Raw genomic sequence first — 72,089 nt, 5'->3', positions numbered from 1 at the left:
CTTCCAGAATTGCCAGTACCTGGGCAGCCCAGGCTGCCCCCCTATCTTCACCGTACCCCTCCACCTCCCTAACCCAGGCTCTCCAGCACTCTGGGACCTGATTCCCTGTACAACATGAAAACATTGTATCTAACACAACAGATGCTGCAACAATTTTAAAAATCAGATTTATTTTAGTCTAACTTCCAAAGTCACCCATTTTAAGTGCACAGTGTGATGAGTTTTGACAAAAGTGTGCGATCTTATAACTACCACCACAGTCAAGACATGCAGTTGATCCTTGAACAATGCGGGGGCTAGGAGGGCCAACTCCCACACAGTTGAAAGTCCCCACATAATTGAACTACTAATAGCCTATGGTTGACCACAAGCCTTATCAATAACATAAACAGTCGATAATACATATTTTGTATGTTATACAATAATACATATTTTGTACGCTATACATATTCCAATAACATAAGCTATAGAAGAGAAAACGTTATTAAGAAAATCATGTGAAAGAAAACATACATTTACAGTATTTACTGTAATACATATACTGTATTTACTGAAAGAAAACATACATTTACAGTATTTACTGTAATACATATACTGTATTTCCTGAAAAAAATCCATGTATAAGTGGACCATGTAGTTCAAAAGTTCCTGGCTTCAGGCTACTGAACTGCATCCTGTTGCTATACTTCGGCTCTTTCTAAAATGTCATAAAATGTAAGTTTAGAATATATAGTCTTTGGAGCCTGCCTTCTTTTGCTTACCATTGTGCTTCTAACATTCAGTTATGTTCTTGCATCTACCATTAGGTTGTTCCTCTTTATTGCTGAGTAGTATTCCATTGTATGACTATACCACAACTTATTTATCCATTCACCTGTTAATAGACATTTTTGTTCTTTCCAATTTTTGTCTACTTTGAATAAAGGGGCTATGAACTTTACATAAAAATATTTTATGTAGGATGTTTTTATTTCTCTAGGATAAATAGCTAGAACTGCAATGGCTGGGTCATATAGTAGATGTATGTTTAACTTTATAAGAAAATACAAACTATTTTCCAAAGTGGCAATGTCATTTTGCTCTCCCACTAGCAATTTACAAGGGCTCCAGTTGTTCCACAACCTCCCTGACACTTGGCATTGCCAGTCTTTCTTAATCTAGTCATGCTAATGTGTGTCATGGTATCTCAAGCATATTTTAACTTGAATGTCATTTATGACAGCTGATATTAACCATCTTTTCATGTTTATTTGCCATATATATATCTTCATTGGTAAAGAGTCTTACCAAATCTTTGTCTGCTTTTTTTTTAATTGGGTTATTTAGATTCCCAATACTAAGTTTTAAGAGTTCTTTATTTTTTTTATTAAAGATTTGTTTATGTATTTACTTTGAGAAAGAGAGAGAGTGGGGGGAGGGACAGAGGCAGATGGCAGGGAGAGAATGCCAGGCAGACTCCATAACAAGCGTGGAACCCAACACGAGGCTTGATCTCACGACCCTGAGATCATTACCTGAGCCAAATCACGAGTCGGACGCTTAACCAACTGAGCCACCCAGGTGCCCCAAGAGCTCTTTAAATATTCTGGATACAAGTCCTTTATCTAATATATGGTTGGTAAATATTTTCTCCCAGTCCGAGGCTTGCATTTCCATTTTCTTAACAGGGTCTTCCAAAGGGCAAAAATACTTGGTTTCCATGAAGTCCAATTTATCAGTTCTATTCTTTTATAGTTTCCGCTTTTTTGTGTTTATCTAAGAAATCTTTACCTAAGCTAGCCACAAACATTTTTTATGTTTACTTCTAGCAACTTTACAGTTTTAGCTTTCATATGATAGTATGATCCATTTTAGGTTAATATTTGTATATTATATGAGGTCAGGATGAAGGTTCATTTTTCTTTCCAAATTACTATCCAGTTGCTTCCACACTACTTGTTGAAAAAACTATCTTTTCTACAGTGAATTTTCACAACACCTTGTTGAAAATCAATTGGACATGTATGTATGTGTCCATTTTTGAACTTTTCCTTCCATTTCATTGGTTTATATATCTATCTTTATTCCAAATCCACACTACCTTGATTATTGTAGTTTTATACAGTGAGTTTGGAAATTAGGAACTGTGAGTTTTCCCCTGTTATTCTTTTCTGAAAAAATGGCTATGGTTATTCTGGGTTTCTTGAATTTCCATAAAAACTATAGTATCAACTTATTAAAGAAGCTGTGAAGAGCCTGCCATGATTTTGAATAGAATTGTTTTGAATCTACATATCAATTTCAGGAGAATTGATATCCTAACAATACTGAGCCTTCAAGTTCATAAACGTATATTACTCCATTTCTTAAGTCTTTTTTAAGCATACATGAGCAGATATATACACAGAAGATATATACATAGCATGCATAATCAAATACATTGTTGGTATTATTTTGAACAACCTGTTACTTATTAGATCAATTAAGAATAAGAAAAATAGAAGTTTTTATTTTACCTTCATGTATTACTTCTTCAGTATTCTTCCTTGCTTTATATAGATCCAAGTTGCTGATCTATACTATTTTTCTTCTTCTTTTTTTTTTTAAAGATTTTATTTTTTTATTTGACAGAGATAGAGACAGCCAGCGAGAGAGGGAACACAAGCAGGGGGAGTGGGAGAGGAAGAAGCAGGCTCATAGCAGAGGAGCCTGATGTGGGGCTCGATCCCATAACGCCGGGATCACGCCCTGAGCCGAAGGCAGACGCTTAACCACTGTGCCACCCAGGCGCCCCTATTTTTCTTCTTTCTAAAGAATTTCTTTTAACATTTCTTGCAAGGTAGGTATACTGACAACACATTCTCTCAATTTTTGTTTGTCCGAGAAAGTCTTAATTTCTCCTTCACTTTTGAAGGATAATTTCACAGGGTACAGAATTCTAGGTTAATTTTTTTTTCTCAATACTTTAAATATTTCACTACACTCTTCTTGCTTTCATGGTTTCTGAGAAGTCAACTGTAATCCTTTATCTTTGTTCCCTTATAAGTAAGATGTCTTCCCCCTCTGGCTTCTTTCAGAATTTTTCATTATCTTTGATTTTCTGTAGTTTGAAAATAATATGCCTATGTGTAGTTTTTTGGCATTTATCCTGCTTGGTGTTTTCTAAGCTTTCTGGATCTGTGGTTTGATATCTGACATTAATGTGGGGAAATCTTCAGTCACTGATTGCTTGAAATATTTTTTCTGTTTCTTTCTATTCCCTACTTTCCTGATATTTACCGTTACCTGTATTTTATACCTTTTGTAGTTGTCCCATAGTCCTTGGATATCCTATTCTGTTTGGGGTTTTTTTTCCCAGTCTTTGTTCTCTGTTTTTCAGTTTTGAAGGACTCCACTGAAATGTCCTCTAGCTAGGGATTCTTTTCTCAGCTGTATCCAGTCTACTAATAAGCTCATCAAAGCATTTTAAATTTCTCTTACAGTGTTTTTCATCTCTAGCATTTCTTTTTGGTTCTTTCTTGGGAGTTATATCTCTCTGCTTACATATACCATCCGTTCTTGCATTATGTCTATTTTATTCATTAGATTCCCTTAACATAATAAATCATAACTGTTTTAAATTCTTGGTCTGATAATTTCAACCTGCCTGACATGTCTGGCTCTGATGTTTACTCTGTCTCTCAAATTGTGTTTTTTGCCTTTGAGTATGCCTTGTGATTTTTTTCTTGAAAGCTAGATATGATGTACTAGGTAGAAGAAACTGTTGTAAATAGGCCTTTAGCGGCGAGTTGTGATGGGAGGGAAAGCTTTCTACAGTCCTATGATTAGGTCTTAGCTTTTTAATGAGCCTGTGCCTCTGGACTGTGAACTTCACAGGTTTCTCCTTTTTTTTCTTCCCCATCTTAGGTGGGACAAGACTGCTAGAGCCAGCTAGAATTGGTTATTTCCCCTCCCCCAGTCAGTCTGATAAATACCCCAGCGAGTTAAGCGCCGGTTAACTAGTTTCCCCTGAGGACAGACCTTGTTAAGAACGAGTACCCTTGCATATTTCAAATTTATTTCTTTTTCCTTCTGCCTGCCAGAATCACAAGGGGATTTTTCCTAGCTATACACTACAGGAAACTAGAGGTAAATCTCGCAGAATTATGGGATCCTCCTTTATGACTGGATCCTCCTGGAGTTCTTAACTCTCAGATTTGTCCACACGTAGCCTCCAGCAATTTGTCAATTACAGTTCAGGGTTTCCTACCCCAGCACTGGTTCCTGTTCTGGTTTCTAGTTGTGATTCCCTGCATTCACATGTCTGTCTCTTCAGTCTCCAGCTTGCCATGTGTCCTCCCCTCTCTTATGGATCTAAGAAGAGTTGTTGATTTTTTTGGTCATTCATCTTTTTACGTATTGTTAGGACAGAGTGGAGATGTCCAAGCTCCTTACTATGGAACCATAAACTGGAAGTCACTTAAGTCTTTAAAATTTTTTCTCAGCAAATATTTTTCTGTATACTAAAAATATATTCAGTATGTAAGATTTTGTGTGTATTTTTAAATGTTTTCCCTAAATATTCTATATTTTCCCTAAATGATTTTATAGTTTTTATGTTATTTTAAATGGCAGTATTAATTTCAAGTCTGATGCTTTTGTTGCTAGTATATGGAAATACAATTTATTTTTGCACATTGACCTTATGTCCTATAAACCCATAAAATTACTTAGTTGTTCTAATAGCTTTTTTATAGATTTGTTAAGATTTTCTATGGAGACAATTATGTCATCTGTGAATAAAGACAGTTTATTTCTTTCACAATCTGTGTGCCCTTTAAGTCTTTTTTCCTGCCTATTTGTACTGGCTTTGACTTCCAGTAAATGGTAAATAGATGTGGTAAAAGTGGCCATGCTTTCCCTTGTTTCCCAACCTAAAGGGAAATTATTCAATCTTCCACCATTAAATAAGGATGTTAACTGCAGGTTTTCCTAAATGTTCTATCAGGTTGAGGAAATTCCATTTATTCCTAGCTTTCTGAGAGTTTTCATCATGTGTTGTTGTATTTTGTCAGATGTTTTTTCTGTATCTACTGAGATGAATAAATTTTTTTATGTGTTGGTCTTTTGCAATGCTGAATTATATTGGTACATTTTCAAATAATAAACCAACATGCTGCTTTATTTCAAACTGAAAATAGCCCATATGTCAATAGGACAATGGTTTTAAAAATTGTGACTTACACACATACCCTTCACCTTTATTCTATCATATCAGCAATAAGAGGGCAAGAAACCTAAAAAATATAAATAAGAGATATGGTCAAATTACAGGAAGGGAACCCAAGTTATCAAGGAGTATATGAAGAAATTTTTGATCTCGCTGGTAATCAGAGAGTTGCACATTGAAATGAAAAACACCATGTTTTATCCGGTGATTTCAATAGTCACAGGCTTCTGGTTACTTCCCTTTCAGGGGGACACAAGATTTGATGTCATGATAAACACCCAATTATTGACAAAAATTAAGCAATTACTATCTACTGGCTGGCTAGGAGAAAAGTAACTGGTGTTGCTGTGTTGAAAGGACACATAGCAGATATAATTGACAAGAAACATCCCCATATCTTAGTACACACCTGAAGAAACTCTTACACAATTCAAGGACAAGGAGAAACATGCAAGAATGTCTATCACTGTGTTGTTTGTGATAGTTGGCAATGAGAGCCTGCATCTGCTGGAATAGCAGTTTTTCATGGGAGTTCATGGATTGAATGGCTTCTACTTACCTATATCCATTCCTCCATTGCCCTGCTTTCTGGTCTCTGTAGCATGGCTCACTCCCCAACACTATCAGATCACTGCCTTGGAACAAATTAGTTGTTCTATGTTCACTCTAAAATGTGTGAAATAATAATAATTAATATTTCATGATTAATAAGTTTGTTTGCCGCCTTGGAAATTTGATGAGCTTTTAGGGAATCATTTGGTTAGCCTGAGTCTGTTAATAAAAGATGGCCAAAGAAATTGATGCTGAGGTCTCTTTTTCACACTGTAAAGTTTTCCTCTGCAATAAGAAACATTCCAACATCTTTGAAACTATGGGTGTTTCCCTTAGAATTATGATGATGAACGTGGCATCTCTCCCACTGAAACCATTAGTAAAGGGCTTTCTCAGCATTTCACGCCTTTACCCTCTCCTACCTCCTTCCTCAGGTCAGCTGCTCAGATTCAGTTGGAAAGTAAGCTAATGGGAAACAATAATGTCTTTTCCAAAGGTTTCTCTTCCTTTTTCTGTCAACGGGCTGACTTGGCATTTTGTTGGCAGGCTTCAGAGCACTTCACACTTCCCTGGAAAGTGTTGAAAGCAATTTATAAGTTCTCGGCACAAATAATAAATAGGTTTTCAAAACAATCTCTTTTAAAATTGCCAACAATATATAGACCGGGTGAGACACTGTTTTTTCTCCGCTGGTTTCCCCTGGGAGATATTATCAAATAATTATAAAGACCATAGGGATTGACGTAGCAGTTCAGTGACTATAAATCACTTATGTTCTGTGACAGGCTTGTCATCGCACAAAAAAATATGTTCCAGAAATGACAATACACTGGCATCGTATTACTTCTCTCAATCTGGTTTTAGGTCTAGAAGTTCAAAACTGTTGATCAGATCAGGTGCGGTGAATATCTACAGCTTTTGCCCCCCACCATCCACTTGCCATTCTGCTTTTAACCTCTGCCTCGCTCTGGAGAACTATCCCCTCCCACACGGAGGGGGTTCAGCCCACACTCACCTCCAGGGCTGAACACATAACTTGAGTCTAAGCCAATGAACACACTGCATTTCTATGGCCATGGTCATTGGCTTAGGAATGGTCACATGACCCAACCAAAGCCAATAAAAATGCAATGAGCCATCGCTGGTGCTTCTGGGAAAGAGACAGATATTTTCATCTCTGGATTTAAACTGTAAGAAGGAAAAAGTTTGAGATTTGTTGCCACCGTCATGTTATCCCATGAAATCTGAGACTACGGTCAAGACAAAAAGAGGCAGAGCTGAGATGTGGAAAGAAACTGAGTCCTTAAATTCAGCTGTGTCTGAAACTATAACTGGATGGTTCTGTTAAATGAGCAAAAACTTCTTTTTCTGCTTAAGCAAGTTTTGATACAACATTCTTTTACTTCAAAACCAAACCAAGGGCATCTGGATGGCTCAGCCAGTTGAGCATCTGACTTTAATTTCAACCCAGGTCATGATCTCAGGAATCTGTTCAGCACAGAGTCTGCTTGGGATTCTCTCTCTCCCTCTCTCTGTCCCTCCCCATGCTTGTGCACTCGCTTGTTCTCTCTCTCTCTCTCATAAATAAATCTTTTATAAAATATATACAAACAAAAACCCTGAGTGTCCTAACATATACCCTGCTTTTAGTTTTGAAAAATACTTTCAGGGGCGCCTGGGTGGCACAGCGGTTAAGCGTTTGCCTTTGGCTCAGGGCGTGATCCTGGCGTTATGGGATCAAGCCCCACATCAGGCTCCTCTGCTATGAGCCTGCTTCTTCCTCTCCCACTCCCCCTGCTTGTGTTCCCTCTCTCACTGGCTGTCTCTATCTCTGTCAAATAAATAAATAAAATCTTTTTTAAAAATTTAAAAAAAGAAAAAAAAAGAAAAATACTTTCAGTGTAGGTAAACTAAGTGGAGAGATAAAAAGCCTGTATTTCTACATTTCCTAAAGCAGCTAGTACATCCTGGCCACACCCTAGCTTTCCAAGATAGGGTGTGTGTGTGTGTGTGTGTGTGTGTGTGTGTGTGTGTGTGTGTTGGACTGATTGAATGAGTGGACACAGAATAATTCTGTCAGGAATAATTCATGGCAAGTTTTAGGGAATCCCTGAGTTTCAAAGCAACAATCATCAGAATTTGGAAGCTCTAGGGTAAATACGCAACCGCCTACCAAGGCTGAAAGAGCAGAACTCACTGAAGACTGAGCCACAGAATAAAATGCCTCTAAGCAAGAAGGCTCTCACTGACCATCTCTGGGCAAGGCCACCTGTCTCCCATAAGAGGGAAGGCCCCTCCCATCCCCACCCGTACATTGCAGATGCACTGCTGGAGTAGTGAACAATCAGATTTGGGGCCTCAGAGAGCCTTCCGCATCAAAGGAACATGAGGGCTGAAATGGGCAGCATGAATTTATGGAAAAAACTCATACAGAGCCTGAGGTCCATGGCAGGAAGAAGGGGGCTTCCTCCTGACACTGGCAAATTAAGCATTCTCAGAAACTTGAAACTCTTTTCAGATAGGGAGGGCATGGGGTTTCAGAAGAGGAGCCCTCACAGGACCTAGAATTGAAAGAAGAACCTAGACATGAGCAGGAATGGATTTAGAAAACTGTAAACTGCACAAAGTTTTGTTCTCACCATTGAAGCCTGCGTCCCCTATCTGCACCTCCCTCCCAGAGGTCCACGGCAACTTTGTGGCTTCGGTCACTTAAGGGATGAGTCAGATACTCCTTTATACAAAGGAGTTAGAAATTAGTGTGAGCAAAGAATAAAGAAGGAAGGGAGGGAGGGAGGAAAGGAGGGAGGGAGAGAGAAAGAAAGAAAAAGAGAGAGAGAAAGGAAGGAATGAAGGAAGGGAAGGAGGGAGGAAGAGGGAAAGAAAGAAGAAAAGAAAGAAAAAGAAAGAAAGAAAGAAAGAAAGAAAGAAAGAAAGAAAGAAAGAAAGAAAGAAAGAAAGAAAGGGAGCAAGAAAAAGAAAGAAAGAGAGAAGGAAAAATGCAGAGGGTATAGCCAGTTTTTGGTTAGTTCAAGTGGTGAAACTTCTCAGACATTGTCAAGGCACCTACATATCCCCAAACTTCCTTCCCTACACAAGGAATGGAATTCCACTGCTGGAGTTATATTCTTTTAGTTTTTGATTTTAATCTCATTTAGATAAAGATGTCTTTGGAGAGAAAGTGGCTCAGACATTAAACTGTTGTCTATCATTTGCTCCTCTGTGTGAAAGCTCTGTTATTAGAGAAGAGTGTGATAACTAGGAGCATAAATACATGAGGAAGACAAGGAAACAGGACACCAATGAGGGGAAATGGTATTTGGGTAAGTGGTACACTGAGGTGGGCAGAGCACAGACTTTGGAGTCAGAAAGACCTGGATTTGCTGGTGATGGGTAGTAAGGAGGGCACGTATTGCATGGTGCACTGGGTGTTATATGCAACTAATGAATCATCAAACTTTACATCAAAAACCAGGGATGTACTGTATGGTGACTAACATAATATAATAAAAAAAACATTAAAATAAAAAAAAAGAAAGACCTAGATTTGAATCTTAATTCTGTTATCTACTAACTTTTACCTTGGGCTAATTACTTCACTTCTTTGAAATTCTACTATCTTCTTTGTGAAATAGATAGTTAAATACCATCATGCTTTTGATCATTGCATCTTCTCTGTCTCAAATGCCCACATGTTCCTTGCCATTTGCCTGCTAATTCCTATTCAGACTATATGTGATCCATGTCACCTCTTCAGGAAGACCGGACTACAGCATCCACTTACGTAGAACAGAGGCAGTGTTTGTTGTAACTCTTGCTGTTCTGCACTGTGACTTCACCCTTTGACTGTCTCCACTACAGTGAGAGGGCTTTGAGACCCAGGATCTGTCTCTTACTCCCCAGTGCTTAGGAAATGTGAAAAAATCAGCAAGAGAGATCTGGAGGGCTATCCACTAGAAGAGATGGAGATGCTGGGCTTAGGTAAGCCAGGGGAGAGGAGGCTGTTCCTCCACCACATGGAGAAACAAGTAGGCAGAGCTGAGAGAAGGATGGGCAGCCATACCACTTCTTTCCCCAGACCAGCTTCTTAACCTGGAACAGAAGCCTGAATGGAGACAAGACAGGAATTGTGACCACTGTTATTAGACAAAGTTGAATTCAAGGTCAAAAGCACTGTGTGGGGGTAGAAGTGGTCACTTCACAATGATGAAGGATGCAATCCACAGTGGAGATAATACTGTCATGAGCCATTAAGAATCAAATAACAAAGCATCAACATCAGTAAAGTAAAACCATAGGAAATACAAAGAGAAAGTGACAAAAATATGAAAGTAATAAAAGGTTTTAAGATACCTCTTTAGATCCCTGACAGATCAAGTATATGAAAATAAGTAAGGATATAAAATATGTGAACAATATAATTAAAATTATGTCTTTCTAGGTTGCTATGGTACATTTACAAAAATTATCATCTTTCAGGCATGAATTCCAAGAAGCTGTTATAATGCAAAGAACTACATTCTAAGATTGCAATACAATAAAACAATAAATAAGTAGAAAACACAGAAACATAGAAAAGCCAAACACTTGAAAATTAGGGGGGAAACGTCTCTCTTAATTCACTATTAGGTCAAAGGTAACGGGTAAATTGTAATTGTCAAATATTTTAAAAATAAAATAACATTACCAGTTAGAACTGGGATACATTCAAAATTGTACCCATAGGGAAATTCACAACCTCAAACACTTATATTACTAAACAAACAAGAATAAAAATAAATTAAATAAGCATTCAACATAAAAAGTTAAAAGATCGAGAAAAATATAAACAAAAAACTATGAATTTGTGATCAACAAATAGCAGAATTAAATTAAGAGCAGGTTCTTCGGGGAAAAAACCAATACAACTAATACATCATTGGGCAGCCTAATTAAGAATGAAAGAGAGAAAGCACAAAATTATAACATTAAGAATCAATAAAGGAGGGGCGCCTGGGTGGCACAGCGGTTAAGCGTCTGCCTTCGGCTCAGGGCGTGATCCCGACGTTACGGGATCGAGCCCCACATCAGGCTCCTCTACTATGAGCCTGCTTCTTCCTCTCCCACTCCCCCTGCTTGTGTTCCCTCTCTCGCTAGCTGTCTCTATCTCTGTCAAATAAATAAATAAAATCTTTAAAAAAAAAAAAAGAATCAATAAAGGAGAAAACACAAATGCAGAAAAAAATTCAAGGATACATGGGAGAGCATTTGGCCCAACACCGTGTTAGTGACGGGAAATATGAATGGAATGTATCTTTCCTTATCCCAAAGTGTCATATTAGTTTTCTTTACCACAGGCTTGCTGCTTCTGGATGACAGTCTCTGGAAAATCATAATGGTGACTCCTCACACACCAGACACTGTGGGAGATTCTGAAGCATCTCAATGATATGTAAAATGGCCCATGAAGTAGGTACTCCTATCATCGTCCTTCTGATTTCACAGACGAACGAACAGTAACTTTGAGAAATTAAGTGCTTCATCAAAAACCACATAGCTAGTTAGGAACCGTACTGAAACTTGACCCCAACCAGACTGACTCAAAAGCCACCCCAGTGTGCCCCCAGCTGGATATGCCAATGCTGCTGGTCCAGAAACCACACTGGGAGTGCAATACACCGCTCTATCCTGCCTCCTAATAGAGTATCCACCCTCTGCAACCTGCCACAAGACAGACATGACACAAGGTGCTCCACAGATTGTACTCACTTCATTCCCACAACCATCCTAACACTCGTAGCTATTAGTATAATTCCCATTTTACAGAAGGGGAAATTGAGGCATGGAGAGCTAAAGTGCCTACCCAAAGTAAGACAAATCTAAGAGGTAGAGGCTGGATCCGTATCCAGATCTGGGAAACCCCCAGACTGTTTTCTTACCCTTGACCAGGTGCTCTGATCTACTTGTCCCCATGGGAACTGCCAGGTTTATTTACAGTGTGGTAGTTCGTGGATCAAGAAGTGAAACACTTCCCAAGAAAATGAGGAGGCCACAGCCAATAACTACAAAAGAAATATTGTCACAAACTCTAGTGCTTTTGATCATTCTCTCAAGAGAAGATGCATTATGTTAGTTTATCATTTTAAATAAATTCTCAACAAGCTGTTTACCTGTCACTCTGTATCTGTGGAGACTGTTTTGTTAACATCAGATAAATGAGCAATTAGAGACTTTAAAAGGCTCTTAAATGTGGTGGAGCTTATAAACCTGAACTCTCAGGGACAGTAAATGTCACATCAAATGGCTTCAGTATACATTTCTTGTCTATCCTTTGTTTCAACAGCTGTAATATGGCACTCCTTATCCTAGTCTGAACATACCTGCCTTCTAGCAGGATATAATGAGAAAATTGAAGACTTGGGACCTAGGTCACTTGGACTCTACACTCAGCTGTGCTTGGATGACCTTGACCAAGTCAACATTTCTCTGAATTATTTGTTAATAAAATGAGAAGGTTGTAACAAGAATATTATGAAGAGCTCTCAAGCTCCAACAGTCTATGTCTTCATGAACCTATGACTTTGACTGTTCCATAGCATCATTCTTTACAATTTTCTAAGCAGCATCCTACATAAGGGCAAGTTTATCCTCAAAAATATTAGTTATCATTGTCATCATATTATTATTTTATGAAGTCAGAAAGTCTATCTGTAGCAAAAGAAGCAGAACCAGGATCTAAAATTCTACCATTAGAGACTCATTTTTTTTTTGTTTTAGAACATTTTAAAATATCTCAGATAGAAAAAATGCTCTAAGAAATGGATTGTTTTTAAGAAGCAGAAATCTTTTTTTTAAAGTAAAACTCTTTAATGAGCCCTTGTATATAAACCACAGATAATGAGTTTTTCTTGGTGAAGTGGGAAATGGAGCAGGGGCAGGGAGAATAGGAAGGGATACCTGGCAGTTTGTCCACTTATCATTTCCTTCACCCTCACAAAGACACAAAGGCATTGCCTCAAACACCTATGATTCCTCAGAAGACAATTTACAATTCATTTCTTGAAGCCAATACCATTTGCCCTCTTTTCAGATTAAGGAACCAATACAGATTAAGATGAGTGATTGAAAATGGAGAATGGTGGGAGGGGTGCAGAGGAGGCTAGACTCTAGGAAGGAAGGGAGAGAAAAGAAGCTCACCTTTTTTGAGGGTTTTCTGTCCATTGTGTATTTTGCTAGATCCTTTAAATATACAATAAGGGAAAAGCATTTAAATTGCACATGTTTATTGATGCTTGGTAACCATGCCAATCCCTTTTCTTGTGCCCCAGATCCCATCCCCACTCCTCTACTCAGGACATGGCTCTCTCTTAGCTGAGTATCTCCCACTTGAATCACAGCTGTGACTTCTTGCCTCCACCCCATCCACGGTATGCTGTCAACGTGGCACTCTGACCAGAACCTGCAATGTTATGCTCAGAGTAAAGTTAAAGTCCTTCACCAGCCTTCAAGGGCTGTGTGATTTGGGCCTGATGCTATGCTTCATCTCCTGGCTCACCCCCTCACACTCTGCTGCAACCACACTGGCTTCCCGCAGTTTCAGGAAATCCCAGGCATGCTCCTGCCATGGTAAATTTGTGCTGGCTGTCCGCTCCACCTGGGGCACTCTTCAGCAAATATCCACGTGCCCCCTCTCTACCTCCTTCAAGCCTTCTTTCCAATGTCCCTTTCTCAACAAGCTTCTCTGTCTAACACTACAGCCCATCCACCTTCTTGGGCACTTCAACCTCCCCTCCTGATATGTAAATTCATACACAGAAGTCCTAACTCCCAGTGGCTCTGAATGTGACCTTATTTGGAAATAGGGTCGTTGTCAATGAAATTAGTGAAGATGAAGTCCTACTGGAGTAGGGTGGGCGCCTAATCCAACAAAACTGGTGTCCTTATAACAAAGGGAAATTTGGACACAGAGACAGACATGACTGCAGGGAGAATGCCACGTGAGGACTGAAGGTGTGCTGTCACCAGCCAAGGACAGATATCTGGGACATATCCTTCCCAGAACCTTCAAAGGGAACATGGCTTTGCCAACACATTGATCTTGGACTTCTGGCCTCCAGAACTGTGAGCCAATAAATTTCTGTTGCTTAGGCCACCCAGTCTATGATACTTTGTTGCAACAGCCCTAGAAACTAGTACTCTCCCTCTGCTCTGCTTTTCTTTTTTCCCACTGGACTTTCTAATGTATCACACAATATCATTTCTTCCTTTTAATGTCTGTTGTCCATCTCCTCCATCCGGATTATAACCTCCAAAGGGGCACAGATCTTGGTCTATTTTGTTCACTGATGTCTAACATTAAGTGAATTAAGTGAATGCTTTCAAGTGAATGATTAAACAAATACATTTATTTCCTTTTTTCTGTGTTCCAGAAACCATCATAAAATTCGACCTTACTCTTACGTGCCTTAGCTCTCAGACTTACCTTCCCTGACTGACAGCCCTTCCCCGCCTTACCCACTCTCACTGCCAATCTTCCCACCTGTAGGAAGCATCACAACATGTTGAGAGGAACGTGGCCCAGGAGGATGCACTTACATTCATGTTGCCCATACTTAATCTTCATAGTAGCCCTGTGATCAGCCATTGTAATCTCATTTTATGGATAAGGAAACTGAGGTTCATAAAAGTTAAGCAATATGCCCATAGCATCCCGGGTGGAAAATACCTGCACATGTTGACCTTTCCCCTTCCTTCTTTAGCATGGCACCTTCCAGGGGGCAGGAGCAGCATCGTCACCCCTCTGTCACAAGCGTGCAGGCCAGGCCAGGCACATAGCAGGTGCTCCATGAATACTGCTGAGCTCTCCACTGCAACACCACTGGCAAGTGGCAAAGCTGGACTGCATTGCAGCCTGGCCCCATGGCCCGAGCTCCTGCCTTATAGCCCATCCTGCCTGCAGAGCATGGTCACATCACAGCTGCCTTCTGTTTTTCCAGAGCTTTTCAGCAGCCTCCTCTCCCCACCATCCACCCAAAGCACCTTCCCACTTCCCCCTGACCCCAAGTAGCCATGTTAACACCCTGGTGGACACCCTCCCATATACACACAGACAAATGTGCCTGTGTAGAGTTTTTACCTTTATTTTTTTTAAAACAGGGTCTCATACATTCATGTGTGCATCTTGCTTTTCTCATTCAGCAACATTCCTGAAAACTCATCCAAGGTGAATTGGTTTGCCTCTAAATTATTCCTTTTAATGACTACATGGTATCACAATTTATTCAACCATATGTCACTGCTGGGTATTCAATTTATTTCTAGAATATTTTTTCTTTTTGTTAGTTTTGCTACATTAAACATCCATACATAGGTAACATCTGTGGATAGATTCCCAGGAGTGAGATTATTATATTAAAAAGTAAATGTATATATGTTTCTCTTTGTTATAATGGAATTCTCAAACTTATAAAAGTAAAGGAAACAGTATAATGAGCCCCCCTAAACCTAATGCTCAGCTTCAGTGGTTATGAACTCATGGCCAATCTGGTTTCATTGAATCCATTATTCACAGCCTAGATTGCTTTGGAGGAAAAGGAAAAACTGGTATTTTATCACATAATCTATAAATATTTCTTCCTGTATCTCTAAAATTTGAGGACTCCTAAATAACATAACAATACCATTATCAAACCTAAAAAAATAATAATTTTTTCTTCCTATCATCCAGTCTTTAGGCAGTGTTCAAGTTCCGTCAACTAAATCATAAATAATTTTTTACAGTTTGCTCAAATCAGAATCTTAATAAGTTTCAAGAATTACAATTGGCTAATATGTTTCTTGTCTCTTAGGTCCCTTTAGTGTATAAATGTCCCCCTTCGTATCTCTGTATGTGTATGCATGTGGTTGTGTGTGTCCCTTATGATATCTTTGTTGGAAAAAAAAAAAAAGGTCATCTGTCCTTTACAGTTTTCCACAATCTGCATTTTGCAAACCGCCTCACCCCAATACCATCTGTGTCCAACAATGGATATTTAAATATAGAAGCTTGATCTGTTTCAGGTTGGAACTCTGCAAGAATACTTCACTGGCAGTGCTGTGTACTTCCATGAGGAGCACACCGTGTTTGGTTGTCCCTCTTTTATGCTATTAGCAGCCACTGATGATATTGCCTAGATTTGTCTTTTCTGTAAGAGATGAATGTAAATAGATGATATCTTAATTTCATCATTCTTCATTTCTTAGCTGGGATACTTCTATAAAGAGAAAATTCCCTTTATCAACTCATTATCCTGATGCACACCTATAACAAAGTCTGGATAAATTATTCTTTCCCTTTACTTGCCAGGTTTCAAAATAATAGTTTCCTAGTATCATCTCAATGAAGGTTGTTGGGATTTTTGTTTTGTTTCAATTATCTTTATAAACTTGTAGGTTTTCAAATGTGAATAAAGGGTTAACAAACTCATTCTCTTTCTCTATGGAAAAAATGACCTTGAGTTAACTTTCTAGCTCTGTTCCCCTGGAAACCTAATAAAGGTGGAATGCCATCTATGTTACCAGGCAACATTGCTTATGGTAAAAATGACCTCTAATTAGTAAACTACACCTGGCCTTGGAGGACTGTGAATTAACTATAAATACCCAGTGAGAATCCATAGCTTGTGCTCCTCTGAATGCAGTGCATTCTTGTAACTGGGCATGTCCCTTGCTAGGACTCCTGGAAGCTATTCCCATGGGAGGAAATAAAACACATTGGCTCATATGGGGAATGGAGCTTATAAACCGGAACAGCTCCTATACTCATTCACTTGGGCCAGATTCCCTGAGAAACAGACTATGAAATGGAGATTTATGCACAGGAGGTTTATTGGAAAGGGCTCTTGCGGAGTGAGGGAGATAGAATTGTGCAGAAGAAAAAGCTAAACTACAGTATAGTTGCAACTGTAAACCTCAGCCAATCCAATCAGACTTCCAAAGTAGCTGGGATGGCCCTTTAAAGTCCCAATTTCGGCAGGGCTGCTCCCTGAATAGGGGCATAATCTTGGTCCAGACAGCTTCTCTCCACTGAAAGCAATCCCCAGAGAAAGATTCAGGTGTGAACTGTGAGCAGCCAGCACTCATACAACTGGGGGAATGATTATCTTGGTCTTAGCAAGGATCCTCAGGCTGTGCGCCACAGCACCACCACACCCACTCATTCGGTCTCATTCCTTCACACCTGAGCCGTCACACCTGACTCTGTCCTACTGCCATGCTATCCTTCCTGTCCTATATCCCCTAACAAAGCTAAATAAACTGGTGCCAGGGGAGGGGGGACCTGCTCACTTTTGTGAAGTGTGGATCTAAACCCACATTTGTCTTGTATATTTCTTGCCCCAGACCTGGAATCATCAATTTCTCCAAAGAGCCTTGGTTCCTTTTAGATATTCAGGACTATAATCTGGGAGACAAAGGGACTCATTACTACTGGTTAACTCTTGGTTTCTGGGACTTTTCAGTGGCTGGAGTTAAGAAATACTTATTTTTTTTCCCTCAGATAAAATACATCATGAGTTTCATATTCGTGACTACAAAATTTTCTTGACTTCAGCAGTTGTCCATTTGCATGCCCCTTCCCCCTTGCCCAAAACTGTGATTCTCACTGACATTAACCTAATTCCGCATCTGCTTTACTGGACAAATAAGTCTTACACGCCTAAGCCTTCCAGAATAACAATACCAACACTACCATTAAGGATATGATTTCTGAAAGAGTTTACGATTTCTCTTTGCCTTGTTTTGCTTTATTTCTCCTTAGGGATTAACACCCCCACCCCCAGGGTTTATTATCAAATTACTGTGCTTTAAACTAACTTAAAATAATTTCTCTTCATACGTGCCACCAACTTAATTCACTTGCTTCATTTTGCTTTAATTTTTAGGACTGGTCTTTTTAATTTAATTTTGTCTTATAATTATGTAAAATATTTAGTAGTTTCTTTTTTTTTTTTTAAGTAGGCTTCACACCCAGCATGGAACCCAATGCAGGGTTGAACTCGGGACCCTGAGAGCAAGACATGAGCTGAGATCAAGTATGATGCCTAACCAACTGAGCCACCCAGGTACCCCATAAAATATGTAAGTAGTTTCAAAGTCAGTTCTGTAAATTAGGACATATAGGCCCCTCAACCCTGTTTCTACTCTCCCTCATCAATCTAAGCTTGTGGTTTATTTCTCCATATCATAAGAAAAGATAAACCAATGACTTAAGACCTTTCCTGAAATTTCTACACCTGGCTTTTTGCACTCAATAATATATTTTGAAAATCATTTTGAAACAGTAAACAAAGGTCTTTTTCATTCCTTTATATACCTGTATTAGACAGTGGATGCATCTGTGTGGATGTGCTTCAGTTTATCTGATCAGTTCCCTACTGATGGCTATTTGGATTGTTTCTAGTTTTGTGCTATCAAAATAGTGCTGTAATAAATAAATTACACATGAATGAAACTCTTCTTTTTTTTTTTGCCAGTTATCTTTGGAAGAGATTCTTATAATTGGAATTGTTGAATACACAGATGTAATTTTGAGATCCCATTTCATACCCACTATGATGGCTATAATAATAATAATTTTAAAAGAACAATAACAAGTTTTGGTGAGGATGTAGAGAAATTGTTAACTCTCATATATTGCTGATAGGAATGGAAAAACGTAAAATGATGCATCTGTTTTGGAAACAGTTTGGCAGTTCCTCAAAAAGTTAAACACAGAGTTACCATATGACCCAGCAATTCCACTTCTAGGTATATACTCAAGAGAACTGAAAACATATGCTCATACAAAAACTTGCACACAAATGTTCACAGCAGTATTATTCATAATAACCAGAGAGTGGAAAAAACACAAGTGTCCATCAATGGATAAACAAAATGTGGTATATACATATAATATTCAGCCATAAAAAATGAAATATTGACACATGCTTAAACATGGATATGCCCCTTCTAACTGATAATAAAAAAATTAAACATGTCTAAAATCTGAAGAAAAAAAACCATGGATGCCCCTTGAAAAACATTATACTAAGAAGCTAGATACAAAAAGCTATATATTATATGATTCAATTTATATGGAATATCCAGAATGGATAAATCCACTGATACTCAAAGTAGACTAATGATTGCCAGGGGCTGTGGGAAGGGGGCATAGAGAGTGATGGGTATGGGTACCGGGTGTCTTTTTGGGGTGATGAAAATGTTCTGGAATTAGAGAGTGGTGATAGTTGCACATCTTGTGAATATACTATAAACCATTGAATTGTTCACTTTAAAGTGGTGATTTTAATGGTAAGTGAATTATATTTCAATAAAAATTTTAATATTAAAAAAAAAAACTAAGGGCACCTGGGTGGCTCAGATGGTTAAGGATCTGCCTTCAGCTCAGGTCATGATCCCAAGGTGCAGGAATCGAGTCCCATGTCAGGCTCCTTGCTCAGCATGGAGCCTGCTTCTCTCTCTCTCTCTCTCTCTCTGGCAAATAAATACATAAAATCTTTAAAAAAAAAAAAACTAAAATAAGAAGGATCCTTGCACAGACCAGTGATGAAAATGTACTATCCATCCAGGAGTGAAACACAAACCTCTGTGCCTGGAGGATAGAGAGGAATATTGATAAAATTGAGTTTGGGAAAATGTGGGGGGAAAGCAACTCCCATACATTGTTGGTGTCAGTATAAACTGGCATATTCATTTAGGTAAGCAACTGAGCAGAATCTATCAAAAAAATAATAAAACACATACCCTATGATCCAGAATTTTCATTTGTAGGAATCTAAAATCAATGTGTGGCTGGCAGTTAGCACTCAGTGAATGTTCTTTCCTAATATAAAGGTGATACTCACAGGGAGAGATAATAAATTATGCAATAAACTCCTACAGCCAAATTCAGCTCCCACTTCTGCTTCGTTTTGGAAAAATAATAAGACAGTGTTTATACCGCAGGGTAGTATGACCATGAAATTTCTGCTTTTTTAATCTCTGCAAGCTGCATAAAGTGGAAAGCAAAATTCTCCCCTAAAATATAAGGTCATTTCTAGAAATACTGAATATATACTTAAGAGTTAAAGATTCTCATGTAGAGTTCCAGCCTCTTGATAAGAGATCATGGGGTGCATGGAGTGGGGCAGGAGTAGGAAAACCAAGCTTGAGCCTCAGCCAAACCCCATGAAGCTACAAGAAAGCCAAGACATATTCAGAGTGACATATGCATTGAAGCCTCGTGAAAATCAGCAGTGGCTATGCAATGGACAAACTCGGATGACTACTGAAAGATGTGCCTTAGTGAACTCCTACCTTTTTTCCCTCTAATTCTTTCACCAAATGGCAATTCCCCTTAAATTTAGCATTGACATGATGTGTAAACTTTGTGCTTTGTTCATCACATAAAGAGTTCAATCAATGCAGAAAAGGCCCAAGGAGAGGAACATCATGTCAATCCACTTTCAATTAATCATACCCAGTCCTTTCAGCCTGTGAAGACATAACCTGAAGTCAACTAGCTCAAGTTGCAGGGAAAACATCATCAAAGAGAAACAGCTTCTGGAATCCACCCCATAACCCAAAAGGTGACAAGTGACAGCAAAACCTCTAGGATGCTCTTTGCATTAACCCTCCTCTGGAGCCAACCCTATGGAAGCATGAAGTGTCCATCAGCCCCCCACCCCTTGCCACTACCCCCCACATCTCACCCACCCAGCATGGTGAGGCATGGTGGGGGGACAGGGATTGTGACATAAGCAAATGGCCTCAGGCTGATATATGTAAATGCCAGCCCAGGAGCTTCCTAGTAGGGACACCACCTGTGAAGCCCTCATAACAGCCAACCTCTTGCAACCTCCAAGCTGAGGGCCTCATTGCGGGGAGGAGGGACCCCCTCCCTAGGAGACCACAAGATTCTGAGAGAGAAGGTGTCAAGAGCTCTGGACAGCCTGTGCCAATCATGTAGGTGCCATGGAGACTGCTATGTGTGTTTGCTCTCCATGCTGTACATGGCAGAGATGTTGTCCTCGATTATGCTCCTGTCTGTGCTGCAAGTTCCTCTTCACCTCGGAGCGGAACTGCACCTGCTTCCCCTGCCCCTACAAGGACGAGCGCAACTGCCAGTGCTGCCACTGCACCTGCTCCGAGAACCCCAACTGCCACTGGTGCTGCTGCTCCTGGGCCAACGACCCCAACTGCAAGTGCTGCTGCACGACCAGCAGCAACCTCCAGTGCTACTACTACGAGAGCCGCTGCTGCCGCAATGCCACCATCACGTTCCGCAAGGGCCGCCTCAGAAGCATCCGCACCTCGTAAGTGCCCGCTGTCTCAGGGGCCCGCGCCAGCTGCGGGCTCCCAGGTGCCCCCACCCTGAGGCCATTTCTCTACCTGAAAAAAGGAGGCCAAGAATTTGGTAGCAGTTAATTTGGTAGCTGAGTTCCAAAGCCACTCCCCGCCAGCCATGTAAATGAGCACTGCGCTTTCTCACCTGCGCCATATAGAAGGAGCTATACTTAGTGCACCTGCCAGGCACTGCATGTGTGGCCTCAGGCAACCCTCACACCATGCCCACCACACCAGTGAGGAAAGTGAGCCTTTGGAAGGTTAAGTTGCCCAGGGTCACCTAGCTAGTAAGATGCTCCCAGATTCTGAACCCAGACTCTGCGTCTTAACTTAAAAACGCTGTACAGCAAAATGGAGAGTATAATGTCTGCTGTGATTTGGTGGGTATGGGGATTAATGTATGTGCTTTGTAATCTGTTATGTGGTATAAAAATATAAATTGCCCTTTTTCTTCCTTCTCTGAACATTTGATACCTTAACACTTATTGGAAAAGTTAACAAATTCCACAGGCCACTTTTGACCCCTATATCCTATGTAAGTACCCCAGATGGCCATCAGCTCCTACCAGGCTTCTCTTGGTCTCTATTGGAAGTCATGCAACTTAGGGTCTCAGTTATTTGCATGGGGCATTAACTTTCTGTATCAAGTACTGCATGTTCTCCTCCTGCTCTGACAGAGACAGTCCTTTTATGTCACATTTGAGGGGAGCCTAGAGTAGCAAAGGCAGACCTTTTAGATGAGAAAAGATCCAAGATCAGAACTATAAGATGGCAGCATTTGGAGACGCAGAAAATGAGAGGCAGGTTTAGAGCTTTTCAAGGCGGCAAAACAATTCCAGGAGCCAAGATTCAGTGAATTCAGGAGAAGAATAGGATCCATTTTGCAATTCAGCACTCAGTAGATGTTTAATAAATGTTACTCTCCATTCATGGACTTCTCATGCTGTTTGCATGAGTAGAGAACCCAGGAGTCCTGGATACAAGTCCAGAAGTTCTCAGGTGCAGAGAGTAGCATCCACACTCCTCTCTCCTGACTCAACTGCCCCACTGTCTGCATATGAGCAATGGAGAGTCAGTGACTACATTTCAACAGAGGAGGTGCTTTGGGAAGATGCCTTAGGTCAGTAGCTTCCAAACTTTGCTTTATGTTAGAATCACTTGGGGCTCTTTACAAATGTCCTCATCCCCAGGTGATTCTAAAGTACAGATGGCCTGGAGGGAACAGGAGGGAAGTTGGAAGTCCTGCCAGGTGACACAGTGAGAACTCAGGGACTGGGAGAATAGCCCTAAATTGGAAGGAGGGGTCTGTGCAGAGGAGGAGAGGCCAGATATCCCAGCAAGAAGGGAAGGCTGCTGGGTTTGGTGGCTGTTTGGGCATGGAACCATGGCCACTGAATGCCCAGGTCCAAGCCACTTTTGTGTCAGAGGATGGTCAGAGATGTGTCAGGAGGTGGGCTATGGATACACTGAGGTTTATCTTCCAAATGGCCTCTCCCCCTGAATTACTGCCTCCCTGTTCTTCACTGTCACTGCCTGCTCAACACCTTGCTCATTCAGCCCCACTCTGGTCTCATGCAGCTCTTTCTGACTTTCTCATTTCTTTCTCACTTCCTTTTTCATCTCCATCCCAGATTGCTGGGCTACCTGTCTCTCAGCCCTGCTCTCTCTCTTCCCCCAGCATCACCCTCCCTTTCCCCCTTCTTCTTGATTTCTCATGCTGTCTCCCTTTATATTACGCCATGATTCTCAGAGTCCCACCTAATTGAACTAGAGAGGTTCACCCAGCTACCATGTGTACAACTGACTCTACCTCCAGTGATTCCTTGCAGGGCCCAGGCACGAGACTGAGAAAGCAGAGAGAGAAGGGGGCTAAGAACATTAAGACCAGCAGGCCTAGGACCCAGCATCCAAATCGCCAAGGGATGAGCTTCCCAGGAGACTGAGTCCCCAAAAGAGGCACTCTGTCACCACAGGGACACTCCCTTCCAGTTATGCTTGGGCAGTACCTTTGACTACCTGGGCTCTAAGATATGGGTCCCTGGCTAAGGGATAGGGAAGTAGATAGGGGCATATAGGGACTACAAGAAGCCAGAAGCAGAAAAGAATACATCCACAATGTCAAGATCAACACCCAAATATCACTAATGTGAACAGAAGAGAAGAGACAGGAAAAGTCACAAATTGTGTATCTGCTTCCATTTCCATCCCCACAGCTAACTTATTTATTTTCAGAAACTGCTTTTGCCCTGACTATAGACTCTTAGGACATGCACTTGAATATTATAAGTATGCTCTTACTTCATCCATGGTTCTTAGAATTAAATATATGAAATCAGCCTCAGCTATTTTTTTAAAAGATTTTATTTATTTATTTGACAGAGAGAGACAGCCAGCGAGAGAGGGAACACAGGCAGGGAGAGTGGGAGAGGAAGAAGCAGGCTTCCAGCGGAGGAGCCTGATGTGGGGCTCGATCCCAGAACGCCGGGATCACGCCCTGAGCCGAAGGCAGACGCTTAACGACTGAGCCACCCAGGTGCCCCAGCCTCAGCTATTAGACAAAGAACACATACACAGGCACACACACACACAATAGTAGAAGTGCACACTTCTCCTGGACTTGACCATTGTTGTCCTTTACTGTGGACATTAGCTGGCTAGTATCAGAGGGGAGTAATTGCAGTGGCCATATTTATTGAGTCCTTACTATGTACCAGCAGTTAAGCACTTTATCGCGGGTTACCTCATGTAGGCTTTGTAAAATTCTCATGAAAGATATAGGATTGTGAGCTTTGAGCTTTGGATTACAGGTGAGGAAACTGAGAATGGGAGAGGTTAAGAAATTCATCTCGAAGGTGCAGCTTTAAAGGGTGCACTCCACCATGAGCAATCTGCTCCTAGAGCCTAGACCCTTAACTCTTACCTCTCGGTCTGCTGGTTGGAGCAAATGCGCTCTAGACTTGGCTCAGGGACTGAACTCCTGGTGTCCTGGGAAGGACACTTTACCCATCCATCTTACATACAAAAATAATGATGATGTCAATGCCTGCCAAGCAAAAGTCACCAAGAACACACCTGTAGGTGGACAAGATTGGATTTACGGAGTCATTGCGACAAGTGAGAACATACAACATGGTTAAGAGTGAAGTGTCTCAGTAAGAAGGCATCAGCAAGTTATTATGGGATTTAGTCTCATTTTAGGTGAGGAAGTGGGGGTAGATCTCCTAGTGGATACCCAGATAAAAATCTTGTCTACAAGATGGGAAGCGCAGGGTGCCTGACATTGCAACTGGTGAAAAAGCCACACACTCCCACTAACCAGGATAGGCCGGGTTTAGTCATTGTTGTGGTCTGGACGATATTCTTGTTTTGCCTGCATTCAAACAGAATAAAGTGGTCTTATTTCTGCTTTGCTCCATCACAGCCTCAGAACGGCTTTTTGGGGTGTTGGTATCCTGTGACATTATTGATGGGCAACATCCCCTAGCCAACATCACCCCCACACCAAGGTCCGGCTGATGGTGCCAGGCTGGTCTCTTCTGCTTTCTCTTGCTCAAAAATCACAGCACGCAGTTGTCTACTACTTACTGTGTTCCAGGGGCTGCTCTCAAGCTTTGTAGGTATTAAATGTAATTTTAATCCCCTCAAGAAACTCTATAATGTGACTACTAATTTTGTAGCGAGGAAAAAGGCAGAGAGAAGTTAATTAACTGACCTGAGGTCACCCAGCTAAAAGAATAGCAGAGGCAGGTTTAGAACCCTGGTGCCCTGGCATGGAGCCCACGCTTCCCGCCATCACACTGGCCTGCCTCGCAGTGACCCCCCAGTTCTTTCAGAGGCTAGAAATGGGGTGAGCTCTGGAGCCTGCCTCCTGAAGCCCTCCCGGTGTCTGCTTCTCCTTCCAGCTCCAAGACCGCGCTGCACATCGGGAGCAGCGACACCCAGGTGGATGAGGTGAAGAAGACGCCCACGAACAGCAACCTGGTGGACCATCTCTCGTGCCCCATGTGCAGCCGGCTGCGCCTGCACTCGTTCATGCTGCCCTGCAACCACAGCCTGTGCGAGAAGTGCCTGCGACAGCTGCAAAAGCACGCCGAGGTCACCGAGAACTTCTTCATCCTCATCTGCCCCGTGTGCAACCGCTCGCACTGCATGTCCTACACCCACAAGATGCAGCTGCCCGAGAACTACCTGCGCGGGCGCCTCACCAAGCGCTACATGCAGCAGCACGGCTACCTCAAGTGGCGCTTCGACCGCTCCTCCGGGCCCATCGTCTGCCAGGTCTGCCGCAACCGGCGCATCGCCTACAAGCGCTGCATCACCTGCCGTCTCAACCTGTGTAACGACTGCCTCAAGACCTTCCACTCGGACGTGGCCATGCAGGACCACGTCTTCGTGGACACCAGCACCGAGGACCAGGATGAGAAGATCTGCATCCACCACCCGTCCAGCCGCATCACTGAGTACTGCCGCCACGACAACCAGCTGCTCTGCACCTTCTGCAAGACGGCTTTCCACAACGGCCACGACACCGTCAGCCTCATCGACGCCTGCTCCGAAAGGGCCGCCGCGCTCTTCAGCGCCATCGCCAAGTTCAAAGCAGGTCCTCGTCCCCTTCCCTCTACTGCACAGGAATTTCTAGTTCAGGAACTGTTGGGGGAAATGGCTCTGGGCAGTCTGTCTGGTCAGAGCCTCCCCTGGTGGGGCAATCCAAGCACTGAGAAACACTTTGCGAGGCTGCAAGGCATTGGCTTTGTGTGCACACCTGGCAACCACCACCAGCCTCGTAACCTCCCCACACCTTGGCTTTCTCATCTGTAAAATAAGCAGAGTAATAGTAACTCCTTTGGGTGGTCATGAGGGCTAAATGGGTTGCTCTGTGTGTGGCATGCACAAAAGTATCTGGCACAGAATCAGCACAGAAAGATTCTATAATCTTGGTTACAACCTTTATGACCTTGGACCTTGTTTCCTCCTTTGGAAAGTGTTAAATTTGATCTTCTAGTATCTGTGAGCCTTTCTAAAGTGTTTTGTCACTAAAGTTGGATGTCTCTGGTATTTTCCCAATTTGCAGAAGGAAAGAATTAAGTCAATGTTGAAATAATTTCCATTTTAAATTTTCCTCAACAGTGTTTTCCCAAAACTTGTAAACAGCAAAGTAAATGAACTGGTAGCAAACACATAATAACAGAGAAACTCAGAAATAGCCAGTAATATTCTGGTCAATAGCTGGTTTTTCTTCTGCATGCCAGCTCAGGGTTATTTTATATTGGCTTACCTATAAAATAGGTAGTTTATGTAAGGGAAACTGACCTTAGTTTCCACGCTGCAGTGCAGTACAACAATATTTTGCAGAGCTCAGCAAAGAGTGCCATAATTTCTGGGTGTGGATCTACCAGATTAGACATGAGGATCTCAGTCATCATTTTAGGGCTCTTTTTGCCTGGGAATAGCTTCTTGAATAGAGGCCTACTATGCCCAGGCCTAATCATCTCAATCGTTCTACAGTACAGGCATTAAAATTCCTTCCATGAGTAAGACGGTGGAGACTCTAAGAAGTCATTGGCACAAGGCAGCTAGTAAATGGGCAGACCTGGGCTATCTGACTCAACGCCCATGTTAAATACATAACATTCATTTGACAACTTACTCTATGCTAAACAGTGACCAGAATCTAAAGATTGAAAGACTGAAAAGCAACAGAAACCACCACCACCACAATTTGTGGTCTATTTCCTTAAGGCTGGATGAGAGTCAAGTGATGAGAGTGCACCAGACCACCCCAGCCCTTTCCCTTTGTCGGATATTTCAGTGTCCATGTGTAAGCATGCCTAAACATATGAGTGGGAGGCAGTTTTTCTCTGAGCTGCACACAAAGGTCCTGTTGGACATAGAGGTGGGTCAGAGATGGACTTTGCTAACTCTGTCACCTAGGACCTCTCACTAGCATGCATATTTCAGGAATACCTTCACTTCTCAATTGCTTCTACTAGGAAACATTGTTTATCAATTGATATTTATTCAGTTTTAGAACCACCACCAGGGAAGTCTCTATAGTAAAGAAACTCTATAGAAGCCACATTGCCAAGCAAATGGGTAGCCCCTTTGGTTCCTAGTGAGTTTTCTTAAGGTGTACTCACTGCCTGGGCTCAGCTGGATTCTCTGGGGCCTCAGCATAGGGAAGGGGCTGCTGCCTACAGTCTGCTGTGGCCCCCATGTAACCACAGGAAGCCTGGGTTTTTAACACAGGAGAAATCCAAGGTAGTTTTCTCAGAGTCCAGGGCACTTGGAAGTCAGACGATGAAATTCAGTTCGATGTAAGGAGATACCAAGACAAATTCCAGAGAGCCCAGCAATTGGAAGGGGACAGGGGTCACCTTCAAGGCATACCCATGTATACGTGGGTAAATAATTTAGCCCTGCGCATCCTTGCTAAGGGAACCACAACCACCCCCCAATTTTTTTAACCAGGGTTCAAACTTGCTCTTAAGGACTCAATTCGCTTTTGGAGAAGGTGCCATAAATCTGCATTTTAAACAGATCTTTAGGTAATTCAAAAGCAGATGATCTGACAATACACTGAGAAACTCTGGGCCCTGGAGGGAAGATCAAGTTTGGGTCAATAGATTGAATCTGTGGTGTTGACCCCAGCTGCACACTGTAATCCACCTGGGGAGATTTACTAACTAGGACCAGCAACAATGGCACCACCCAGGAGCCTGTCAGGCATGCAGAATCAGGCCCCACCCATACCAATTTCATGGGAATCTGCATTTTTAACATGATCCCCAGAAGATCCCTTGGATTAGATTCTAAACGCAGCTGCAAACTACCTCATCTGGATTCCCAAGCCCTAACTCAGGCCAATTGAGAATCTCAGCAAGTGAGGCCAAGAAAAGAGTTTTCTTTAAAGTTGCCCAGAAGATTCTGATGTTCACAGAGGGCTGAGAACCACAGTTGGAGCAATTAAGAACATAGGCTTTGGAGTCAGACAAATAGAATTAGAGACAGGCCTTGGTTTCTCCCATTTACTTGCTGTGTGACACTGGACAATAACTTAACCTCTCTGAGCCTTAGTGTCCTCATCTATAAATGGGAACAATATCTTCCTCATAGGAAGTTACGTGTTATATATGATAATACAGAGATGTGATCCGTAATATGTGTATCATATAGATCTGGTCCATAATAAATGTTTAATAAACAATAGCTACTTCTAAGTGTGCTGCATGAAAGAGATCTTGATTTAACTTTGCTCTAAGACCAGCTCTTGCAAAGCTGCCATATTTGTAAGACAGCACAGGGGTGCTTCTGGCCGCCTCTTTCTTTTCTCCTGGTGCTGCCTCTTTCCCCCTCATCGAAGGAATTTTTATCCTACCTCTCAGGACTTTACATGAACTCAATCCCTAATAAAGCAAGGAATTTCCTACGCAAGTGTTTTTGGCAGTGAGTAACTATTGAATAGTCAAAGAAATTAATGAATAAAGTGGAATTTCAACTGCCATAAGCCACAATAGGGTTTGAGTCAGGGGAGAGTGGGGAACACTTCTCAGCACCACTGCAATCACCCTGATTGTTTCCTGTTCAGCCCCCATCGGCATTGCTTCTGTGCCTGTATGAGGGAGGAAGTGGACAGAGGAAACAGCAGCTTCACAAAATAGGCCAGAGAGTGGCATTTGCCCTGAAGATGTTAGAAAATAGGACAGATTGGCTCTCACTCAATAAATATCTCTCTAGCCCTTCTACACACCCTAGTCATAGTGACAACCAAGGCAGCCGCAGTCCCTGTTCTCGTGGTCTGACAAGACTCCTGGGTCTCTCTTACACAAATGCACATCATTGTTACAATGGCCAACCACCCACAGAAGTCCAGCTTACTATGTACCCAGGACCATGTTAAGAACCAAGTACAAAAAATTCTGGGGCACCTCTATTCCTGAGTAAAATTTGGTGGGAATTATAGCCCATCAATTCACTGCAAAGTTGACCATTCAGGGGAGGATCTTACCTTTAGACTAGGCTACAGAAGGTTTGAAATGTCTTCACATAGTTGTCACTGCCTGATGCCTAAATCACTGTAAAGACAACAAAGGTGCTCATTTCACAGAGACGTGCCACATACTTTCTTTCACAGCATCCTCTATGCTGTAGTATCATCGGATTTATGAGTTCCTTGAGCATCAGTGCCCTTACATATTCACACATGTACGTATCCCTAGTACCTTGGAAGGCATATGACATGTAACAGGTGTTCAGTAAATATTTGTTGAATGACTGAGTGAACTTAAAATCCAAAAACCACTTAAGAGGATACAGGACAAATTGGGTTCTCCTTGAAGTGCAACAGCAGACTCTTTCTTGTAAGGAAATGGGGGGAGGGCAAGAGGGGGAGCCCAGCTAATTTCCTACTGTTGTCTAGGGTTAGGTTTTTGGTGAATGAGGCAAGGCAGCATTTAGAAGAAATCATCAGAAATTTAGTTCTTTCTCTTGACCCTGCAGGAGCTTAGCCTTCACACGGGGAAAACCAGTCACTTGGTGACATCACCTCTTCTTAAGTCCAATGTGCCGACAAGTGAAGTCTGGTAAAAACTCGTATCAAGGATGGCCTTGAACTTTCAATTTCAACCCAGGGCCACAGAGACTACTATAGATATAACTATGCTAGGAAAGAAAGGCCGTTATTCCGGAGGGAAGTCTTAGATAAGGAGGCTGAGAGGGGATTCCTGAGGGAGGCCAGATGCACCTCATGAACCTGTCCTAGCCTATTTCAGCTCAACTACAAGTACCTTCCCTCCCTCTCTGCCCACTTCCATGGGGTCCAAGGGAATTCGCTCCAGTCTGCTACTGGCTTTGACATCTGGGGAGATGAAAATTTTAACCAAAGTAATTAACCTGGTTGTTTTGCAGTCCGCTATGAGATTGATAATGACCTAATGGAGTTCAACATTTTAAAGAACAGCTTTAAAGCTGACAAAGAGGTGAAACGAAAAGAGATCCGAAATGGATTTCTCAAGCTGCGCAGCATTCTACAGGAGAAGGAGAAGTCCATCATGGAGCAAATAGAGAATCTGGAGGTGTCCAGGCAGAAGGAGATTGAAAAATACGTGTATGTCACAACCATGAAAGTGAATGAAATGGACGGCCTGATCGCCTACTCCAAAGAAGCCCTGAAAGAGACAGGCCAGGTGGCGTTTCTGCAGTCTGCCAAGATTCTGGTGGACCAGATCGAAGATGGCATCCAGAGCACCTACAGGCCTGACCCACAGCTCCGGCTACACTCCTTGAACTGCATGCCCTTGGACTTTGCTGAGCTCTCCAGTGCCATCCACGAGCTTTTCCCCACAGGACCCAAGAAGGTATGCTCTTCAGGGGACTCCCTGCCCTCCCCCTATCCCATGCACTCAGAAATGATGATTGCCAGGAAGGTCACTTTCAGCACTCACAGCTTTGGCAACCAGCAGATATACCAGCGAAGTTCCTCCTTGTTGTCCTTCAACACCACCACCGGTGAGAAGGCCAAGATGGGTCTGGAAGCCTATGGGCGAGCCCGGTCTGCCACACCTGCCAAACCCACAGATGGCCTCTATACCTACTGGAATGCAGGGGCAGACAACCAGTCTGTGCAGAACAGCAGCAGCTTCCACAATTGGTACTCATTCAATGATGGTACTGTGAAGACCCCAGGCCCAATTGTTATCTACCAGACTCTGGTGTATCCTAGAGCTGCCAAGGTAAGAAAGGCTCTGGGCCCATGGGGAAGGCGAGGGATGTGAGGTACAGAATGGAGTTTTGGGTAGTAAGGAAAGGTTGCACTTAACCTCTTTGATATCTAGGGTCTAGTCACTCAAATCTATTCCTCTGGATTCTTCATGGTCAGCCCATTCAAAAGGGATAAGTTCCTAGGATCTTAAGTACCCTAAGATTGACTTAAACCAAACAACGTATTTAATTCATAGTCTAAAATACATCTGAATGCCCCAACCCCATTTCAAGGGCAACCCAATTTGGGAACCAAAGTAATTTGAAGAGACTGCTTGGAGGGTATAATATTTCCCAGGGGAAAGCCTGTAATAGTAGAGAGAACACAGAGAATCAAATTGGAAGTACAGGCTCCATTATTTATCAGCTGTGATTCCTCTAAATTGCTACTTTTCCTAAAGAAAGTATCCCTACTCTCCATGATTTGTAAAGAATGGAAGGATAATCCCAATGGAATTCCAATTTTTATCTCCTGAGATTCATATTTTGGGGGTATGGATCTCTCACAGACCTCTACAGCTGCCATCATCTGACTTTGGGGGACCTGACTCCTCCTTGACCCTCTTGGCCTAACATGGACAAATGACCTTTCCCCTTAACATTCCTTTCAAATCCAGCTGAACATGAACTATTTATAGAATGTGTTATTAAGGTTCAGGGAGGGAAACAGATTAACTTGTAATTAGATACTCTATTAGCGCAAACCTTGCCTCTCTTAGTGCTCCCTACAGGGACATCTCCCAGGCCAGCCCATGGCCTGCCTTCATGTGGCAGAACCCATCTTTTGCCCCCATAATCTGAGAACACTCCCAAAGACTTTTAGCACCCTTGAAGTTGAAAACATTGATTCTCAAACATTAATGTGCACCTGCAGGTCTTGTTAAAATGCAGATTCTGTTTCAGTGGGTCTCAGGGGGCCCTGAGATTTTGTGTTTCTAACAACCTTCCAGGTGTTGCCATTGCTGCCAATCTGCATACCACACTTTAATATCAAGGGTCTAAAAACAAGAAAATGAAAGTCAGACATTGACCAAGCTTTGCTTCACTGTTCTCCTGAGACATCATAATCTATGTTTTAGAGTCTATAATTGCCAGCAAGAATGACCTTACGTTGCAAAGTAGAATACACCTTCCCTTGGGCTCTCAGACACAGCAAAGTCTCTCTGCCCTTCACATACGAGATTCCCACAACTGAGCAGCTGAACCTTCATTTCCAAATGATCCCAGATCAGCAGAACCTGCAGTGTATGTGACATTAGCTCAGTGATGGCCTTAGGTCTCTCCATGCAAGTTAGACGGCTTAGAAGATTGGCAGTTTCTTGCTCTGGAAGGAAAGGACTAGTGATGTCTGATTCCACACTTGGGCTTGGAAAACAGTCACCCCACGCCACCGGTTAGTGGTCCCTGGATGAGCCCAAGAAAGGGGCCTACACAGGAAAACCTAGTCAAGACATTATCTGTCAAGAGAGGACACCTAAACCTACCGACAAATAGTGGTATTTGATGTGAAAATATCATTGATCCCCATTAGGATAATGGAATGGAATTCACATGGGAATCATAGTGCTCAGTAATGCCCAAGATGAAATCTGTGTTGATTTCTCTCACAAATGATGGTTGACAGTCCTCTTTAGGCTTTTGGCATAGAAAACATTCTCAAAGGTAGTCTCATAACTTGTCACTATGTATCTGAAAAATCCTAAGGAGTTTTTTTCTAAAAACTCAATTTTATTTCTAGAACTCTTTCCCAGAGAAATAATTAAAAATTCAGATGAAGATTCATGCCCCAAAAGTCTTCACTGCATCATTATTTACTAGAGTGTAAAATTAGAAACAACCTAAATGTTCAACTATAGAAGGATTAAATCACTTATGGGACAGTTATTAAGATGGTGCTTTACTAAGTTTTTCATAATATAGGGAAATATATAAAATATAACAAGTGAAAGAAAGTAGGTATCAAAGCAATATAATCCAAATTAAATGTATCTCTGTGTTTGTGTATGTTCCAAAATTGGAAAGAAATTATTAACCGAATTTTGGAATTATAAGTAATATTTATTTTCATCCCTTATATTTTTTCTGTATTTTCCAAGTCTTTTACAATGAGTATGTTAGTTTTGATAATCAGAAAAAAATAAGTTAATTTTTACTGATGAATTATATAAATTTATAAAAAGTTTTAAAAGTATAAATATATAAAAATAACTATAAATTATATAAAGTCACAAAAATGTATACACTTACAAGTAATTAATAAATTAATTTTATAAATGTAATAATATTTGAATGTATTAAAACATAAGAATGCAGTATCTGTTTAGAAATATAATCATTATAGGGGAGGAGTTAAGATGGCAGAGAAGTAGGGGACCCCTTTTTTCAGCTGGTCCCCTGAGTCGAGTTGGATAGGTACCAGACCAGCCTGAACATTCACGGAATCAGCCAGAGACGCAGGAAGATACATCTGGATCTCTACAAATGAACATCTCCAGCGCTGAGTATTGAGGTACAAAGTGGGGAGCCGTGAAACCGCGCACAGATATCGGAAGATAAACGGAAGGGGGAGGGAGCCGCCGCGTTCGGGTGCCAGGAAGCGGTAGCCACCTGCACGGGGGAGCTGGCGGACCGCGGACCCGCACCCGCGAGAGAGCTGACTGAGACCGTGAGCGGGGAGCACGGGAGCATTCGCCGGGTCGGCTGGCGACTGGCGGCTGGCGGGGTTGGAAACACAAAGGACAGAGACGCGCCGGCCCTGGAAGTGAGGGCTGGGATGCCAGGTGTGGGGTGCACATCCCGGGACTCTGCAGGGTTGAGCAGCGCCAACAGTAAAAGAGTTAAAGTGGCCAGAACATCAGTGGAGAACGGTCCGCGATCCCTCTGTTCTGTGACAGAGGCTGAGATTCGGCCGCTGCTGCTCTGACTCTCAGAAGAGGCACAGCAGACCGCCAGGGAAAGCCGCCAGAGAACAAAAGTCTGGAAATACCGGCTCACAGTGTGCCCATCCCCATCTCCCCTTGAAGGCAACACTGAGACTCTACCCAAACGGGGTTGCCTGAGTATCCGCGCGGCAGGCCCCTCCCCCAGAAAGCAGGCTGAAAAATCAAGAAGCCCACAACCCGGGGCGTCTGGGTGGCGCAGTCATTGAGCGCCTGTCTTCTGCTTAGGGCGTGATCCCAGTGTTCCGGAAAGGAGTCCCTCATCAGGCTCCTCCGCTGGGAGCCTGCTTTTTCCTCTCCCACTCCCCCTGCTTGTGTTCCCTCTCTTGCTGGTTGGCTCTCTGCCACATAAATAAATAAATAAATAAATAAATAAATAAATAAATAAAATCTTTAAAGAAGAAGCCCACATCCCTAAGATCCCTATAAAACAGGGCGCACGGCCTGGGTCCCAGTCAATAATTTGGGCTCTGGACAACCCCGCAACCTCTCCTCATCAGAATGACAAGAAGGAGAAGCCCCCCCCCCAGTAAAGAAAAGACAGTGAATCTGTGGACTCTGCCACAGAAATAATGGATATGGATGTAACCAAATTATCAGAAATGGAATTCAGAGTAACAATGGTCAAAATGAAGAGTAGACTTGAAAAAAGTATTAACGAAAATGTTACTGAGAATATAGAATCCCTAAGGACGGAAATGAGAGTGAATCTGTCAGAAATTAAAAATTCTATGAGCCAAATGCAGGCAAAAATAGAGGCTCTGATGGCCAGGGTCACCGAAGCAGAGGAACGTATTAGCAAACTGGAGGACGGGTTAGTAGAGGAAAAAACGAAAATAGAAGCTGGTCGTAAAAAAATCCACGCCCACGAATGTAGGTTACAGGAGATTACTAACTTAATGAAATGATACAAGGTCAGAATCATTGGCATCCCCGAGGGGGTGGAGAAAAACAGAGGTCTAGAAGAGATATTTGAACAAACTGTAGCTGAAAACTTCCCTAGTCTAGCGAGGGAAACAAACATTCGTGTCCAAGAGGCAGAGAGGACCCCGCCCAAGCTCAACCACGACAAACCTACGCCACGTCACATCATAGTGCAATTCGCAAATATTAGATCCAAGGATACAGTATTGAAAGCGGCCAGGGCAAAGAAATTTCTCACGTACCAAGGAAAAGGTATCAGAATTACGTCAGACCTGTTTACACAACCTGGAATGAGAGAAAGGATTGGGGGGCATTTTTAAAGCCCTTTCAGAGAAAAACATGCAGCCAAGGATCCTTTATCGAGCAAGGCTGTCACTCAGAACTGATGGAGAAATAAAGACGTTCCAGAATCGCCAATCATTAACCAATTTCGTAACCACGAAACCAGCCCTACAGGAGATATTAAGGGGGGTTCTATAAAGGTAAAAAGGCCTCAAGAGTGATACAGAACAGAAAGTCACAACCGATACAAACAAAGACTTTACTGGCAACATGGCATCATTAAAATTCTATCTCTCAGTTCTCAGTGTCAATGTAAATGGTTTAAATGCTCCCATAGGGGCGCCTGGGTGGCACAGCGGTTAAGCGTCTGCCTTCGGCTCAGGGCGTGGTCCCGGCGTTCCGGGATCGAGCCCCACATCAGGCTCCTCTGCTATGAGCCTGCTTCTTCCTCTCCCACTCCCCCTGCTTGTGTTCCCTCTCTCGCTGGCTGTCTCTATCTCTGTCGAATAAATAAATAAATNGGATCCTTTATCCAGCAAAGCTGTCATTCAGAATTGATGGAGAAATAAAGACGTTCCAAAATCGCCAATCATTAACCAATTTCGTAACCACGAAACCAGCCCTACAGGAGATATTAAGGGGGGCTCTATAAAGGTAAAAAGGCCCCAAGAGTGATACAGAGCAGCAAGTCACAACCGATACAAAGACTTTAAAGAGAAATGGCATCATTAAAATCATATCTGTCAATAATCTCTATCAATCTAAATGGCTTAAACTCTCCCATAAAACGCCACAGGGTTGCAGATTGGATAAAAAGACATGACCCATCCATTTGCTGTCTACAAGAGACTCATTTTGAACCCAAAGATGCATTCAGACTTAGAGTAAGGGGATGGAGTACCATCTTCCACGCAAATGGACCTCAAAAGAAAGCTGGAGTAGCAATTCTCATATCAGATAGACTGGATTTTAAACTAGAGGCCATAGAGAGAGATACAGAAGGGCACTATATTATTCTTAAAGGAAGTATTCAACAAGTGGATATGACAATTATTAATATATATGCCCCCAACAGGGGAGCAGCAAGATACACAAGCCAACTCTTAACCAAAATAAAGAGACATATAGATAAGAACACAGTAATAGTAGGGGACCTCAACACCCCACTATCAGAAATAGACAGAACACCCTGGCAAAAACTAAGCAAAGAATCAAAGGCTTTGAATGCCATACTCGACGAGTTGGACCTCATAGATATATATAGAACACTACACCCCAGAACCAAAGAATACTCATTCTATTCAAATGCCCATGGAACATTCTCAAGAATAGATCATGCTCTGGGACACAAAACAGGTCTCAGCCAATACCAAAAGATTGAAATTATCCCCTGCATATTCTCAGACCACAACGCTCTGAAATTGGAACTCAACCACAAGGAAAAACCTGGAAGAAACTCAAACACTTGGAGGCTAAGAACCATCCTGCTCAAGAATGACTCGATAAACCAGGAAATCAAAAAACAAATTAAACAATTTATGGAGACCAACGAGAATGAATACACAACGGTCCAAAACCTATGGGATACTGCAAAGGCAGTCCTAAGGGGGAAATACATAGCCATCCAAGCCTCACTCAAAAGAATAGAAAAATCTAAAATGCAGTTTCTATATTCTCACCTCAAGAAACTGGAACAGCAACAGAGGGACAGGCCTAACCCACTGACAAGGAAGGAGTTGACCAAGATTAGAGCAGAAATCAATGAATTAGAGACCAGAACCACAGTAGAGCAGATCAACAGGACTAGAAGCTGGTTCTTTGAGAGAATCCATAAAATTGATAGACCACTGGCAAAACTTGTCCAAAAACAAAGAGAAAGGACTGAGATTATTAAAATTATGACTGAAAAGGGAGAGGTCACGACCAGCACCATTGAAATTGCAAGGATTATTAGAAACTTTTATCAACAGCTATATGCCAAAAAACTAAACAATCTGGAAGAGATGGAGGCCTTCCTGGAAACCTATAAACTACCAAGACTGAAACAGGAAGAAATAGATTTCTTAAATAGGCCAATTAACTATGAAGAAATTGAGTCAGTGATAAACAACCTTCCAAATAATAAAACTCCAGGCCCAGACGGTTTTCCTGGGGAATTCTACCAAACATTCAAAGAAGAAATAATACCTATTCTCCTAAAGCTATTTCAAAAAATAGAAACAGAAGGAAAGCTACCAAACTCATTCTATGAGGCTAATATTACCTTGATCCCCAAACCAGGCAAAGACCCCCTCAAAAAGGAGAATTACAGACCGATTTCTCTAATGAATATGGATGCCAAAATCCTCAACAAGATCCTTGCTAATAGAATCCAACAGTACATTAAAAGGATTATCCATCATGACCAAGTGGGATTCATACCTGGGATGCAAGCATGGTTCAACACTCGCAAATCAATCAATGTGATACATCATATCAACAAGAAAAGACTCAAGAACCATATGATCCTCTCAATTGATGCAGAAAAAGCATTTGACAAAATACAGCATCCTTTCCTGATTAAAACCCTTCAGAGTGTAGGAATAGAGGGTACATTTCTCAATCTCATAAAAGCCATCTATGAAAAGCCTACTGCAAGCATTATTCTCAATGGGGAAAAGCTGGAAGCCTTTCCCTTAAGATCAGGAACACGACAAGGATGCCCACTCTCGCCACTATTATTCAACATAGTACTAGAAGTCCTTGCAACAGCAATCAGAAGACAAAAAGGGATCAAAGGTATCCAAATCGGCAAAGAAGAAGTCAAACTGTCTCTCTTTGCAGATGACATGATACTCTATATGGAAAACCCAAAGGAATCCACTCCCAAACTATTAGAAGTTATAGAACAATTCAGTAAGGTGGCAGGATACAAAATCAATGCCCAGAAATCAGTTGCATTTCTATACACGAATAACGAGACTGAAGAAAGAGAAATTAGGGAATCCATCCCATTTACAATAACACCAAAAACCATGCGTTACCTTGGAATTAACTTAACCAGAGACGTAAAGGACCTATATGCTAGAAACTATAGATCACTTTTGAAAGATATTGAGGAAGACATAAAAAGATGGAAAAATATTCCATGCTCATGGATTGGAAGAATTAACATAGTTAAAATGTCCATACTACCCAGAGCAATCTACACTTTCAATGCTATCCCGATCAAAATACCGAGGACATTTTTCAAAGAACTGGAACAAATAGTCCTTAAATTTGTATGGAACCAGAAAAGGCCCCGAATCTCCAAGGAACTGTTGAAAAGGAAAAACAAAGCTGGGGGCATCACAATGCCGGATTTCGAGCTGTACTACAAAGCTGTGATCACAAAGACAGCATGGTACTGGCACAAAAACAGACACATCGACCAATGGAACAGAATAGAGAACCCAGAAATGGACCCTCGGCTCTTTGGGCAACTAATCTTTGATAAAGCAGGAAAAAACATCCGGTGGAAAAAAGACAGTCTCTTCAATAAATGGTGCTGGGAAAATTGGACAGCTACATGCAAAAGAATGAAACTTGACCACTCTCTCACACCATACACAAAAATAAACTCCAAATGGATGAAAGACCTCAATGTGAGACAGGAATCCATCAAAATTCTAGAGGAGAACATAGGCAACAACTTCTATGACATCGGCCAGAGCAACCTTTTTCACGACACATCTCCAAAGGCAAGAGAAATAAAAGATAAAATGAACTTATGGGACTTTATCAGGATAAAGAGCTTCTGCACAGCCAAGGAAACAGTCAAAAAAACTAAGAGACAGCCCACGGAATGGGAGAATATATTTGCAAAGGACACCACAGATAAAGGACTGGTATCCAAGATCTACAAAGAACTTCTCAAACTCAATACACGAGAAACAAATAAACAAATCATAAAATGGGCAGAAGATATGAACAGACACTTTTCCAATGAAGACATACAAATGGCTAACAGACACATGAAAAAATGTTCAAAATCATTAGCCATCAGGGAAATTCAAATCAAAACCACACTGAGATACCACCTTACGCCAGTTAGAATGACAAAAATAGATAAGTCAAGAAACAACAATTGTTGGAGAGGATGTGGAGAAAGGGCATCCCTCCTACATTGTTGGTGGGAATGCAAGTTGGTACAGCCACTCTGGAAAACAGTGTGGAGGTCCCTTAAAAAGTTAAAAATTGAACTACCCTATGACCCAGCCATTGCACTACTGGGTGTTTACCCCAAAGATACAGACGTAGTAAAGAGAAGGGCCATATGCACCCCAATGTTCATAGCTGCATTGTCCACAATAGCCAAATCATGGAAGGAGCCGAGATGCCCTTCAACAGATGACTGGATTAAGAAGCTGTGGTCCATATATACAATGGAATATTACTCAGCTATCAGAAAGAACGAATTCTCAACATTTGCTGCAACATGGACGGCACTGGAGGAGATAATGCTAAGTGAAATAAGTCAAGCAGAGAAAGACAATTATCATATGATTTCTCTCATCTATGGAACATAAGAACTAGGATGATCGGTAGGGGAAGAAAGGGATAAAGAAAGGAGGGTAATCAGAAGGGGGAATGAAACATGAGAGACTATGGACTATGAGAAACAAACTGAGGGCCTCAGAGGGGAGGGGGTGTAGGTTTGGGATAGACCTGTGATGGGTAGTAAGGAGGGCACATATTGCATGGTGCACTGGGTGTTATATGCAACTAATGAAGCATCGAACTTTACATNTTATATGCAACTAATGAAGCATCGAACTTTACATTGGAATCTGAGGATGTACTGTATGGTGACTAACATAATAAAAAATCATTTAAAAAAAGAAATATAATCATTATAAAATATTTATATGCCAAGCACAACCCGCTAATTGACAATTGTTGATATATCTCTTTCCAAAAGTTGATATATTATGTTTTGAGTGTGAACATATATTCTCCATGACTTGGGTAAGCCTTTTCACCTCTCTGGTACTCCACTTCCTTGTGTGTAAAATAGAGGGTTGGAATAGATACACTTTTCATCTTCTGGTAGTCTGTGGTTCCATTAGAATTTGCTAAATATAACCTTCCTGAGCCTCAACTATAAAATGGGATAATAAAATCTCCCCTCCAGGGAGTTGTGAAGACTAGGTGAGCTAGGCAATGTCAGACACAGAATCTGATGCATAGAAGGTGTTTAATAAATGGAAGCTACCTTACTTGGTTGTGTCAGGAGACCAGTGGTCACTGCCATGTTGACTGATGGTAACTGAACCCAGAGGAGCATTCTTCTGTTCTTGAAATGCATCACGAGCATCGTGGCAGGCCTTATCAGGCAGCCTTTCAAGACTGTTGCACATAGTCTACATCAAAGTCCTCAGCAACTGGAGGAGATGGGGTCAGCTTAAACTCACCCCACTGATAGTCAATGACACAAATCTTTATGGGAAAGAAAGCTGAATAGTGTGTATTAGTATCACACCCTCATGGTCATTGCTTCATAGGTTTACTGGACATGCCCAACAGAAGACGTGGACTCTTTTGAGATGGAATTTTATGAACTCATTACTACCCCTCCTAACAATGTGCGGACAGAGCTTTGTGGGCAAATTCGGGATATAATGCAGCAGAATCTGGAGCTGCACAACCTGACCCCCAACACTGAGTATCTGTTTAAAGTTAGAGCCATCAATGACAATGGTCCTGGGCAATGGAGTGACATCTGCAAGGTACTGTGCACATATTTTCTCAGACAGTCTTTCTTTATAAGTTCTGATGCAGCTGTTAGGATAATCACGAGATCACAGAACCTACTGTGTGACCGCCCCCTCTAATCCCAGAAAACTTGTTAACTCAGGTCAAAGAGAAGGCTGCTTGCCTCAACCAACTTAGCAAATGAGGCCTGAAAATTGTTAATTCAGTTTGATTCAAAAAACATTTGGGCCAGGCATTCTTTTAGGATGTAGGGACTCAGAGGAAAATAGGACATAATCCTTGCCTTCAAGGAGCTCAGGGTCTATTAAACAGATACTTGTGGCATGAGAAGGACAAAAAAAAAGAGCTTATTATTAGCCCTGGTGGTGACTCAAAGCAAGTGTACAATGCCAGATTTAACAAACATAAATATGGGACACATATAAAAAACACTTTTTAGTATAAGTATGTCCCATGAAATATTTTGGACATAGTCATACTAAAAATTTTTTACTTACTATTTATCTGAAAGTCAAGGAATAGCCACTGAGCATGTCAGAATGGTCTCCCAAAAAGAAGGGATAGGATTATTCCTATCTTCTTTGTGATTCAAGGCTGACTCTTCTTTATATCCCCAGGGGATATACATTCATGAATATGATTTTACTGATACTCAAAGGAGAAAGGAAGAAAAATATCAAGACTTCCCAGAGCTATCTTACTATATAACCATGATGATGTTCTTTGGAATAAGAACATGGCTTAATCATGGGATTCTTTAGAGGAAAAACAGTAAGTCCATCCATTTCAGCTTTTGAAAAGGGAGATTTATGGTTTGGAGAGAGAGGAGTCTCGTGAGACCACTTCCAGCCAGGACATACATCTGATCTCCAAGGGAACTGGAAAGCCATCAGTTCCTCTCCCTTCCTATCTCTGTCTCTCTGTCCTCCCTCTGCCCGCCTTTCTATGTCTGCTTCTCTCTGAATCTGCACCACTTTCAGCTAGTTTGTAGTATCTCCTCCCCTAAATTCAGCTTGCTTGTGGTTTTGGATTGTCTTGGCCCAAGTTCTGTGTGTCCAACACAATCTGACTAGCAAAGCTCCCTTTGTCTCAGGTCCAATGTTTGCAGAAGAGAATCTGATTGGTTGCTACTTCTAGTGATGAAGGGAAGCAGGAGGGAGGATGGGGGCAGGATTATGCTGTTGGCCGGTGTACCAGTAGCAACTCTGTTGCAGGTAGAGGCTCTCTAGTCCATCTGGACTGCTTCTGGAGTCAGCACCCACATGCACCCTTCCCGTTCCCACAGAGGTCAGACATTCACCTGGGAAGGAAGTGGGATGAGAAGGTCAAACTTGCCACTCCTCTTGCTCTACTCCCACCAGTTCCCCATCAGGCAGGTGCCTCAGAACCCCATTCTTGCTGCCACCCTTCTCTCCCAAGCATGGGACACCCACAGCTGCTACCATATTTTGCAGGATGTCCTTTTGATTATGGATTTTTCCTTCCTCTAATTCCATCTGCCTTCTAATTTTTTAGGAATTCCTCAAAAATGTCTTGCCCTTGCTGTTACTAATTTTTTTAAATGTATCTCCTGTTATTTTTACATGCTAGGGTCAAGGACAGAGGTGGAGAGACTGAAATGTGTTGGCCCTTTTTAGGTAGATGTTTTGTCCTTCCTCTTGAGCTCCAAACTCCCTGAAAACAAACTTCACGTCTAATTCATCTCTCTTGCTCCCACAATGCTTACCACAGCACTGTGCATATCGCAGGTTCTTAATGGTTATTGAATGAATACATGACTGAAAATGTGACCAAACAAATGAATATATGAATGAATGTCTAAATTAAAGAGTGAAGAAATAAACTGATGAATAAAATTAATAATTACAAAGTATCATAAGATGCCTGAAAGCTAAGTGTTTTATGCAATCAGTCAAGAAATAACATTCCCCCTGAAATTGTGTTTATGCGATTAATTTGTACTCCCTATATGGGAAGGAAACTCATTCCAGTTTCTTTACTTTTTAACACAATTTCTAAATGAGCAGAGCACTAATTAATGAGGTTTTCTGGAAGCTTCATTTTTATCTGACTCGCAGAGCTGCAATATAGATTTTTCCTTCAGAAGTAATTCTTCTTCCCTCTTTGTGATTATATTAGCATTCTAGGGGAAACAGTGGCTTCCTTAACATTTGTCATGATTTGCATAAGTAAAGGCTTCAATAGCAAATGAAAATAAGATGGTGTGTTTGAATGACATTTATAAAGCTTCATAAAAGTAATGACTTTAGTTCTTTCCTATAAAATCGAAATACTTTTCCTTTGGCATTGGTTCTGTGCAGGTATTCCTAAAAGGTTTCATTTAAAATGCTGTAATGAGGTAGCTGAATCATTCCTTATCCAAAATACAATATTTCCATCATATGTACTTTAGAAAAGGAAGTGAAATAACACCTTTCATATTTGATTTTCATAGTCTGTGACTTGCTGATTTTTAAGGGATTTTATTCGAAGTATAATACATGAAGCATGAAAATTAACTTGAATGCTTTTTAAAGGTCCCATTTATTGAAGGCCGACTCTATGTCAGACACTGTCTATTCGTTATCACTGATATACCAGCCACTGGAGGCAGGGAGTTATTGCCTCTATTTTACAGATAAGGAAACTGAGGCTCAGGAAGGAGGAGTTGAGTGGGAACCTGGGTGTTCATCCAAGCTGGAGCTCTTTGTCCCCTGCACCACAGTCAGATTCAGCTAAGCGTGGGCTGGTGGGCCCCACCCTGGAGCCCTGGCACCTCATGCTGGAAGAATGATGTTGTCCAAGCTAACAGCAATGAGAGTGGGACTTTTTTTTTTTTCTTTTTGAGAGGCAAGATTGAGCATTGCTTGGCCTGGTGTGCCTAGCCCCAACTCCACTAGGCTGTAAGCACCAGGAAGGCAGGTGTCCTGGTGGGCTTCCTCACTCCTCTCGGCCCACAGCCCTCTGCCAACAGCCTCTAACATCGAAGAGCCTAACTGATAGTTTTGAAGGAACGGAGAAATGTGTTTTTAGACAAGTCATATATCCTTTAGTCTGTTAGTCCCTCTTCCTTTAGTCCCCAGGGTCCCTCCTGACCACCATTCCCATTTCTGCAAAGAGCCTCTTTACTTTGTCTCCCTCTAACTTCAAATCTCTGCTAACTTCCAAGAAGTTTTCCCATGATAAATGGAACTCTCCATCTATGCATTGGTTTCCTATTACTGCCGTAACAAAGTAGCAGTTTAAACAATACACATTTACTTATTATAATTTTGGAGATCAGAACTCCAAAATGGGTGCCACTGAGTAAAAACAAGGTGTGAGCAGGGCTGTGTTCCTTCAGGAGACTCTAGAAAAAGTTTATTCTTGCCTTTTTCCAGCTGCTAGCAACTGCCTGCATTCCTGGGCTCATGGCCCCTTCCTGCATTTTCCAAGCCAGAAACATTAGGCTGAGTCCTTCTCACACACATACACACTTCTCACACCTTCTCACATTCCCTGGCTCTCTTCCGCCCCCCTCTTCCACTTTGAAGGACTCTTGTGATCACATTGGATGCACTTGATGACTCAGCATAACCTCTATCTTAAAGCCAGCTGACTAGGAACCTTGATTCCCTTTGCTGTGTAACATAACATGTTCACAGGTTCCCGGGATCACCACATAGACAACTTTGGGGGCCATTACTCTGCCTATCACAGTCTGTACACCAGATGTCCCTTATTACATCACATTTGGAAGTAAAAATTCAGGCCCGAAAATAGTCACAAACTGCTACTGTTCTGCATCTTCCCTGATAGCTCTTTAGGAAGTGTGCCCACCCCTGCCCCCATTCATCCCCTCAAATTCCTTCTCATTCTGTACTGGGGATCACCCCTGGTGTGTCTCCCATGTGCTCAGGAGACAGCCCTGCCAGCTACTCTGAGTCTCTGCAGTGCTGCTCCCTTTCTGCCCAGACTGGAACTCCAGGCACAGAGCCAGGCTGCCTGGCTTCCTGGGCATCTTACCTTGGGTTCATGAGAACCCCCTTCTGGTTTTACTTCGGTCCCCACTTCAGATCTCCTGTCTAGGCTGAGATCCGCAACCTCAGGAAGTGGGGTTGCAGGACAATTGGAGCAACCAACACTATCCCATACTCAGAATAACTGCCCAAAATCTATCCCACAACGCCCACATACTCACAGTGACTCCCTGCCCTGAAACGAAATAAAAATGGGTTTGCACTATCTCCCTAGGATTTATTCTTTGCCAAAGAGCCCCTTGATCCTTCATGCAAATAGAACCCTATTAGTCTCTCCCTACTTGCTCTGCAGATAGATTTGAGCCCTGGAGTGAGGATAATTTAGGTCAAGCTGGACCTATTATTTTTAACCTTATACACAGAGGGTTGAGTTAATCATACACTTCAGTTTATGGTCCATTTTCAACACTGGTTTATGCAAGGCCCTTTTCTTGTCTCTGTATGTATTTCTTTTTGTGTCCATTCCTTCCCAGACATCCATTCTAACACATTTTATGTGTATCTTACTGCTTTTATGAATTCTTACATGGTATATATTGTTTTGAATGTGTTGGTAATTTGCACAAACGGTATTATGCCACATATCCTACTTTGTTTCTCACCTTTTCTCCCTAAACACTGTGTTTTTATGCTCTGGCCATGTCATTATGCACATTTAGTCCCTCACTTCTGATGATACCTCATTTGGACACCACATGGTACCTGTCCACTAAGCCAGCATGGACACCGGGGTGACCTCCAATAGTGCTGCAGTGAACAGCCTCATTCCTGATTTTGTGAGCAGGGTGGCGGCGTGAGAATTTCTCTGGAACATTGTATTTGTTTTCTAGGGCTGCCATACCAAAATGCCACACATTGGGTGGCTTAAACAACAGAAATTTATTTTCTCACAGTTCTGGAAGCCAGAAATCCTAAATCACGTTGTTGGCAGGTCTGGTTTCTTCGGAGGCCTCTCTCCTTGGCTTGCAGACCTACCTGCCTTTTCCCTGTGCGAGGGCACCTCTGGCAGGTCTCTGTGTGTCCAAATTTCCTCCTTTTATAAGGACACCAGTCAGATTGGATTGGGGCCCTCCCTAATGACCCCATTTTAACTTAATCATCTCTTTAAAGGTCGTCTCTCCAAATACAGTTGACCCTTGTACAACACAGGTTTGAACTGTGTGGGTCCACTTATACACTGACTTTTTACAATGCAGGACTGTATTTTCTCTTATGTTCTTAATAACATTTTCTTTTCTCTATCTTTATTGTAAGAATACAGCATATAATAAATATATAAAACATGTTAATTGACTGTTTATGTTATCAGTAAGGCTTCTGGTCAGCAGTAGGCTACTAGTAGTTAAGTTTGGGGGCACTAAAAAGTTATGCATGGATTTTCAACTGTTCAGGGGGTCAGTGCCCCAGTCCCTGCATTGTTCAAGGGTCAACTGTACAGGCACATGCTGAAGTACTGGGGATAGGACTTGAAGGTATAAATTTGGGGAGGACACAATTCACCCCTTATCAGATATATGCCATGAGTGAAATTGCTGGGTCATAGAGTATGTGCATACTTGATTTCATTGCATGCATGTGTGGGGCCATAAGGAATGAATGAGGGCCCCTGTATCCCAGCCCCCACCTCCATGTGGCACAATCCAGTTTTCTACTATTTTGCTAATCCAATAGGTACAAAGTGCTGTTTCCTTATTGTTTGAAAATTCATTTCATATGCTTATTAGTTTTCAGGATTTCCTCCTCTGTAAACAGCTGCAAAATATTCTTTGCCCGTTTTTCTATTGCACTTTTCATTTTCTAGGTGATTTGCAAAGTGTCCTGATATATTCCAGATAGTGGTATTAGACATTGTTAATATCTTCTCTGTTCTGACATTTGTCTATTAACTTTGTTCATAGTGTATTTCATGAAACAGCAGAAAACTTCCATTTTGATATGATCAAAGTCATCAATTATTTTTCCTTTCTGGTTTGACCTTTTGAAGTTTTGTTTAAGAAAGTCCTTCCATAGGCTTAGATCACAAAGATGATCTTCCACATAATTCTTTTATTAACTTTAGTTTTACCTATCAAATTTAGAACTTCCATCCATCCAAAGCCCACCTTTGTGTGTAATGCTGGATAAGATGCACTGTTTTTGACCATCTAGTGAGCCAGTTTTTCCAATAGCATCCACCAAGCAATGTCTTCTCCATTCATATACAGTGAAGGTGCCACTGCCATCTTATATTAAAGTGCCATATATTTAGGAGTCTGTCTCTGAGCTCTCTACAGCCTCCTATAGGTAACTTTGTCTGTTTCTGTATCAATACCACACTGTTTTTATTGTTTAACCTCAGCTTTGTGCTCTGTCTTGATGAACTGCTAAGGTAAGTCTGCCATTACTCTTCTTTCTTTTTTAACGTTTATTTAACTAATCATAGGAATTTGTTCCTTCATATAAATTTTGGAGTAAGTAAATTGAATTACTAAAAGAAGGAAGGAAGGAAGGAAGGAAGGAAGAAAGAGAGAGAGAGAGAGAGAGAGAGAAAGAGAAAGAAAGAAGAAAGAAAGAAAGAAAGAAAGAAAGAAAGAAAGAAAGAAAGAAAGAAAGAATCCAAAAAAGAAAGAACCCAAAAAAGAAAGAATCCAGAATAGAATTTGATTAGGAAGGCATTGAGTCTCTAAATTAATTTGGAGGCATTTGATATTTTTGTAATAGGTCTGACATTTATTGAAATCATCTTCAATGTGCTTTACTTAGGCTTTTAAATTCTTCTCATAGAGGTACTACATGTTCCTGGTTAACGTAATTGTTTGCAGACTTTGTAGATATTACGAATATTATCTTTTATTTCATTATACTTTCTAATGTATTGCTGGTTTAGAATAAAAACTGTTAGTGTTTGGAGGTTAATCTTGATTCCAGCAATCTTTTTTTTTCTTAAGATTTCATTTATCTGAGAGCGAGAGGGAAAGCATGAGCAGGGTCAGGGGCAGAGAGAGAGGGAGAAGCAGGCTCCCCACTGACAGGGAGCCCAACACAGGACTCGATCCCAAGACCCTAGGATCATGACCTGAGCCGAAGGCAGATGCTTAACTAAGCTACTAAGTTGCCCCAGATTCCAGCAATCTTGATAAACTCTCTTATTATTCTGAGAGTTTATCTGCTGATTTTGCTAGTTTTTCCAGGCTATGACCCTATCATTTATGAATAATGATAGCTTTAGCTTTTTCTTACAATCCTTGAACCTCTATGTCTTTTCTTTCCCTATACCTTTGACTAGGGGCATGAGTCTTACAGAAAATAGAAGCTGAAATACTCGATAGCTTTGTCTTATTCCTGATCTTAATGCTTCTCCATTGAGCTATGATGATTTTGCATTTAGTTTTTGTGGTGTATAATTCTCATTAAGGAAATTTCTTTCTACTTCTAAATTTCTGAGAGCTGTACAATCTTATGCATTTTTGTATTATTTGAGATAATCATATGATTCTTCTCTTTTTGGCCTTAATGAAATGAATTACATTGATTCTCTGATGTTACGCTTGACTTGCATTCATGCACTAAACCCTATGTGATCATGATGTGATTATTTAACATACTTGGTTTTAGTTAGCTCAGATTTTATTTTGGATTATTGTATCTATGGTCATAAGTGAACTGGCCCTATAATGTTTGGCTTATATCGTTTTTATCTGGCTTTGGAATCAATAGTTTATTAGCTTAATAAAATGAGGTAGGAAGCTTTTGCTCTTTTCCGATTTTCTAGGACAACTTTATCCAAAAGTTTGTTAGAATTCATTTGAAAAACCATCTGAGCATTTGGGGCAGGGAAGAGGATGTCAACTATCATTTCAAATTCTTTAGTATCTCAAGTTCTGTTCTCTATTTCTTTTGTCCTGTTTCATCTCATCCCCTTGTTCATAAACGTGTCCCAATCCTCATTGCCCCACTCACACATCACACATAGTCTTTATCTCTGGAGGCCCTGACTGCTTTACAGCAGAATTCAAATCCACTGCGCTTTATGAGTCAATTTCTAACCCCACCACAACACTGTTATCCCTTCATTAATGCCCTTGATAGTTCAATGTGTATATCTTACACTATATCTACTATCTTTACCAAGGCTATCTCTCTGTGTTATCTCCATTTTTATCCAGCAATGTGTAACCTAGTGTCATGTATATAATATCTTCATCTTGCAAGAAACCCTTTTCTCTTTAAAATTAAAAAATTTGATAAAACTAAAGGCATAATGGTAATAAGTGTCTCTCTCTCTTTTTTTTTAATACAAATATAAAAAATTAAAAGCTTTGTATATAGGGACATTGTACAAACATCACTCTTCACCACCCAAACCACACCCTCACCCCATCTGCCCCATGAGTCCTGATCTGTCTAGACAGAGCCCACTGATCCATTGGGCTATCCCTCATCCCTGATCTCAGCCTCACTCCCTAAACACCTCTTCAGTAAATGTGTACTGGGAAGGAACAGGAATGCTGCCAGACCAGAAGCATGAAGAAACCCAGCACCTCTGAGGTAAAACAGGGAGATCCACATGTAAGCTGAGTTGGTTAGATTTGTAGGAGACTTGCGCAGTACAGGTAGTCTGCCCTTTCCAGGTACTCTGATCGCTCATTGCGATCAAAGACAGTGTGAAGCATCAGAGAGAGACAACTGGAAGATTTACAAATTGTGGTTCTATTCACCTTTCATCTACTTCTCTAAGAACCTTCTCTTTACCTTAACCAATGTTGTGATTACAGAACTGAAAGACTCACTTCCCCTATAACCCAGTCAAGGTGCTCAGTCTGTTAAGAGTCAAACACATTAATGGAATTTACAAATGATAACAGCTATGACAGAAGCAATTTCCAGGGGCTGGAGGGACACTCTGGAGGGCTGCTCTATGGTGAAGCCCACCTGAGGTCACAGCACTCAGTTAAATGCAGTGGCTTAGACGAAGTCGAACCTAGTCTGTGAAATCCCAGTCTCGCTACATATTAAGAGTCCAAATTTAGAAAAGCGAAAAGCTACCTTATCCTTCTGAGCCTCAGTGTCCTCATTCATACAAGGGGGTCAGTGACACCTGCTTTGTATGGCCATCATGAGGGGTTAATAAGATAATGTGTGAGGGTCTAGTGCACGGCAGTGGCCATGCTCCTGGAAGCTACTACTGTTTCTCCTGTGGCTGGTACCATGGCTCTTCTGATTGCAGGTGGTAACCCCAGATGGGCGTGGGAAGAACCGAGCTAAGTGGGGCCTGCTGAAGAACATCCAGACTGCCCTCCAGAAGCGCTTCTGAGCCCCCGGCAGAGCAGGCAGCAACCTCAGCGATGTACCACAGATAGACATACACACACACACACATACATGTATTTTTCTCACCACATTCTTCAGTGAGGTTGCAGACGATGTTCCCAGCACCTCTGAGTCTTCTAAAAGCCAATAAAAGGAAATGCCTGATGTCATGGCTTGCTGTTTGCTCATTATTTTGGAACTAAGATGTAAAACAGTCAGCAAGTCTCTACACCTCCATTAGCTCAGGCCTAACCCTAGGCTCAGAATTCTGTGGTGTTTTATACATGGCAGCCACAGGCCTCTGGGTAGTAAAAAGGGCACTCTCTTTGCAGTCAGGCCCTCTGGTGTGCATTCTGACCCTAGTCTAACTAGCTTTTGGTGTTTGGGCAAGGCACTGATTGATGGGGAGCTCCTTACCTCACCATGTGGTCTATTTCAACAGTAAGCACCCAATATTGTTAGAATGCTCTTCCTAACTATGGAGCCTGAACTTGCCTTCCCTTAACGTTACACCATGGTCTGAGGTCTGCCTCTGAGCCATAAAGAACGAGAGCACTCCCTCCTCTCCACACTCCTCCTGGTCCCCAAAGCAAAGGAGGAACACTGGAATGCTTGTTTGGAGGCTCCCCGATGGTCCTTTGAATCAAGGCAAGAAAGAATGGCAGAGTCACAGGGCAGCTCCAGCCTCACCACAGAATTTGTCCTGGCCCTTCAGACAATAGGAAGCCCTCAGGGTTTCTGGCCTACCAAGGCCCCATCTGCCTGGAATGACCTTCTCCTGAACCCTACCCCATTTCTGCCAGGAAAACACCACCAGGGCTTAAGACCCAGTTCAACCACTTCTGGGAAGCCTTTGCTGATTCTCTAAGTCAGGATAACACCTCCCTCCTCCCCTGGGTCCTCACTAAACACAAAACTTTCCTCCCCTACTTCCATCCCCCACAGAGACATCTATTCCAGCCCTTGAAACTCAGGTGCTCGCATTTGTCCCCAGTCTGTAGGGCAGAGACGGGATCTCATTCATTCTGTCCTCAGTGCCTGGCTTGATGAGGCTCACACTGCGCATCAGTACCAGGCAGGGAGGCAGTACTGCTGGAAAGCAGGCACATGGAATGACCCTCCTCCAAACCTCGGCAAATGTCAAATCTGCACAACACGGTCTACACAGGAAGTGGGAATGCGCGTGGAAAGAGACAGGCAGTGACTGGTCTCCACCTTCTCTAATCCCATCCTTTTCATGAGTTATCCTGAGGGCAGGTATGGCTGCCCCATCTAGCTCCACCCATAGGGCCACTGCTTTACAACCCTTTATTTTTCCCTGAGCCTCAGCATCAAAGCCAGAAAAGACCTTTTTCCCTGAGAGGTCCCCAGTGAGGATCTTCTAATAATGTAAGATGAAGTTGAGCAGATTCCTGCCCCGCTCCCCAACAGTATTACAAGAAGAAATTCCCCAGGGATCTTCATTATGATCCTATTACTGTAAATGATGGCTTGAATCCACCATCAGATTTGGTATTACCATATAATCATTTCTGTAAAAGGCTTCAGAATCATCATTAGCACAGGGAGCAAATTAAATGACATGCCAGCAGGGATTTTACTACTGATAAACTAAAACGAAATTAAACTAACAAAAACAGAGTGGTATGAATATTGCATTACAATGATCACACCTACACACAGTACAAGCAAGTGTAGCCAGAATCAGATAAGCCACAGCACCCTGATCTTGCCTTTCTAGAGAACCCATAGCCTTCCTTCGGTGACCACAACAGTTGGCTGGATTCTCTGAGAGGCCCACCTCACAGGTAGCAAAGCCATTCTATCAAATGCAAGATAGGATTTCTTAATGGCACAGAATTCCCTGCATATCATGCTGAGACCCCCTCCCAGCACTCTTCCTAAGGTATAAAGAAGAAGGCAAGGATCTGGTTTTAATACCAGCTCTTCACTAACTTGCTGTGTAGCCTGGAGGGAGCCCCTCTCTCATTCTGGGTGTCAGCTTCTTCATCTATCCAATGATGTGGTTTGATAGGAGATTTTACAGATGATCTTTAATAAAATGAGAATAATGCTCCTCTCCCTGACTCTTAGGATTGTTGTCAGTTTCAAATGAGCAATATAGGTGACAGCATGCTACAAAGTAGAAAATGCTGTTAGAGGATGAGGATTTATAAGATGCAAATATGTATGCGCACAGTAGTACATATACATAAATGTATGTATGCCAAATATAAGCAAGAAATTCACAAATATATGCCACTGTGTTGAGCCATAATCTCCCTGTATGTCTACATATTTCAACATCCCTATCAGTCTTTCTTCACAGTAGAGTCTATGGCTACAGGAACAGATAATGAGTGGCCATGTCTACTCTAAAACAGCTTGCAGCATGTTGGTACAGTTTCTAGCTAAGTAAATAGTGGTTTATGTACTCCTTTACTTTTTCCCCTTTTTTTCTTTTCTTTTTTTTTTTTTTTGATGTTCACTCTAGATTTATTCATTCATTTAGCACATCCGTACTGAGGCCTGGGTGCAAGGTGGTGAATTAAATAGACATGGTCCCTGCCCCATGTCTTCTACAGTCTAATAAGGGAGGCGGATAAAGTGAAGATACAGAGATGTAAATGACTGGAAATGATGACAAGTTCCAGGAAGGAAAGGAGTGTGGAACTGGGAGGTATCAACTCTAAAGAGGGTGCAATGGACTGAATGTTTGTGCCCCTCCCCTCAAATTCATATGTTGAAATGTTCATCCCAAAGTGATCAAATTTGGAGGTGGGCCCTCAGAAGTGATTAGGTCATGAGGGTGGAGCTCTTGTGAAGAGGATTAGTGCCCTTACAAGAAGAAGCCAGAGAGCTGGCTCTCTCTCTTTCTATCACATGAGGATACAAGAAGCCAGCAGTCTGCAGCCCACAAGAGGGCCCTCCCTGGATCCTGACCATGTTGCCACCCTGAGATTGGACTTCCAGCCTCTAGAACTGCAAGAAATAAATTTCTTTTATACGACACCCAGTCTATGACACTTTGTTATAGCCACACTCACAGATTAAGGGTGGCTATAACAAAGGGTGTCAGGGAAGGGTTCCCCACGAGGTGAATTTAAAGGTGTTTCCTCAAGAATGGGGAAGAGCCAGCCATGTGACAAGTAGAGGAGAAAAGTATTTCAGATAGAAGGGCAGTAGATGCCAAGGTTCTGAGGCAGAAGAGGGCTTGGCATGTTCAAGAAACAGGAACACAGCTGGGGAGGCTGGTGTGCAGGAAAGAAGGAGGAAGAGAGAAGGATAGAAAAGTGGCCTTGTCAGAATCTATGGGTCCGTCCCAGAGGGCACGTGCCTCAGGAGGCTGTCAAAAGATGTTAAGCTTGGGGTGCCTGGGTAGCGCAGTCGTTAAGCGTCTGCCTTCGGCTCAGGGCGCGATCCCGGTGTTTCCGGATCGAGTCCCACATCGGGCTCCTCCGCCAGGAGCCTACTTCTTCCTCTCCCTCTCCCCTGCTGTGTTCCCTCTCTCGCTGGCTGTCTCTCTGTCACATAAATAAATAAAATCTTTAAAAAAAAAGATGTTAAGCTAGGCAATGTGACAGCCCTATTTATATTTCAGTAGTATTATTTTTGGTTCTGGGTAGGAAATGAGTTGGGGGGGTGCCAGGGAAAAGACAAGAGTACTGTTAGTACGAGCGTGGATACCTGGGCTGGGAGACAGATTCAAGGTGGAATCATTGCCCTTTCTAACCAATAGGGGGTGTGAGTGAGCAGGAGAGAGGAACCAAGGATGGTACCCAAGATTCTGGATTAAACACTGGGAGGATGACAAATCCAGGCAGGATTTGTCACAAATGCACAAACTTCGGAGAATATCATAATTCTGCCTTGAATGAGTGAAGATCTTGAAGGACAAGTCAGTGGAATTAAATAGTAGTAGCTGGGTGTGTGTCGGTCGGGTTTGCTGGAAAACAGAAACCACACCAGCCCTTTTAACAGAGAGAATTGAATATAGGACTGGTTAACAGACTGGAGGACTGATGACAGAAAAGGGACACTGAGAAGACACAGGCCAAAAAAAAAGGCTACCATGAGGACAGCTTGCAAAAGCGCAAGGAAGCAGGAATGAATGGGGAACTAGACATAACGGGTACACAGAAAACACTCACTGGTTTGAGTTGTTAAACTCTGAGTTTGCAACATATGTATTTCCCTCTTTTTGTTTTGAGAGATAAAAGAAACAGGGTATGTGGGGAAATGCTCATATGATTTAAATTGTTGATATTATTTCAACAGTTGCCCTACTCCAATTAAATAAGGAGGTATATGCAGAAAACAGAGAGATGACATGATTACCAACGTGGTAGGAGCACTCCTACATGCAAATGTCCCTATTTTTGCCTACTGCCATGTCTTCCTAGTACAAGCCTTCACCAGCACCCAGCCCCACAGACTCAGCTATGTCACGTGCGCACACACACACACACACACACAAGCACTTATGCACATATACATCAACATACACAGGCACACACACACATATACTTTATAAACACACAAACACACATACACATACACAAACACACATACATTTGTATGGACACACATACACTCATGCACACACACACTAGTATATACATGCATGCACGCACACACACATTTGACATTCATTCCCTCTGTACCACATCACCATTCTGAGGTCACAGAAAACTTCCTGAACAGGGACTTGCCTTAAGGGCTGAAGGACTAGGAGATCAAATAGGCATAGTTCCTAGAGGACACTTTAATATCTGTGACAGGAGGTAGGACGTTGGGGGTGGGGGAGGGAAGGGTAGGGGAGACAGTGGGAAGGCGGTAAGGTGAGGCAGTTCCCTACCACCCTAGTCTCCAAATGATCTGTGAGGACATTTTGGTTTGAAATCAAAGGGTTTCTTTGCCAGAAAACGACTAGAAGAATCAGGTTTTGTAGAAGTTCTCAGAAAAGCTAATACATTCCAAGGCAAATAATTGACTGAAAGTAGGAAAAAATGCAATTTAGGGAGAAGCCTAAGGGACACGTGTTACTGCAAAGCTGAAGTGGGCCCAGAAGCTTGAATTTTTTATACCAAGTTGTAGAAGTTAGCAAAATAGGGCCCAAAACAGAGTTCTTCAGATGCTGTGAATCTATGCATGACTTCATTTCCATTCCTTTAATTCCACCAGGAGCTACAATTTCTAAATTTTCCTTCAGGAAAAAAATCATTTAGCTCAGAAATAATGCTTTCTATATAAAACTGTAGCAGTTTCAGGGTTTATTTCTTTGATTTTGTTTCCTTCCCAAAAAATCAGAATAAAGGGAGTATTTCATCTTAGTAAAGCCAGATGTGGGAAGTTTCTGTCTGAGCACCAAAGCAGACAACAAACTCACTCAAGAAAAATTGACCAAGTGCTGCACCCGCCTGGCCCTGTGCATATGGAGCAAACAGAGCCAGCCTCTGCCCTCCATGGGTTTCCATGCATGAAGTGGTAGAAGAAAACCAAGTCCTACCCCGATGCGGGCTTTGGCGTCCAGGTCAGATTTCACGGGAGTGGAGCCCTTCATGACATCCCTGGGGTCATGAAAATCGAAGGGAATTGAAGAAGCAGAGAACAAGAAGTAGCCATAGTAGGTAGGGGAACAGCAATAAAGATGCAGAGGCTGGACTAGTAGGTCAGATGCATGAATGTGAAACAATGAGAAATATATATACGGTCTCTGTTTCTGGTTCCTGACACAGGGCTCCTAAACCCTTACAGTTTCCTAAGCAAAAAGAGCACTAGGAACATCTTTTGTTCTAAAATTTGCCTTTGACCCTGGTTCCTGACCTAGAGCTCTTACATATCTTGGAATTTTCTGGGTGATAGGAGTATCTTTGGTTCTAATGAGGTAATTCAGTGGGCTTCTGGGTGGGGGCCGGTCACCAGAAAGACCAAGCTATCAGTAGAAGCTTAGAATTTTCAGTCCCACCCCTCATTCTCCAGAGAGAGGAGAAGGGCCAGAATGGAGTTAATAATTGATCATGCCTATGTGATGAAGCCTCCATAAAAATCCCAATAGTGCTGGGGTTCAAGGAGCTTCTGGGCTGGTGGAGACATCCACACGCTGGGAGGGTGGTACACCCCAACTCCAAGGAAACAGAAGCTCCTACACTTGGGGCCCTCCCAGACTTTGCCCGATATATCTCTTCACCTGGCTATTCTTCTAACAAAGGATATCATTTATTATATAATAAACTGGTAAATGTGTTTTCCTGAGTCCTGTGAGCTATTCCAGCAAATGAATGAACCCAAGGAGGTGTTGTAGGAACCCTGATTTGTAGCCAGTAGGTCAGACGTACAGGTGACCGAAGATGTGTGAGTGTTGTCTGAAGTGGGGCAGTCTCATGGGACTGAGCCTTAAACGTTGTGGGGCCTGACACTGACTCCAGACAGATCTTGTCAGAACTGAAGTGAGTGATAGGACACTAGCCGGTGTCTCAGAGAATTCCTTGGTATGGGATATGCCCCCACACACGCGGTGTCAGAAGTGTCAGAAGTGAAGTGAAGTGTGGCAGCAGTGTGAGTAAAGGAGAAATAATACACAGCAGCGTGTTTTTCCTCTTCAAGAATGATAAGCCTGAATGGGGATTTGAGGCAAATTATAGGAGTTGATGAAAAACAGATTCTGAGTTTATCCTATGGCTAATGAGAAGCACATATAGGTTGCTGATCTGGAAATTAATAATAGTAATTATAGTAGCAAAAGCTAACATTTATGACAATATTACAGGCACTATACAAAGCATGTTACATGTACTGGGTATGTAATTCTCACAAAAGCCCTTTGAGATAGGCACTGTTACGATCTCCACTACACTGGTAAGGGAAATGAGGGCCAGAGGAGTTAAGTAACTTGCCTGGGGTCACACAGCTTCTAAGTGGCACAGAGAGGTTGAGGTGGAATGCAGCCCTTGACCTGGAGGCTGTGATGGGTGAGGGTTCTGTGCTGCCTTCACCCCGGGCACTCTCTCATGGAGCGCTTGTCTGAGAATGAAGCTGAAGGGCAAGAGAAATGGAGGTGAGAGGTAAAGAGGGGCTTGGCAATGTTCCTGGGTCTGGATCAGGATCCACCCCTGTTTTCCTGAATCCTCCCTTGTGACTGAAGCTAACTGGAATAGAAGTTCTGCCATTTACAATACGCCCTCTCTTCACCTTTATTAATATCAGATTGGGGCTCATCTGTGCCTTCCTCACAGTATCTTCCTAAGGCCTTGCTAAGTGCTGAGGACACGGAGATAAAGGAGACACTGCCCCACCCTCAGGATCAAAACCATGTGGAAAGGGCCGGGCAGGTCACAGTGAGTGGAGGAGGGCCCAGGATGCTTCATTCAGGGAGTCAAGGAAGGCTCCCCGTGGAAGCAGCACGCGGTGGCACGGAGGGTGCATGGAGTTTGCCAGGTGGCATGGGGAACAGAGACTTTGGATGAGGGACCCAAGTCTTCGCCTAGGCCCAGGGACACCCACCAAGATCCTCTTAGAAGGTCCAGACAGACCCTTCCCTTGCATTGTCCCCTCACGTCAGTAGAGGCTTTTGGTGCCCATCTCCCCACAAAGAACAGTAACAGAAAGGCCAATGATATCCAAGTACCAGACATTCAAAGTCCCAAACGGAAGTTTTGTTTCCCAGTTTTAAAAAAAGCTACAGGTCTTATGTGGGTAAAAGTGAATGGCTATGGTTTAGAGAAGTCAACTTCTCTTGGCACCAGCCCAATGTCTCTATGGTCTTAAAGGTGAGAATCTACCTGTGAGATTGGAGGGACCTCACCTCAGGCCTCACCTGTGAAGACTGGATTTTCTCAATGTATCAACTCTAATTATGAAAACAAGATCTTTCCCCCTGCCCCCCCACCTCTCCAGAACAACCAGAAAAGGAAAGGGAAGTTCCTGATGCATTTGCAGGTTTCCCACGAGGACACCACATTTGAGTAACTGTCACCTTCCCAGGGTGATGCCCCAAGAGAGCACCAGCATAGAGGCGACCCAGACCTGGGCGCATGCCCTGTCTCTGCCACTCTGTTTCTATAGGACTCTGTCTAGGTATTTACACTCTCCAGGCCCCAGTACTTCACTCTGTAAAAACGGATATTACTCCCACTGGGAAGGACAGTCATGAAGACTACAGGGGTGTAAAATGAGAATATATCCCCACAGTCTCCAGCACGGTGCCTGGCCTGTGGCAGATGCTCAGCAATTGAGATTTGTTGCTACAATTGCACTGATAATCCACACGATTGCCATTGTTCCATTCAGCCGTGTCTTGACACCGGCGGCCTCTTTGAAGGCAGAACTGTTCTGAACTTTTTCCAAATTACTGGGCTCTTTTTGAGAATCTGCAGAAATGACGAAAAGCACAAACGTACGAGATTTTGCAGAGGATTTCAGTGAAGTCAAGAAGCCCCAAATTCCACCAACATGCCCCATCATGCAGGAGTCCACAGGCCACAAGTTCCGAGGCCTTGCATCTGCAGAACTTGCCTACCTCTGAGTTGATTTATTTTGCACGGAGATAACAGTGAGAGGGTCTCAGGGCACCTGGGTGGCTCAGTTGGTTAAGCATCTGCCTTCTGCTCAGGTCCTGACCTCAGGATCTTGAGATCAAGTCCCTCATCAAGCTCCCTGCTCAGGGGAGAGCCTGCTTCTCCCTCTGCCTGCCGCTCCTCCTGCTTGTGTTCTCTCTTTCTTCTCTGACAAACAAATAAAATCTTAAAAAAAAAAAAAAAAAGAGTGAGAGGGTCTCTATACTTTCCCAGAGCAGTTTTGGGAGACCTGTCACCATGCTGCCACCTTGGGCCGCAGAGCAACTAAGGAGCTGCAGGAATCGGCGTTACACCAAGCACTGTTTGCAGCCTGAGAAAATAGCAGCACATATCCCACGCATGAGTTTGCATTTTCCAAATGTAGGAAGCTGCCGTGGCAATGAACAAATACAAAATACAGAGAGTTACTCCAAGCACAAGCACCAACCTGTGGAGGCAACAGAAATATTTTGACATTTAGGGAGACCCTCAAACTTGACAAGGTCAGAAATGCCTGCTGTGGTCCAGCTGCCCTTCCCCGGCCCCCAGTCCGTGTCGGCATCCATGACAGAGGGGTTGCCTAGGCAATGCCCAAGCAGTTGGCCTCCTGTGGCAACTAATATAATTAAAGTAGAAACCTTTCCGAGCACAATTTAAACAGAAGAGAATCATGCCATAACCAAGGGCCCCTTTATTTAGCTCCTGCAAATAAATCCCATTTCCAGGGTCCCTGGGTCATGGTCTCTGCTCAGAGCCACTTGCCAGTTCTCTACACCTAGCCTCCCTCACACAAAGAGGTTTCAGTTGGATTTGTTTGTCTTTGTTTTTATTTTTCTTTTATCTTGCTCTCTTAAAGTCACAGAAACTAAAGTTAGATAAAAAGATTAGTTTTGCCTGATTTTCAAATTTGGGGAGCCTATGTTTTGGTTTGCTCCCAACTGCTACTCAATCAAAATAGCAGGTTTAAACTGTATTCAACTACTATGATTTAGCCAATAAAAACATGAAATTTAACAACAATAACACGCACAGATGCCTTACGGCAAGAGAGCTGAATGAATGAAACTCTTTCAAAGCCCTCTCCATCACATCTGTGTTCCTCCTCTGAGCCCAAGCCTGTGCTTCTTCCCTCCTCTCCCACCTGCCCCTCTCCCCGTCCCTCTTACCTAATCTTCCAAAGGCTTTTGTCTTGAAATAAAGGTAAACAAATCTATCACTCTCTTTCCTTCCTTTGAAATGATTATCACCTGCATAACCTGCAATTCAGGAAGCTTCCACCAGGAGATGATACTCCATTATTACAGACTCAGCAATGATATTTGTGTAAGTCAGAGTCAAAACACCAACATTTGTTCTATAAGCCTGTAGGTAGTGGTATTATAAGTAAATCTGTTTCTGCCCCTTTATGCTTTTCCTCAACTTTTGAAAGAGAATTTACATCTTTGATAATCAGAAAAGAAGTTTATTTAAAATATTTTAAAGTTATTACAATATAATAGTATTATTCAAATCCATAGAGCAAAATGAATGCTGGAGTATTACCTTTTATTACCATAAAATATAAGGGTATATATATGATGAATTCCAGGACTCTGGATGAAACTACAATCTATAGCCTACCCATCCTATGAAGAGGCTATTTATTATTTGAATGGTCATCCTCGTCACCCCCACCCACACTCAGCATGTTAATTTGGCTCTGAAAAAATATACCAAATGCTGCCGTTGCTAAGAATATGAATTCCAGGAACTCCAGTGACTGGTCTCTCCTTTGGCCTTAAGACATCCTTTCAGTCTGTCACTGTTGGGCAGTGTGTGTACAATAAAATTTAGAGAAAGGAGAGGGGACAGCTGAGATGTTTTTCTTCCCTTTATCTTCTTAACTCCTCTCATCTAGCATTGGGATTTTCCATTTCCACATCAGAATTGCCAGTCTACAAAAACTCTAAAGAGTAATAATGCTTCCTGCAATAGCTGTAAAGAAATGTTGTATGAACATACTGTGTTGGGTTTTAATTTCTCCATGCAAAAATAAAGACTTTTTTGGAGTTTATTGCTAATCCAGCAACCCTGCTTTTAGTAATATATTCTATGGAAATAAAGCAAATATACAAAGATGCGTGTCAGGGATGCATGTTGCAAAGAGGTTCAAAATAACAAAAAAATAATAAAGTAAAAACAACCGAAATGTCTACCACTTAAGAGCTTGGTTTTTTAAATGTATCTTTATACTTTGAAATACTATAAGGTCATTAAGAGGAATGAAAGTAGCATTTATGTGTTTGCATGGAAAGATGTCCACTGGTAGGTATAAGGGGGAGAAACAAAAGGAGCTAGTATGAGAGGAATTATAGCATAATTCTGTAGAAACAAGTTAATTGAACTTTTCCGTTGGTTGACATAAGCTCCAAACACGAGAATCCCTAGACACACCCATGCAGAATGTGATAAAAGGCAGTAAAACAAGTCCAGTAACAACTACTCCATCCTGGTTATTTATGAGATGAGTCATTCAAACAGAGTTTATTGAACATGAAGTAGGATTAGAGAACTGGATTTCTCTCTTACTCTGTAGTGGAAGAGGGGGTGCCCCCAAGAAAAGAACTGTTTGTAGAGACGGGATGTTTGTGAGAAGAAGTGCTACTAGTTTACTTGCCAGCTAGAAACTAACTTGTAAAAACTCAATCCCATCTCAGTGATTGTGGTAAACTAGATCTCTGTTGAGCAAATATTGGCTCTAATCAACCATCAACATGGGAGTGTTCTTTTCCAACCCATCAATGTTGCGCTTGGTCATGTGACTTGCTTTGGCTCCAGGGTGAGCAGAGCATATCTACCTCCTCTCACCCTTGGACTTTGCACTCAGTCATGGGACTTGCTCTGGCCAATGAGATACTAGTTGACATGCTGTACGCAGAGGTTTGAAGAGTACATAATGGCTTGGTTTGTTCCCTTGCACTTCATCATCTCCTGGGTATAACTACCCAAGGCAGCTGCTTCTTCCTTAGCTTTGGCCCAGAAGGAATAGACATGGAACAGACCTGAGCCCAATCAGCAGCAAGGAGCCAAGGCCAACAAGAACCACCACTTAAAAGCTGAGCTTCCCAGACAAGGCCAACTTGTCGATCAGTTGAACTGCAGCTCAAAGAGTGTGAGAATAGTGCTTATTGTTCCACATCGCTGAGTTTGGGGGTGGTCTGTATTATTGCACCAAGAGCTAACCAATACAACGGAGAGTTCTTCAGGCACTTTGATAATTTACTCTGGGAGCTTGTGACATAGTCACCCTAGAGATTGCCTGGAACCTTATCAGGGCAGAATCTGGCAGAAGTTGCCCATAATGTCCAGACAAGAAGAACCAGGACAGAGTTGGACAAGAATGAGGATGTATGAGATGCCCATGTGTCGAATGGACAGGACACAGAGGTTAGTAGGTTTGTGCCATCCTGAAGGAATTTTACTCGAAAGTACTGTCTGCCAAGGGCACCTGAGTGGCCCAGTCGTTTAAGCATCTGCCTTCAGCTCAGGTCATGGTCCCAGGGTCCTGGGATTGAGCCCCATGTCGGACTCCCTGCTCAGCAGGGAGTCTGCTTCTCCCTCTCCATCTGTTCCTCCCCCCCTGCTCGTGAGTAAACTCTCACTCTCTCTCTCAAATAAATTAATTAACTAAAATTTAAAAAAAAAAAGTAGTGTCTGCCAGGTGATGAAATCCACTGAGAAGAGGCTACGAGAATGAAATGAAAAACAGTACCTTTGGGGGCAAAAGTAGAAGGCACAGAAGCCAGCACCAGAGGTGCGAAGGAAAGCAAGAAAGAGTGGAACAGTCATCATGCCCACTTTCCCATTGTAGATCCCAAGCCTGGGTCATCGTAAACTGGACGGAGAAGTGAGATGAGACATCAGGGTTTTTATTTAAATGTGGCTAGATATTTTAATACCTAAAAATAGAATTTTTGCAACTGAGAATGACCAGAAAGCTATGGAATTTTCTAGAGGTTACATTATGGGGAAAGAAAGAAATCTGACAGGCTATAGGAGGACAATGATGGAACTTTAACCATTCAATAAAATGGTTACACCCATTATATAAATTATATGATATATATAATAAGTATGCCAATAGACATGTTTATATTTCTATTTCTATTTTGGGCAAACAAAGGAGCAGGGGTGGGTCTGAGCCACGTCTGTCTGTTGAGCAGGGGTCTCCTGCAATGGAAACTGACTGCAGGCTTCTCCTTTCCTTAGTTCCCTTGGCTCTAACAATACAGCTCATTCCTCAGCAAATTTCCCTTCAAATGTTCAGCCTGTGGCAATGAGATATTTTTATAGCTTTTTATTTAACATCCCCCTGAGAATTATCATTTGCTTTTACGCAGTGTTATCAAGAAACAAAAGCAACAAAAACGCATTTTAATTTTTCAAGCTTTTTGGCTCTTCTTCTTTCAGATAATGGAGGAATCAGACCGCTGTAGGGCAAAGGATTAAATCCCAGAGTCAAAAGATGGGGATTCTTTCCTGGTCAGTGACCTGAACTCCCCATGGGACCTCAAGCAAGGCTCTCAACTTTCTGGGCTTCATTTTCCTCTCATATAGATCCTCTGCAAGATATGCCCCAAATCCTGTGTGCCAGGGTGTCTTTTGTTGTGGAAAAATCTGGAGCGACATTAATTAGAACATCTGTGCTCTAGTCCTTCCTATTTCACCAAGGAGTACTATGATCTAAGCTATGGATTTAGTGTCATTGAGGATCGGTTTCCTTATCTTTAAAACAAGAAAATAAGTCATGTCCTCCTTTCCTCCCAGGTTTTACTGTTGTTTTTATGTTTTGGTTATCTAGTGCTGTGTAACATACTACCACAAAAGATAGTGGCTAAAAACAACCATCAGTTTTGCTCATGATTATGTGGGTCAAGGATCTAGGGAAGAATGCAGCTGGATGGTTTATCTTAGCCCTACATGGCATCAGCTGGAGCCTCTGGGGCTGGAGGATTCTGTTCCAGAATGCTGCTTCATTCACATATCTGGCATAATGATACTTCTTGATCTCGTCTCTCTCTCTCTCTTTCTCTCTCTCTCTCTCTCTCCCCCCCTACCTCCTTCCCTCCACATGGTATCTCACCCCAGAGCCTAAACACAGCAGTCAGGAAGCAGAAACTTCCAATCAATTAAGAGCTGCTCCCAGAACTAGCACAGCATAACTTCCACTGGATTTATTCTGTTGGTCCAAGTAGTCACAGTCTCACCAGGATGGAGAAATCAATTTCATCTCTTAATTGAGGAACAGCAACATCACATTGCTGAAGAGCAAATGGGATAGTAGATACTGGAAAACAGAATCTGTCACATACTGCTTTGTTGGTATTCTGGACAAGAATTATGATAGGTATGGAAGTCTTTGAGAAAATAAATCTCTGTGCATCTATCAAGTGCCATTATGATCCCCACTTCAATTTTCCACTTACAATCTACTTTGGTGAGTGTTACTTTGAGGTAAGCAATAGAGCCATCCCAAATCCAGCTACAGCAGCTACCAAAACATTATCTGTCCCCAGATGGACACTAATTAGAGACCCAGGTAATTCCTTCAACAGGGGGACACAGGGTTATTTTGGTTGAACAGACACTTACTATATCAGTCATGATATGCCAGATTGTGATCTCAAAACTAACAACCCCAAAATCAATGACTTAAGATAAGAAAGTATAACTCTCACTGCATACCTATCATAGGTCCTCTGGGGCTCTGGGGCTCTGAGATGCAGCTGACAGAGCATGCCCTATCTGATCCTTGCCGGGCGCCTCAGCAAAGGTATGGAGCATGGCTTCCACCCAGAAGTGAGACATGTCACCTCATACTTCACTGGCCAAGGCAAGTCACATGGCCACACCTGACCTCAAAGGAGGAGGTGTGTGAAACCTTGCCATGCCTCAGAAGGAGAAGAACCAGAATTATTGGAGAACTGCCTTCCTAAGTACCACATCTGGATTGGAATTTTTCAGGATTCTGTTCAAGGACATTTTCAGAGCCCCTTCTCAATGCACAAAAGCCTATATGAAGATGCAGAGAGAAAATGCATTTTGTTATCCTATATTCTCCTGCTCTAATATGTTGGGTTTTGGGTGTTTTTTTGTTTTTGGTTTTGGTTTTGGTTTTTTTTGGCCAAGATTTTCTTTGCTGCTTCTTGTAAGACATTTCCCAGGGGAATGACAGTGGTTGAAATCCTGACCTTGCCTCTAGATTCACAGAGAACAAAATGTTCCCCGGGGTATTTGCAATCGTGTCCATCTACTAGCTCTGTAGAACACATGGAGATGCCACATGAGACCCACATTAGTGAGTTTCCACCCAGAGGTTCACGTTCTTGGCTTAGACTGTGGTGTGTTTACAAGAGTCAGCACAGCAGAGTGGAAAGAGCAGTGTAGTAGGTATCACACTGCCTGGGTTCAAAACCACCACCTTCCAGTGTGTCACTGCGAACAACTTATTGAACTGCTTTGAGCCTCAGTTTCCTCAGCTGTAAAATGACAATAATAATAGTACTTTGGAGGCTGTCATGAGAATCAGAGGAGATAATATGTGTAAAACACTTAGAACAGTGCCTGGGACTTTTTAAAGTGCTCATATTGCTGTTGTTGATGTTGTCATTTGGTCTAGCTCTGCAAGCCTCTGCCTGGTGTCAAATCCTGTGCAGGGACAGATGGTCACACTCATAGGTGCTGGGCGCTCACAAAGGAGAAGATGGCCAGTAAGTGCTATGAGAATGAAATGAAAAACGGTGTGAAAAGCAGAGATCCTTGCACTTAATTATGATAGGATGACACAGTTTTGTGCGTGGAACAGGTGATGGGTATCCTTCTTACTCCAAAATATCTCCCCTACCAACCTGCCAAGATGGCTGATATTTTATCATTAGAAATTTATTCCTTTGGTTTAACCATTGCCTGGTCTAAGTGCCTCACAAACATTCACTGAGTGCATGAGGCTCAGAGGGAAAGGACTTAACAGGAATAGCCAAGGCATTTCTAACATAGACTTGGTGAAAAGGGCTAGAAAGTTCTCCTGTGTAGTAATCTCCCAGTCAACCCAACAAGAGAAACTAAAATTATACCATGTGTGATGACATTTTAAATTCTTATTAAATGATTTTTTTCAACTGTATCCCTGAAATAGTTTCTGAACCAGCATGCTTGTTTCCAATCAACCCTCTCTAATTATAGCCTTTAAATTACTGCTAGGCTAATCTCTACAAATAGATGTGATCATGTCATACTGGGTTTTGGTGAGGCACAGGAGGTTTCCACCATCACACCCTTAGCCCCCTCTTTAGCCTTGTCTTTCACTGCTGCCTCCAGCTCCTTCATGCCTACCAACATTCTAACCCCCACACACAGACTGGCTAGCCTGTATGCATCCCATTCTTGCTTTACCAATCAATCACCTTTACAAAAAGTTGTTCCCTTTGCCTCCATCACATTTAATGGAAACTGTGGTCCAGAGGGAATTTTCCACCCTTGGCATTATCATGTGATTCCTGTGAAACCTATGATCACAAGACTCATTCCTTCAGGACACAGGAATGGACATATGACTCAGGATCAGCCAATCAGAGAATGGCTTTCCCCTGGAAATAAGATTGGTCCGGGTATGACCGAGTGATCCAAATAAGGCAAATCAGAGCCTTCCCTTTTGATGTTATTAAATGAAGAGACATGGATCTTATCTCTTTGGTCAGGGAAATAAAATAATGTACATCAAGGGCTGCCAAAAGCCGCCCTTTCTTCCTGCCTCCAAAGTGGAGAGATTGTTTTCTAGAGAAAGTAAAATACTGAAGTTAGCAGGAGAGAGGGAGAGCGGCAAGGGGCGGGGGGGAGAATGACCGACCTCATTTTCATCTCTGGATCCGGTGTGGTGAATTTAAAATATGTTAACAAATTATCTGACACTCCTGCCTTCAACAGGTGGAGCCTAACTCCCCTCTCCTTGTGTATGAGCCAGATTTAGTGACTCCTTTCTGATGAATCAACTGAATGAGATCCAAATTACACAACATGACTTTGAGCATACGTCTTAAAGGCACTGTGGCTTCTATCTTGCTCATTCTTGGATCACTTGCTCTGGGAGGAGCCAGCTGGGAGAAATATCAGAAGACATTCAAGCAGCCCTTGTAGAAAGGCCCATGTGGTGAGAAATTGTGGCCTCCTGCCAACAGCCAGAGAGGAACAGAAGGCCTTTGCCCATAGCCACGAGAGTGAGACATCTTGTAAGTGGATCTTGCAGCTCTAGTCAGCCTTCAGATGCCCCAGCCAGTGTCTTTTTCTCCCACAGCCAATGTCTTGTCTGCAGCCTCATGAGAGACTCTGAGCCAGAACCACACAGCTAAGCTGCTCCCAAAATTCTAACCCTCAGAAACTGTGAGACAATAGCTGTTTGTTATTTTAAGTCTCTAAGTGTCGTAGTAATTTGTTTCTCAGTATTAGGTAACCAATATATAAAGCATTTCCAGGTCTACCTTGCACATCCCAGCCCACATTTATTCTGTAGTTGGGCTTCCATCTTTTACATATCAAATCTCCCTATTTAGAGTATCATCTTTCCCTGTTCTCCAAACTTCTTCACCTGGCTAAGTCCCTCTTATGTTCAGATCCTTACTGAATATTACCTCCCCTGGAAAACCTTACCTGTCCTCCTTCCCATGCTCCACCCTCCAGGCCGGGTGAGGGTCCCTTCTCTGAGTCTCCTACGCTCTTTCTACTCAATGCAGTCATTGCCATTTTTGTGGGTAACCCCAAGTAGATTCTTTCCACATCAAGACCGTCAGTCAATGTAGTAGACATAATCAGTGCCCCACTCAGATACCGTTTACTGCCAAGTATGGTACACAACTCATGCCAGATTTCCCAGGACTTGCCAGATTTTTGCACTGGGAATCCTGCATCTGGAAAGCTCCTCAGTCCTGGGCAGATCCATATGGCTGGTCACCCTCGAGTGTCATTTACACCGGCTTCAAGAGCTGGTACCAAAATGTACTAATACGACCATCTCCAGAGAATGGCCTTTGGCAGACAGCAGCTGCCCTACCCAGAAGCACTAGGAGATTATACTACCATACATGAAGGAACAGTAACTGATAGAGGGGTATGAAAGCACAGCTCCCTCATCTCAAGATAGGGCAACTCTGTGGAGCTGTTTATGCTCCAAAGCCCTCTATACAGTTTAGGCCAAGGCAAGACTACACCTGATACTACATCCTTGCTTATCCCTTTCCCTTGACTATCCTGTTTCCTCCACTTCCTTGTGTGATTCTCCTGAGAGTCTTTCCTCAATGCATCACATACGCCCAATCCTTACATCAGGCTCTGCTTCAAGGAACCCAAGCCAAGATAGTAAATGGCTGCTGAATGAATGAATAAAGAGAATCTTAGTCATTTAAGATCTCTGAGCTTCAGTTTCCTGATCTGTAAACAGAGATAATATTCAACCTACAGACTTATCATGAGAAGTTATGCCCTCCTTGAGCCTGATACCTGAGCCAGAGCACTCAGGCTACATTCTCAATGCATAGTCTGACTTCAGAATCCCCAAGCTGTCCTCCCTGACCTTCCCCTTTCCTCACCCACATGAGCAAGTCTTCACACTATGCAGAACCCTAACCCCAGTAAAACCTGAGATAAGACGGACCTCACATTTTAAAAGGGGAATCCAGATACCTTAATATCTAACCCAAAGAAACAAATCGGTCATGATGGAATTTCCACATAATAATAAATGTTGGATCTTGATGGTTATCAGTATTTATTACTGCTTAATAAACAAATGCAAAACATAGTGCTTAAAACAAAATTCTATATGTATATATACACATAAAATATGGTAATATAATGTATACATTATATACGTATAATTATTATCTTGATTCCAAGGGTCAGCTGAATAGCTCTCTCTTGGGGTCTCTCACACAGTAACTGGGGTTGGAGCCATCTGAAGGCTTGACTGGGCTGGATATGCAAGATGGCTCACTCACATGGCTGGTAGTTGATGCTGGTTTTGCCTAGGAGCTCAGCTGGAGCTGTCATCTGGAGTGACTACACATACCCTCTCCATATAATGATGATAGCTGGATTCTGAGAGCCTGCAACCCAAGAGCAAGCCCTTCAGGAAGCCCAGGGGAAGCTGCAAGGCTCCAGCTCCTGGGAACCTAGCCTTGGAAATCACATGGTATCACTTCCACTGCACTCTGCTGGTCAAAAGCTAGTGACAGCCAGCCCAGATGCTAGGTATGAATGTCAGGAGGCCTTGCTCATGGGGAGTTACCTTTGGAGACCAATTACCACAGAAATAAATGTTCATTAAGGATGACAAGAGGAAAATCAGCATTTATCAAGAGGCTGCTTTATGCTGGGCCTTTCAAAAATATCACCTTATATAGTCCTCACAACAACCCAGAAAGGTATTATTGCCCCCTCTCTCATTTTGAAGAAAAGGCAACTGAGGTTCAGAGAGATTATGTGTTTACCTAGGGTCACAAAACCACAGAGTGGCCAAGCCAGAGTCTGAACTTAAGTCTGTGGGCTTCCAAGCCTATAGCTCTCCTTTTTTTTTTTTTTTTAATTTTATTTTATTATATTGTGTTAATCACCATACAGTACATCCCCAGATTCCGATGCAAAGTTTGGCTTCATTAGTTGCGTATAACACCCAGTGCACCATGCAATACGTGCCCTCCCTACTACCCATCACCAGGCTATCCCCTTCCCCCACCCCCTCCCCTCTGAAGTCCTCAGTTTGCCTCTCACAGTCCATAGTCTCTCATGTTTCATTCCCCCCTCTGATTACCCCCCTTTTCTTTATCCCTTTCTTCCCCTACCGATCCTCCTAGTTCTTATGTTCCATAGATGAGAGAAATCATATGATAATTGTCTTTCTCTGCTTGACTTATTTCACTTAGCATTATCTCCTCCAGTGCCGTCCATGTTGCAGCAAATGTTGAGAATTCGTTCTTTCTGATAGCTGAGTAATATTCCATTGTATATATGGACCACAGCTTCTTAATCCAGTCATCTGTTGAAGGGCATCTCGGCTCCTTCCATGATTTGGCTATTGTGGACAATGCAGCTATGAACATTGGGGTGCATATGGCCCTTCTCTTTACTACGTCTGTATCTTTGGGGTAAACACCCAGTAGTGCAATGGCTGGGTCATAGGGTAGTTCAATTTTTAACTTTTTAAGGGACCTCCACACTGTTTTCCAGAGTGGCTGTACCAACTTGCATTCCCACCAACAATGTAGGAGGGATCCCCTTTCTCCACATCCTCTCCAACAATTGTTGTTTCTTGCCTTGTCTATCTTTGCCATTCTAACTGGCGTAAGGTGGTATCTCAGTGTGGTTTTGATTTGAATTTCCCTGATGGCTAATGATTTTGAACATTTTTTCATGTGTCTGTTAGCCATTTGTATGTCTTCATTGGAAAAGTGTCTGTTCATATCTTCTGCCCATTTTATGATTTGTTTATTTGTTTCTCGTGTATTGAGTTTGAGAAGTTCTTTGTAGATCTTGGATACCAGTCCTTTATCTGTGGTGTCCTTTGCAAATATATTCTCCCATTCCGTGGGCTGTCTCTTAGTTTTTTTGACTGTTTCCTTGGCTGTGCAGAAGCTCTTTATCCTGATAAAGTCCCATAAGTTCATTTTATCTTTTATTTCTCTTGCCTTTGGAGATGTGTCGTGAAAAAGGTTGCTCTGGCCGATGTCATAGAAGTTGTTGCCTATGTTCTCCTCTAGAATTTTGATGGATTCCTGTCTCACATTGAGGTCTTTCATCCATTTGGAGTTTATTTTTGTGTATGGTGTGAGAGAGTGGTCAAGTTTCATTCTTTTGCATGTAGCTGTCCAATTTTCCCAGCACCATTTATTGAAGAGACTGTCTTTTTTCCACCGGATGTTTTTTCCTGCTTTATCAAAGATTAGTTGCCCAAAGAGCCGAGGGTCCATTTCTGGGTTCTCTATTCTGTTCCATTGGTCGATGTGTCTGTTTTTGTGCCAGTACCATGCTGTCTTTGTGATCACAGCTTTGTAGTACAGCTCGAAATCCGGCATTGTGATGCCCCCAGCTTTGTTTTTCCTTTTCAACAGTTCCTTGGAGATTCGGGGCCTTTTCTGGTTCCATACAAATTTAAGGACTATTTGTTCCAGTTCTTTGAAAAATGTCCTCGGTATTTTGATCGGGATAGCATTGAAAGTGTAGATTGCTCTGGGTAGTATGGACATTTTAACTATGTTAATTCTTCCAATCCATGAGCATGGAATATTTTTCCATCTTTTTATGTCTTCCTCAATATCTTTCAAAAGTGATCTATAGTTTCTAGCATATAGGTCCTTTACGTCTCTGGTTAAGTTAATTCCAAGGTAACGCATGGTTTTTGGTGTTATTGTAAATGGGATGGATTCCCTAATTTCTCTTTCTTCAGTCTCGTTATTCGTGTATAGAAATGCAACTGATTTCTGGGCATTGATTTTGTATCCTGCCACCTTACTGAATTGTTCTATAACTTCTAATAGTTTGGGAGTGGATTCCTTTGGGTTTTCCATATAGAGTATCATGTCATCTGCAAAGAGAGACAGTTTGACTTCTTCTTTGCCGATTTGGATACCTTTGATCCCTTTTTGTCTTCTGATTGCTGTTGCAAGGACTTCTAGTACTATGTTGAATAATAGTGGCGAGAGTGGGCATCCTTGTCGTGTTCCTGATCTTAAGGGAAAGGCTTCCAGCTTTTCCCCATTGAGAATAATGCTTGCAGTAGGCTTTTCATAGATGGCTTTTATGAGATTGAGAAATGTACCCTCTATTCCTACACTCTGAAGGGTTTTAATCAGGAAAGGATGCTGTATTTTGTCAAATGCTTTTTCTGCATCAATTGAGAGGATCATATGGTTCTTGAGTCTTTTCTTGTTGATATGATGTATCACATTGATTGATTTGCGAGTGTTGAACCATGCTTGCATCCCAGGTATGAATCCCACTTGGTCATGATGGATAATCCTTTTAATGTACTGTTGGATTCTATTAGCAAGGATCTTGTTGAGGATTTTGGCATCCATATTCATTAGAGAAATCGGTCTGTAATTCTCCTTTTTGAGGGGGTCTTTGCCTGGTTTGGGGATCAAGGTAATATTAGCCTCATAGAATGAGTTTGGTAGCTTTCCTTCTGTTTCTATTTTTTGAAATAGCTTTAGGAGAATAGGTATTATTTCTTCTTTGAATGTTTGGTAGAATTCCCCAGGAAAACCGTCTGGGCCTGGAGTTTTATTATTTGGAAGGTTGTTTATCACTGACTCAATTTCTTCATAGTTAATTGGCCTATTTAAGAAATCTATTTCTTCCTGTTTCAGTCTTGGTAGTTTATAGGTTTCCAGGAAGGCCTCCATCTCTTCCAGATTGTTTAGTTTTTTGGCATATAGCTGTTGATAAAAGTTTCTAATAATCCTTGCAATTTCAATGGTGCTGGTCGTGA

General features: G+C 42.2%; 1 protein-coding gene across 1 annotated transcript; it reads left to right on the top strand.

Annotated features, from left to right (window-relative positions):
- The first annotated feature begins 20,707 nt into the window (after positions 1 to 20,707).
- On the top strand, positions 20,708 to 50,084 carry TRIM42 (tripartite motif containing 42). Its single transcript, XM_002925283.3, has 5 exons — positions 20,708 to 21,048; positions 24,982 to 25,679; positions 29,984 to 30,807; positions 40,503 to 40,727; positions 49,939 to 50,084. Exons 1-5 carry the CDS (start codon positions 20,708 to 20,710, stop codon positions 50,023 to 50,025), a joined length of 2,175 nt encoding a protein of 724 aa, XP_002925329.1. The 3' UTR covers positions 50,026 to 50,084.
- The last annotated feature ends 22,005 nt before the right edge of the window (positions 50,085 to 72,089 follow it).

Source organism: Ailuropoda melanoleuca, chromosome 6, assembly GCF_002007445.2.
Source record: "Ailuropoda melanoleuca isolate Jingjing chromosome 6, ASM200744v2, whole genome shotgun sequence".
NCBI lineage: Eukaryota > Metazoa > Chordata > Mammalia > Carnivora > Ursidae > Ailuropoda > Ailuropoda melanoleuca.
This window is presented reverse-complemented; position numbering and strand designations above follow the sequence as displayed.

What these genes read in the sequence shown, in the direction of transcription:
- TRIM42 (XM_002925283.3), top strand. Translation starts at nt 20,708, where the DNA reads ATGGAGACTGCTATGTGTGTTTGCTCTCCATGCTGTACATGGCAGAGA. An exon ending in TGTATCCTAGAGCTGCCAAG is followed by an intron (nt 30,808 to 40,502) that starts GTAAGAAAGGCT and finishes ATTGCTTCATAG; the next exon opens with GTTTACTGGACATGCCCAAC. An exon ending in AATGGAGTGACATCTGCAAG is followed by an intron (nt 40,728 to 49,938) that starts GTACTGTGCACA and finishes TTCTGATTGCAG; the next exon opens with GTGGTAACCCCAGATGGGCG.